Raw genomic sequence first — 65,152 nt, forward strand, 5'->3', positions numbered from 1 at the left:
CCTTTTTGCTTTTCCAGCTTCGAGAGGCGCTTCACTCTCCTTGTCCTATGATCCTATTATTTTATGTTGGGATGAGTCTTTCTCATGCTGCCATCATGTTCTCTCTTCTGATTCCCTTTTCCACTCTTTTTTTTTTTTTTAAGATTTTATTTATTTATTTGACAGAGAGAGACACAGTGAGAGAGGGAACACAAGCAGGGGGAGTGGGAGAGGGAGAAGCAGGCTTCCTGTGGAGCAGGGAGCCCGATGTGGGGCTCCATCCCAGGACCCCGGGATCATGACCTGAGCCAAAGGCAGACGCTTAATGACTGAGCCACCCAGGCGCCCCTCCCTTTTCCACTCTTAAGGACCCTTGTAATTTCATTGGGACCCCCAGATAATCTAGGATAATCTCCCTATTTTAAGGTCAGCTGATTAACCACCTTAATTCTATCCATAATCTTAATTCCCCTTTGCCATGTTAAGTAACATATTCACAGGGTCTGAAGATTAGAATGTAGGCATCTTTTGAGGGCCATTATTCTGCCTACCGTAGAAGGGTAGATTTTTGTTTGGATGGTTGTATAGATGTACGGATGGATGAATGGATGGATGGACGAACAGCCAGCAGACTCAGCCCTCCAAGTGGACGTGAAGAGCTTGAGACAGAGCAAACATGTTAACCTCCCGTCTTCTGCATCCTCTGCTTCTATTAATGTAGTGCAAGAGCCCTGGGCCAAGGGAGGGATCTTTCCCAGGTTCTGCATTCCTCTCTATTGCATTTTATCTTCCCAACTGGCTCTGGCTCTCCCAGAGGTCGGGTATCCTGCCCCACCTACCAGTCTGGTACCCCAAGCCAAATTTGACCCTTGCCTGCCAATGAGTGAGAGAATGACTTTGTGGGATCTTTCACTGGGACGGGAGGTTGGAGGGGCGATAGGGGTGCAGGGGATGGGACTCCCACTGGATGAATGTGATGGAGTATCAGGGTGAGGAAGCAGAGAGAGCCTCCCGAGCTCACCCACTTTGGGATTCTTTTTTTTTTTTTTTGAGGGAGAAATCAATTCAATTTGTGTTTATTCCTTATCTATCTGTTTAAATACAATATTTGTTTAATGTAAAAGAATATCTGGAAGTGACAATGTATAATAATATAATGGCCACCGGTGACCGACCCCACAATACAGGCATAGGAATGAGATCTGCCTTGCGAGACCTAATCTCACTGAGGCCTGGGATTCCTGTCGGTCTCGCTCTGGCTGCATCCCCTCCAGTATCAATAGTGCCTGGTGCCCTGTGGGCTCTTGAGAGCTGTTCGTGGGTGGAATTTTCCCGTGTGTGCCACCCCTACCCGACTCCTCCCTACCTGAGTGTATTAAGAATCTTGCCTCCTGGACCCTCACACAGCCCCCACCTGCTCTGAGGAGAGTCCGTCTCAGTCCTGCACCGAGGGGGTGACAGGGAGCCCAGTCTCACCAGACTGATGGAGGAGGTGGGATCGGGAGAGGCCTCAGCAGGCCCAGGAGTCAAGTGCTTCATCTTGCATTTGCACCCAGTTTTCAAATGAGGCTCATGGCAGGGAAGGGAGAAATAGGGAACAGGAGCCCCGATCTAAGCCCCTGTCCAGGCCGGAATGAGTGGAGGGGGCTCCTGCCCTGAAAGTATGTGGAGGGGATCTCCTCCAACACAGACTCTGTGCTGGAAGGAGCCCACTGCCACCACCTCAGCCGGGCTGGTCCCCCTCCATGATGCGAGTCCAGGGGTTAGGCCAGCCTCGGCCCCTAGCTCTGCTCCGTAAGCACCGTGCTCCGGGAGCAGGCCTCCCGGGGAAGGAGGTGAGAAAGGGCCACGCTGCCTGCAATATCCTGCACCCCTGCCCACCTACCAGCACGGCTTTTCTCCATCTCCTCTCAGGGAACCCCCTCTCCAGGCTGCTGCCACATTCCCACCCCCGCAGCCCCCAGGTCCCTCCTCCCGCTAGGGTGGGAGCACAGCAATTCAAGTTATATTTAGCCAAGCCTCATCCTCCAGGAGCCGCAAGTCAAGGGGAAGCCGCCCCCGCACCTCCAGGAGCTGCTTGTGGAAAACGATTAAAACCAGAGCTGCCAGGCCCGTGCCAGGCAGGCAGCTGTGCAGAGACAGGCCCATTCAGGCCCACCGGGCTCTCGCTGCTGGCTCCCAGAGCTGCGGCCTCGTTGCCAGGAGTGGCGGGGGTCTCCACACGCCCCTCACGGCCACCACTGCTCAGCAGCTGCTCCTCAGCCTGCCTACAGTGAGCAGGGCACCCCAGGGCAGCCCCGCTCTCCCATCTCTCTCCCCCTGGGCAGGGCACCTTGGGGGAGGGCAGCCTCCCTGTTTCCAGGGAAGATTTGGGGTTTGGGGAAGGACCTCTATGCTGCCTGCCTGGCCTTCTGGTTGCTTTAAGCCTGGTCCCAGGAGGGCTACTGAGTCAGACAGAGACCATGGGAGAGGCCCTGGTAAGTGCTTGGCTGGAACGGGTCCCTGAAGCCTCCCCACAACCTGGCAGGGAGGTAGTGTCCTCATCCTATAGTCTTACAGGAGGGGACAATGAGCCACAGGCGTTCAGTATTTGCTCCAACTCACCCAGCTGCTAAGTGTCAGGCAGGATCTGGGTCGTACTCTCCAACCTTCCCCAGTGGATGGGCCGGGCCGGAATGTGATGGCCAGCTAATGAACAAGCGTGGGGCCGGCTCAGAGAGGAAGGACTCACCAGTGTTGTCCTGCGGGGAAGAGGTAGGCCCCCCACTCTCGGCCACTTGCTGTGGGGTCCAGAGCACACTCTACCCCAGGGTCATTCCCTCAGGAGAGGCATCGCCCTCCTTTCCCGAAGCTGTCACCCGTGTGAGAGTCTTAGGCGGGGTCCAAGCCCAGAAGAGCTTCCAGAAGTGGCTTTGACGGAGGAGAAGCTGGTGACCCTGGGCAAGTCACTTCATCTTTCTCAGCCTCGGCTTCCCCACCTGCAGCATGGGAGTAGCGAGAGAAGCCGCTCTGAGGGTACGGCGAGGACCAGCGAGGACCAGGGATGAGCAAGGCAAAGCTCCTGGCTCCACGCCCCGGCAGGGGGCCCCTTTCGCTGCTGGAGCCCTGGACTTGGGCTGTGTGCTGGGAAGGTGGGGACACCCACCGTGGGCCAGGCCCCAGGGCTTTGAGGGTGCAGCTCAGGGAGGCCCTGATCAGCTGGGGTCTGGTGCCAGAGAGTCCCCCGCCCCCGCCCCACCTCTGCCTGTTCTCCCCGCCTTTGAGCCCAACAGTGTGCCTCCTCTGCCAGGAAGACTTCCAGGTTCCTCCTCCAACCTCCAGAGACTCCTGGCCTGGATGGACCCCTCTCTGTTCCACGTCTTGGTGTGCTAGGCCTACAGCTGCCTCTCCTCCCAGCCCTCCAGGCTCTGTGCACAGGAGATGCTCCTGGTGATGGTGGCCACAGCTCAGGTCCAGCAAACATAAGGGGTTTCAAGCTTGGGGTCCATCCACAGATCTCTTGGGTGGATCCCGAGGTCATCCTTTCTCTTTGCTGCATGGCAAGCATCTGCCCCAGCCTGAGTGGCTGAACCCATTCCATGGAGGAGGGGCGGAAAGGGAGTGAGCGGCAGCCCCTGGGAAGTTGAAGGATTTACCCAGTGACACAGCTGGGATAGGGCCGTGTGCCTGGGCCAAAGCTCAATGCCTATGGCCACAAGCCCTTCTTGCCCTTTAGGGTCCCCAGCCTTCCTGAATGTGCCCCTCCTCAGATCCCCAGCTCCCCTCTGCTCTTTCCGGTGTCCCTTGTGCCTCCCTAAACAGGGCTGGGCCTCCTTCTCCCTCATTCCATCCATGATGTACTGGGACCTTGGAGGGGGTTTTACTGAAGCACTAAATGGGGAGGAGACAATGGCAAGCCCAGAGCCTTCCCAAGACCTCCCCCACCCCACCCCATGGGGGCATGATCCTCCTGCGGCCCTGTCCAGCCCCCTCACATGCACCTACTCCACCACCACCCCCCACCCCGCAAGTCAGTTCTCTGAGCCCCTGAGCCTCTCCTCCATTCACATCCTGCCAGTCCCTGCCCGCCCGAGGCCAACTGACCCCTGCCTCCTCCCAGGGTCACTGCCACCACCACCACACCCGGTCCTTTCTAGGCCTGTCCTGGGTGAGTGGGTCTGAGCCGAGGCAGGGGGTAGCCCAGAGGATGCCCCCACTTGGGACATCTGTTGACCATAGAGGCCCCAGGCTTCTCCCAGGTCACCTGGGGGTAGGGGAGTCAGTGTCACAGGGCTCCCTCTATGGCCTCACCGGGCATACACCATCCCATGCTTCTCCGGGTCCTCGTGGGCATCTGGACCACAGCAGTTCTCCATGTGGCTGTGGGACCTCTAGCAAGTCATGCCCAAGGACTCTTGTCTCTCCATCTGTGAACTACAGTAACGAGAACGCCATCACCACCGCCCCCCCCCCCCAAGGCTGTTGTGAGGTCCGCGAACGCACAGCCAGGCTCTGGGATACTTCCTGCCTGCTCAGCACTGGGTGCGGTTCTCCCTCTCTGTTACAGATGGGGAGACTGAGGCTCAGAGATGTGAAGTCACTCTGCGGGTGGGTGGCAGTCAGCTTTGAACCCAAGCCCCCCTGATGCCAAAACCATGTCCTCCAGTCACTCTGAGGTGGGCCAGCAGGGGCGGTACCCACAGGCTTCGCTTTCTCTGCCCTGAGCTCTCTTTGGGGAAAACACCCCCCCCCACCCCCATCACCACCAAGAGCTTGGTTGGAGCCAGGGGACCCAACTTACCCCGGATCACCTGCCAAGAATGGGCAGACCGAGGCTTGATCCATAGGTGGGAGGGGGGGGGGTGGAGAAGCAGGTGTGTGTGTGTGTGTGTGTGTGTGTGTGTGTGTGAAAAGGGAGAGAGAGAGAGAGATTGGGGAGGCTCAGAGGGTTCCCAGGAGAGGGGAACTCCAGCCTGCCAGCAGCTGCATCATTCCATCCACGGGCCTGTGCTGCCGCCATGTGGACAACAGGCTCACATTCCCGGCTGCCCACACTGCAGCCCTCCTGGGCCAGAGGGGCCCCCCCCCCCCCCCCCCGAGGGAAAGTCAGTGGCCTGGGGCTGTTGAAGGCATACCCAGTGACCTGAGGGATGGGCTGCGCCTCTAAGCCTCTACCTGAACTGTGCTCTCTTCCTGCCAGGTCCTGAGCCCCAGCCTGGCGTCAAATCCTGCCCACCACCTTTCCTTCTCCAGGGGCTTTGCATCCCAGACTCCCAGAGTTAAGGGAACTTAAGAGTTGTATCCCCCATCCTTCTAAACCATACTTCATCCTCCATCCTCAGCAATTAAACCACTGCTGACACACCTATTGTGTCAGGGAACTCACTGCTTCTGGAAACTCACTGCTTCGTGGTTTGGGGGAAATTTTGATTGCATAGATGATCCTCATCCATGGAGCTGGTATTTGCCTCCCTCAGTCACAACTCGGCCTTCTGGAACCACCCAGTGCCAGGTGGCCTCTCACTTGGGCATTTCTTTCTTTTTTTTTTTTTTAAAGATTTTATTTATTTATTTGAGAGAGCGAGAATGAGAGAGAGAGAGCACATGAGAGGGGGGAGGGTCAGAGGGAGAGGCAGACTCCCCGCCGAGCAGGGAGCCCGATGCTGGACGCTATCCCGGGGCTCCAGGATCATGACCTGAGCCGAAGGCAGTCGCTCAACCAACTGAGCCACCCAGGTGCCCCTCACTTGGGCATTTCTAATCCAATGGTTAGGGGCTCTTCTTCTCTGTCCCCCAGTCTTCTACAAAGAAAGCATCCCGGTTCTGATAATCCACTCACAGTCCCTCTTATTTGGGCACACTGGGGGTCCCTGTCTCTCTGGAACTGCAGGACTGGGGGGACCCAGGACCCCTGAGGACTGTCACTTCCCCCCATCCTGGCCCTCCCTTGGATCCTGTCCTCATTTCTAGCACTCACCTGCCACTGACAATTTCCCTAAGCCTTGTCCCCCTCTCCAGAGGCCTTGTAGGGAAAAAGCATGGTTGGGACTGACAATGATTGAGCACCTAATGTGTACTCAGCCCAGTGTCCAGTGCTTTGCTCAAAGTATCCAGTTTTACCCCGTGAGGCAATTATTGTGTTTGTCCCCAGGTTACGCTCAGACTGAGGCTTAGAGAGCAGAGACCTGACTTGGTAGAAGAGCAGACTCTTATCTCTGTGAAATCCCTCCAGGCTGACTGGCTTCCTGCCTCCTGATTCTGCCATCTGCCTGGATTTGTGAAATGTGTACATTTAATTCCTCAAATATTTATCAGGTCCCTGCATGTACCTGGGGCTGTGCTAGGCACAGCAGAAACAACCCCGGATGTCTTCGACCCTGTTACTTTGCTGAGTGGGCCCCACTGATCCTACTTCGGCTGTGGTTGGGCTGTTGCTCTGGACAAGGCCTGGGCAAGACGCTGCCACTGCAGGTCACATGGCACAGTGGGTCACATCCCGCCCAGCGGAAGGCTCATCTGGCCCCCGAGGCTCACCTCTCCATCTTGCGCCCAAGACACTGGCAAGGGGCCTGGAGGATAGACACTCTGCATAGTCTAGCGAGTAGCTCTGCCCATGGCGAGGCCACAGAGGATGGCAAGTGGACCCAGGCCTCCACATGGACCTGAGATGGGGCAAGAGCTGCTCGCTCACAGAGGGTAGAAGTGTGTGAACCCTGGAGGAAGGGTTAAGTTTTTCACCTTTTTTGTGTCAGAGACTACTTTGACATCTGGTGATGTTTCTACTGACCTCTTTCAGAAAAATGTATGTGGGGGGGGGAGTTTGTTTGTTTGTTTATTTAAAGTAATCTCTACACCCAACGTGGGGCTCGAACTCACGACCCCAAGATCAAGAGTCTCATGCTCTTCCAACTGAGCCAGCTAGGCACTCCCAGAATAATGTTTTTAAATGTGTAAAATAAAATAGGATTACCAAGATTTTCATGAACAAGGAAGGATGTCCACGAATTATGACTGAATGAATAAAATCAGGTTACAACAGAGCTTCTTTTTTTAAGATTTTATTTATTTATTTATTTGAGAGAGAGAGCTCAAGGGAAAAAGAGCAAAAATGGGGCAGGGGTGGAGGTGGTGGGCAGAGGGAGCAGCAGACCCCCGCTGAGCAGGGAGCCCAATGCAGGGCTCGATCCCAGGATCCCAAGATCATGACCTGAGCTGAAGGCAGACACTTAACTGACTGAGCCACCCAGGCGCCCCAAAAGAGCTTTTATGGAAGGAAGGAAAGAAAGAAAGAGAGAGAGAGGAAACTATCCCTATACATATGGCAAGCCCTACCATCTTTCCTCCCTTGAAAAGCATGGCAGGCCAGTTGCTCCAAGGTCATGTTCCCCTTTGGCCCCGGAACAAGTCCCCTCAGATCACCGTCAAAGGCCCTGGCTCTTGTCACTGCTCCGCCTTTGCCTGGCAGCCAGGATTTCACCCTGGGCCAATCCCTCTAGCAGCTCCAACGTCAGTGAGTGACCATCACCTCTCTGAATCTGCCTCCGCCATCAGACTACAGCTCTCTGCTCGCTGCTTGCTCTGCCACTGTCATAAGAGCCTGGCAAAACTGAGTTCCGAGCAGGTGTCACTGCTCACTTTTTAGGAGCTCACTGTGGGAGCTTCTGCTCACCCGGAAGGCCACGCGGTGGAGCCACCTGCTTCCTTTAAAGTCATTCCAGCCCCCTCTGCCGGCCCCTACCCTGCCTGCTCCTCTTTCTCAAGGGTGCAGCAGTCAAACTTTCTTCTCCCTGTCCCACCCTCCAGGCCCACCTCTCCCACTCCCTGAGCCGAGGTCCTGACTCCCCGGCAGAGACTGTGCCATCCCTACTTCCCACAGCCCCCACCTCTGCCCACTGGCTCCCCGTCCTGTTCTCAGCAGCCCTCAGGACTGCTCCTCTGGACCCCTTCCCTCTGGCCTCAACCGTTTCTTGGCCCTAGGTCCCCCTGCCAGCGTCTAAACGTGTTCTTCCTTCTCCGGACTCACACTTGCCAGATTTCTCTCCCCCTTCTCAGGAATGCTTTGGTAAGGTGTCACTGCCATGTCTGGTCTCCGTATCCTTCTTTCCCCCCTGCACTCCCCAACTCTCTGCAATATGCTCCTGTCACTCCATGAATCCACTTTGCCAAAGAACTGTCCATGCAGCTGGGGTCTACTAGGTTCCTGTTCTGCATCAAGTGCTATGTCAAGCAATGGGAAAGGAAAAGTGACCAAACCGTCCTGAACTCATGGCTCTTGTGCCAATGGACACATATACAAGTAAGTAAAGAACAGAATTAGAGTCTGGACAGTTCTGTGAAGGAAGCAAAGAGAATGATAGGACAGAAAACAACTGGGGAGATGGAGTGGAGTGTATCTATTTTAGATAGGGCATCCTAGGGAGGCCTCTCCAAGAAAGCACGCCATCCAAAGAGCAGGGAGAAGGTAGTCCAGAGGGAGGGGATAGCAAGTGCAAAGGCCCTGAAGTCGGAACAAGCATTCATGGGCGCCTGGGTGGCTCAGTCTGTTAAGCGTCTGCCTCCGACTCAGGTCATGATCCCAGGGTCCTGGAATGGAGCCCCACATCACATCACATCAGGCTCCCTTGGACTGAGCCCTGCGTTGGGCTCCCTGCTCAGCAGAAAGCCTGCTTTTCCCTCTCCCACTCCCCCTGCTTGTGCTCCTTCTCTCGCTGTGTCTCTCTGTGTCAAATAAATAAACAAAAATCTTTAAGAAAGAAAGAGAGAAAGAAAGAAAGAGAGAAAGAGAGAAAGAAAGAAAGAGAAAGAAAGAAAAAGAAAGAAAGAAAGAAAGAAAGAAAGAAAGAAAGAAAGAAAGAAAGAAAGAAAGAAAGAAAGAAAGAAAGAAAGAAAGAAAGAAAGAAAAGGAAAGAAAAAAGAAAAGTACCCCTGGCTACTGTGCAGAGAATGGACTGTAGGGGGCAGAGGTAGACGGGGAAGCTGTGAGCAGGCTGGGGGAACCTGGAACCGAGCCGGGGCAGTGGGTGTGGAGAAGAGTGTATAAGTTACACTGGACTTGGGATGCAGCTGATCAGGGAGAGGATGGAGGCCAGAGTAGCCCCTGAGTTTTGGGCTTGAACATCTGGGTGAATGCTGGTACTGTTCACAGAAATGGGGAAGGTTGGGAGGGACAGGGCTTTTATTGCTTTGTTTTGAGGAGGCCAGTGATCCAGATGTTTCTGTTTAGATGCATTAAATGTGATACGCCTATTGGACATCCAAAGTGAGTTAGACCTTGCCTCCCGACAACTCTCCCCCCGCCACACACACAGTTCAGTCTCCACACAGCAGTGGGGGCTGAGGGCGTTGTCAAAGACACAAGGCAGATCTTGTCATTGAAAGTCTTCAAAGGCCTTCCCTTGCTTTGGAAATAAACTCTGCCTCCCCTAACCCTGGCAACTCCCTCCCTATCATTCACTTCTCTCCAAACCCATGGGCTTTTTTTCTTTCCTGCCAAGCATGAATGCTTGTTTTGTTTTTAAGATTTTATTTATTTGAGAGAGAGAGATCACGAACAGGGGGGAGGGGTAGACGGAGAAGCAGGCTCCCTGCTGAGCAGGAGCAGGGAGCCCGATGCGGGGCTCAATCCCAGGACCTCGGGATCATGCCCTGAGCCCAAGGCAGACGCTTAACGACTGAGCCCCCCAGGTGCCCCCAAGGGTACTTTTCAAGAGCACGAGTCTGTCATTCCTTGCCTAGCATGCATCCCTCAAAGACTCCCTTCGTCTTCGGGACCTTTCACGAAAACTGGGTCCCAGGAGCTTGGTCCAGGAGGAATAAGCGTACGTAAAACCTGCAGAAAGCAGGGCCAGGCCCATAACACCGCCTTCGCTTCCGACTTATACCCTCCCGGGCTTCGGAACCTTTCTTCCCGGCGCTGGGGGAAACTTTTCCAGAAGTACCTTCCGGCCTCGACGACCCTATTTCCCGTGCTGCACCGCGGCTTTCCTCTTTCTCTTTCTCTTCCGGTCCGAGGTGCTTCGGGAGCCGCGGTCTTCGGTGAGAATTGGCCGCGCGGTATCTGGAACCATCCGCGCCTCCTAGCCGGCGGCCGGACGCAAAACCGGGAAGGACAGAGAGGCCGGCTGCATGGCTCTGGGGAGCGGAGGGCGCGGGTGGTGCTTGTGGGTTCTCAAGGAGTGGATGGGAGAGGGAGAACTCGGATTTGGGGTAGAGCGCAGTCTGGTGAGGGCGGGTTGGTTCCAGGGCCCTCTTACCCGAGTTCGGGAGGCCGGGACCGGCGTGGGGTCGTGCTGAGTAAGTGGAGGCCGATGGAGGCCGCAGATACGGGGCCCCTGTGCTGCAGCTTCATTCTGGCTTCTGGCCCCACGTCCTTCCAGATCAGGGCGGCAGTGAGAGGCCCAGCCAGCCTGGCGAGCCCCCAGCCCTGATCTCCACTCTCCTCCCCCAGGTGCAGACATGGCCAAGTCCAAGAACCACACCACGCACAACCAGTGTAAGTTCCCCCGGCCCCGCCTCCGTCTCACTTTAGACCCTGACAAGGATTGGGGACACTCTGGGCCTGGGGCTGGCTTTGTTTTCGGCCAGGATGACCTCCGGGTTATAGTTTTAAGAAGCCAGGGGTCCTCTTGAGATGCCCACAGTGCTTTGCATTCAGGGATAAGGGCTATTCCCTCTCTCGAGAAGACCTGCTCTGGGAAATAATGGTTTTCCCAGGCTGGCCAGCCGTGATGTGTGGTCTTACTAGAGCAAGTCTCGTTTGGTCTAACACCTTTGCTTCCCCGCAGCACGAAAATGGCACAGAAATGGCATCAAGAAACCCCGGTCACAAAGATACGAATCTCTTAAGGGGGTGAGTGAGGAGGGTGTCCGTTTGGCCCCCGTTGCACAGCTAGAGCATCTCCTGTATCTCTCTCCGGCTTCAGCATCTGCCTGAGCAGCGACTCCCGCGTCTTGGCCCGGACCACCAAAGCCCACAGTTTTTCTCTCCAGCCAGCTTTTGCCTGGACTTCACGTTCTGCCAAAGCCATAATAAACCTTTGCTTGGCTTTTCCCAGCCCAGATTGTAACTCCGTAGTCAGGTGTAACCTGCCTCGGGAGGGTAGTTTGACTGTCCCCCTTGCTTATCCAGAACACTTAAGGAGAGAAGTGGCCTTACCTTTGTGTACCAGGTACCCTGTGAGAGCCTTGTATTCCACCAGCCTGTGGCCTTGATCTGACCTCATGCAGGGCTTGGGGGCAGCTTTCCTTGCTGTGCCAAGGAGTTCTCAGCTGAGAAGGCTGAGGCTGGAGGGTCTAAGCAAGAGAACGGGGTCCTGTCTGTCCCCTGTGCCCTTGGTCTCTGGTCTGTGGAATGAACCATTAAATCTCTGAACCGCGGTTTCCCCATCTTCGTCTCTTTTTCAACCTCATTTGCTGTGTATCTGTTGGACCAGGCTTGGTGCTTAACTGACACCTTCCTTTAAAGAGGTGGGGATGGCCCTGAGGGGTTTCAGGAAAACCTCAGCCCTGCAAGCCTGGCTGTTGGGACAGCCTTCATTTGTTCTTTCCTTCTGCGCTTGGCCTTTGAGCTCAGTTGGGCTCTGGGCATAAAGCCCTGAAAATATGGTCTGTATGTAGCATTAGCAGGGTGGAGTGGTGGCTTTGGGGGTTGTAGCACATGTTTCTTTGCAGGTAGTTTGTAAGGGGTGTGTATTTGAGCATTTAAGTTTGACTTGATGCTGTCTATGCCCCCAATAGTCTCCTGGTGCAGCTATGGAGAGGGCCACCAGCGGTGGCTTGGGGCCCCACATGCTGCACTTACAGCCTGTACCTTTCCTTGCCTTCCAGGTAGACCCCAAGTTCTTGAGGAACATGCGCTTTGCCAAGAAGCACAACAAGAAGGGCCTGAAGAAGATGCAGGCCAACAACGCCAAGGCCATGAGTGCACGTGCAGAGGCTATCAAGGCCCTCGTCAAGCCCAAGGAGGTCAAGCCCAAGATCCCAAAGGGCGGCAGCCGCAAGCTCAATCGACTTGCCTACATCGCTCACCCCAAGCTCGGGAAACGTGCTCGTGCCCGCATTGCCAAGGGTCTCAGGCTCTGCCGGCCAAAGGCCAAGGCCAAGGCTCAAACCAAGGCCCAGGCTGTGGCTCCGGCTCCAGCTCCGGCTCCAGCTCCTGCTGCAGCTCCGGCTCCCAAAGGTGCCCAGGCCCCCACAAAGGCTCCAGTGTAGAGGCTTGTGTCTGTCAGTGTGAGGACAGGACTGGTGTGACCCCAGGGCTTCTATCTGCACGGGGCTGGTGTCCTCCTTTGCTCTTTGTACAAATAAACCTGTGGCAGGCTCTGTCAGTTGGCCTGTGTCTGTGGTCCACAGACTGGGGTATGGGTGGGAGTCGGGGGAAATGGGGCCCTGGAGTACAAGAAAGGGACCTAGTGAAAGACATGGTGGAGAGCCTTAGGGGGGCTGGGGCACATAGCCTGCTGGATTGGTTAGTCTGGCGAGGAAGGAGAATTCCCAAATATCCTGATAAGTCTTGAAGTTTATCCCGGGGATAAAGAGAAGGACCCTGCTGAGTTCTGCACTCCGGCCTGAGGCGGTCCAGTGTACACAGCCAGCATCCATCACTCTGGGTTGTGCTGGGGGCCCCGGGATGCAGGGCAGTGGTGGCACTGCCTTATTGATAAAGCTGGGCCGGACCTTACTGTGCCTCCTGGATCAGCTGCTTCCTCCTCTGCAAAGTTAGAGCAGCTAGTGAGGCAAGTGGTATAGTAGTCATAGGCATTGTGGAGGCTTTCTGTAGAAGCTGCCAAGCATGTCACCGTTCCTGGTCATGCAGTCTTTGAAACTAGTCTTGAGTATGGTTGTCGTGTAACTTGTGGACCAACCTTGGCACTTGGGAGGTTCCAAAAGGGTTGCACTTCCTAGAGCACCTGGGTGGCTTAGTCGATTAAGCATCCAGACTCTTGGTTTTTACTCTTGATTTCAGGCTCAGGTCATGATCTCAGGGTTGTGGGATCAAGCCCTGAGTTGGTCTCCGTGCTCCGGAGGGAGTTTGCTTCTCTCTCTCCCTCTGCCCCTCGCCACCCCCTCCACATGGCATGCGCACACACGCTTGCTCTCAAATCTTAAAGAGGCAACAGGTACATCCCATGATAAATGGTCCCTCTTCCTCTGAAGTAGGTATTCTCTTTGTTTCACAGGGAAGGAAATTTGTTTGAGATCATGGAGCTCTGGGATGTAAGTAGCATTGGGACCCAGGCAGCCCATGCAGGACCCCAGAAAGTTTGCCCAACCAGGGCTGGGCTGCTAGCTCATGACTCTGATCTTGGCATGCTCTGGGGGGCCAACTGTCCATTACCAGCGGGTGTCAGATAGATGGGGTCTTGAAAGGGACCAGGAACAGGTTTTATGTCCTGAAGGTACTTTGGCCCAGCCTGAGGTCATCAGGTCAGGTGGCTTCCAGTGAGGCTTGTGTTCTAGGCCAGGACAGGGCGTGAAGACTCCTTTCCCATCATCCTGCTGTAGTCTGAAGGGGGAGGCCAGACCCCAGGTCAGGGGCTTCAAATAGGCTTACTTAAGGTCACAACCAGGTTGCTGTCAGCCTCCAGCTCCCACGCAGAGCCTCCCTTGTGTCCCTAGTTTTTGAGTCTCAAATCTTGACTCCCATTACCTACAAGCTATGTGGTTTTGGGCAAGCTATTCTAGCAGAGCTGCTAAAGGGGCTCAGTGAAACCTGCATCCAGGGGCTGCTGGGAGGGCTCAAAGCAGACAGAGCTGGCCAAAGTCCTGGCTCCTTGGCAGAATTGCACGAGCAGGGGTTAGTACTATCGGGACTAAGCCTGCAGGCCACAGAACCAGGCTGTGGACTTCCCTCTGGCCACAAGAACTTCAAAACCCAGCCCTCCCTGTCTCTCACCCCATGCCTGTGGAGGTCCAAACAGGACTAGATCAGATGAGCTAGAGGAGCAAGCTCAGCAATCAGGCCATAGTGACTCTCGGTCCTGCCTGGAGCCCCCTACCTAGCAGGGCTGACAGACTGAAGCCTCACTCAGCACACACTGATCCCTGCCCAGGGTGTAGGGACCCTAAGATGAACATGCTAGCAGCCATGGCTTGCAAGCTCTCCTACCTGCCCCACATCTGGCATGTCCCAGCTGGCCTCTAGCTGTAGTCCTGTCTCAGGATCTTGAGTGTGTTCCCAGAAAGCCGGAAGTGTTTCCCTGAGATCTTTGCTTTGGTTTCCTCCTCAGAGTGGTGTCCCCGACCTTATAAGTCAGATAAAGGCTTAGTGGCCACTGAGAAGAGGAACTATGGTCCCTTGGCGCTGGGCACAGACATGGCTGGGTGGTACTGGATGAGTGTGCTGTGTCGAGAGACACAGCAGCATGGGGTAGTGGGAGGCACCCAGAGCCAGGCTCAGTTTTCTCATCTGTGAAACGGGGGTGGGAATTGCATGTCCCCAGAGAAATGACAGAATCCCTGCTCCATGAACGTCCTTGCTCTTAGTACTTCAGAACTGGCCTCTGTCCACACGCAGACTTTATTGTTGGGCGGGGGGGGGGAGGGGTCCTTGACACTGGTCCGGTGGACGCTCCTGGGACTCAGCCGTCACTGGGCAGGGCAGGCACACTGGCCAGGGCAGGCAGCAGCCGCGTGTATATGTCAATCCCACGGAGGAACACGGCCTCATGCAGCCGCTCATCGTGGTCGTGCAGCAGCACAGGTGTGCGGTTCATGGGTGAGAAGCCCAGCGCGGGGACCCCCACCTGCAGGGGACAAGGAGAAGCCATCAGGAGGAAAGCCAGCAACCAGGACCGCCCACCCCCTGCCCACCCACTGCAAGCAGCTCACCACACGGAGGTAGCGGCTATCCGTGGCAGCAGGGAAGATCTCTGGCTCCAGCGTGAGGTTCCTGCGGAGGCAAAAGCCTGGTGAATGAGGAGGCAGGGAGGGGAGAGCGCAAGGGGAGCATGGAAAGGGTGAAGGAAGATGGAAGGGAGGCAGGAGGAGAGAGGAAAGGGGAAGAGAAGGCAGGCCAGGGTGCTCACATGTCCTTGCAGACCCCGCTAAATGCTGCCCACCAGGGGTCTGAGTCATCAATAGATGTCATTCGGGACTCCGTCCACTTCTGGAAGGAGGGGAGGGGTAGCAGGAGCACGACGGCCTGGACAGCTTGCCCTATCCTTCACAGGCCTGTCAGTGCCTGGCACAGGCACACACCCATTCCCCCCACCCGCCACCCCGGCTTCCACCCACCTACCCAGAGAGCCAGCTGGCCAGTCCAGCCACAGGCCCTCTTTCAGTCCCTTACAGGCCACAGGTCTGGGACTTCGCCCTGCCCTTCATCTACTTACTTCCTGTCCAGCTTTCGCATCATAGGCCTCTTCCTCAAAATGGCTCTCCCAGACCTCTCAGACTGGCCAACTACTTGTTACAGGTTCTCAGAGTACAGGGTCCCACCTTTTCCTGAACCAAGTGTGTTCATACTTATATAAAAGTAATATTATATTAATGTTTAATTCAGGTCTATTTGTCTCTTCATGCCGTAAGGACTATGAGGCCATGAACTGTGTCTCACTTTACTCCTACGGTATCCCCAGCACCCAACAGTGGCCTCCACAATGAATGCCTGTTGGTGAACAAAATGTGTCCCTCGTAGCTAAAGAAATGTCCAGACGTATGCAGGTACACTGAGCACCCACTGCCACGGTGGCACACACCCAGCAAGCCCAGTCTCCCCTGCTCCCACAGCTCCCGACCGTAGGTCCCGGCTGATACCTGAGCAAACTCAAAGGTGACCCCCTCACCAGCTGCCCGGCACCAGCCCTGCAGCTGCTCCTCGAAAGCCTGTGAGAAGGGAGATGAGCTGACCTCTCAGGCTCTCCCTGAGCCTCCAGCCTAGGACTGAGAAGCCGGCTCCCTGCCCCAAACCCAGGTGGAGCTGGCACCTTCAGGTCCACATCCGGTGCCACACGGAAGTCAAAGCTGGCGCTCATAGTAGCAGGTACCACGTTATAAGCCACGCCGCCCTCTAACTTGGTCAGGTTCACGGAGGTCACAGCCCCTGCCTTCAGGTGGGGGTTTGACTGCAGTCTGCGGTGGGGGGACGGGGCAGGGGCAGCAGGGGGAGCAACAGATAAAGAGCCTCCCTTCTCTCTTGCAGGGCTGGCCGCCCAGACCCCCATCCTCTTTCCCAGGCTGCCTCACCTCTGCCGCTCCTTCTCCCGGAAAGCCAGGATTGAGCTCACGACCTTGTGCTAGGAGAGTGCGAGGTCGGATGTGAGAGTGGCCCCAGGCTAGAGCCTCAGGAATTCCCAAACTCCCTCCCCGTGTGCCACGCACCAGCTTCTCCGCTGCTGTGTCCTCGATGAAGCATGAGCTGTGGCCTGGCTTCCCGGTGCTCGAGACCCGCACCCCTGGGAGAAGAGGGAGAAGGGGGCATCTTCAGCATGGGAGGGGCTGGAAAAGTGATCAGCCTGGGGGTGGGCCCTGGTCTTTGCCTCATCCCAAGCTCCTCCAGCAGGGTGGTCTCCCTTAGAACGCACGGTGGAGAGCTGGTTTCTGCCCATGGGGGGCTACCCTCAGAAGCTCAGGAAGGAGAAGCCCAGGTAGGAAGGGGCTGGGAGGCAGAGGCTCTGGGTTCAAGGCCTACTCGGGCCCCGACCTGCTGCATGACTCTTCGTAGGCTGCCCCTTCTGGCTTAGCACCCCACCACACAGTGACACCCTCCCTCCAAGCCCATACTCACACCAGGGGCTCCGCTCACTGTAAAAGACAGTGAAGGCATCAGTGGGGTTGGCCAGGCCTGGGGAGGGAAAAGGGATTCAGAGGGTAGAGTGGCCCAGCCACTAGCAGCCTCCATATCCCCTACTGGCCGCTCAGGGGCCTGCCACCCTGCTCACCTTCATCCAGGGCGAAGCCAGCCCTCAGGGCCTGGAACTCGGGCCGCTGCACAAACAGCTCCATGCCTTGGTGACCTCCAACCTCCTCATCTGTAAAAGCAGCAGGGACATGAGATGAAGGAGCTGCCCCTGCCACCATATCCTCCTGCTCCCTGAAAGTGTCCCTCCCCAAGCCACTCCTACCTGGCACAAAGGTCATGTGGATGGTTCTGGGGAAATGGTGGCCCTCAGCCTTCAGCCTCCTCACAGCCTCCAGGTACCTGAGGGGCAATGACAGGGTGTAAGCCAGGGCTCGGGGAGCCACCAGATGCTTGGGCGGGCAGGCTGGAGCCCTGGGCCCCTGCGGCCTGTTCTGCCACAGCCTGGCAGGGGACTCTGGGAAGCCTCTGTCCTTCACTCTACCATGTAATGGTGCTAATTGCTGTCCGAGATAAGGGGGTCAGGATGTTCCTTGGCCTTGAGGTTCTCCAATCACACCCACCCCAGGCCCTGGGTTAATTCAATGGGCCAGTAGGGACATTGTGGGGGACAGGAAATGGAGGACACTCACTGGATGCTGACACACTTCATGTCCTGGGCACCCCTGGCATAGATGTAGCCCTCAGCATCCTTGAAGGCCTCAAAGGGGTCATGACTCCAGTGTTCCTGGGGCAGAGATGAGAAGAGGGACCCAAGCCCCAAATTTAGTCATTAATCTACTCTGCCCTGCTCTAGAAGCCTACCCTAGGGTGGGGGTGACAAGTGGGGTGGTGAAGAGGGCTGAAGAGGGCAGCTGACTGCAATCCCTCATCTCTGCTCCCACCTCCACCCCCACCCTGGGCACAGAATGGACCACCGGGCAAAGGCTGCTTAAACGGAGTAGTGTCCTAAGAGATTGGGAGTCAGTTTCAGGACAAGCCCCCGAGGCTCCCTGGGGTCCCATGGGGGGGTCTGCATCATCTTTGTGTACCCCAAGGCCTGCACCGATCCCTGCGCCCCACACACCTTGAAGACAGGCACCACATCAGTGTGGGAGTTGAGTAAGATGGAGGAGAGTCTGGGGTTGGTGCCTGGCCACGTCAGAATGGTCACCACATGGCCAGGTGCCACCTGGAGAGGACCAGGAGGTGAGGAGGTGCCCCGGGGCCACCTCCCCTCCCCATGCCAGGCCCCAGGCTCACCTCCACTTTCTGACAGCCTAGGCCCAGCTGGCGGGCTCTCTCTTCAAGGAAGGCCACGGCAGCGCCTGGGGACACGGAGAGTCTTGGGGCTGCTTCTGCCTACCCACCTGTCCCACTGGCCCAGGCAGAGCTGGGGGTACATCCAGAGAGGGAAGCCAACCCTGAAAGGGGCTGCTGCCTCCTCGGTGCAATTCCACATTGCTCGAGGACCCCTGCATTTCTGTCTCCAAGGAAGAATGTATCTTTGGCCAGTCAGTGACCCTTTGTGGAAGGTCAGTGGGAAGTCCATAGTTAGAAACAGGAGTGATGGCTCTCTTCCTTAGGGATGGGAAAACTGGTGCAGCAGCATGAGATTCACCTGATGTCTCCCCCCTGGTAAATCAGGGCAGGGGTTTGCACCCATGTCCACCATTCCCAGCCACCAAGGCTGAGTCCCTAAGGGCTGTGGTCTCTGTCCTGCCCCAGTAGGCTTCTGGAGCTTCTTCCTTGAGGCTGTCTGGTCTCCCCTCCCCCTCCTCAAACCCCGGGCAGTGAGGTGAAGTTGTTCCTTAACCAGCCACCAGAAGTAACTCTGGGTGCAACACAGCCTGGAGGGGCTGCTGAGCAGTCGGCTGGCCTGGGGAATGGCTAGAGGCGTGGAGGTGCCAGTTGGGGCAGCAGAGTGGGGCTCAGCTAGGTGGCAGTGGTTGGAGTCTGGTGTAGAGCAGTCCCCGCCCCGGGACCCCACCGCAGGCCCTGGAACGGCCGCGTTCTCACCGTAGTCGGGCTTGGGCTGGACGGTGCGGATGCGCAGGTACTGGCGGAAGAGTGTCACGGACGGGTGCTCGCCCTCGCGACCCTCGCTGGCCATGGCGCTGCGCGTGGTGATCTAGGGGCAAAGCGAGTGGCTACCTACCCCTCCCAGCCGCTGAGGCCCAGTGGTCTCCACCTACCCACGGCCCTTCCCCAGGGCGGTTCCCCGTACGTCCCACAGGGAGAAGACACCCCGTTTCGGAGCCCCCATTCTGTTTTAGGAGCTGTGCTGGCCGCTTTCAACACATTTCCGTATTGAATCGGCCAAAAAGCCCCAGGAAGTTCGTGCCTCTGTATGCCTACTTTCCAGAGGAGAAAGCTGAGGCTGAGAGGTTCAGCGACAGCTAGAGAGTAGGGGAGCCCGGTCTGAACCCTGACACTGACTCTCCCTACCCTCCTCAAAAAAATTCTCCCAACTGCCCGGATTTTATGCCATGTAACCCCAGATCCCTTTACCCTCTCCGGGGTCCCACCTCGCTCTCCGCTGGTCTTGGGCCCGCGCTTGCCTCTCAGCGCCCGCCCCGGACTATGGCCAGGGCTCAGGGGTCCTGCGAGGTCGAGGGCTCAGAACCGCCCCCGGTCCGCCCACCACGTGGCCGGACCGGATCGCGGGGCGGGGCCGAAGACTGCGAGTTAGGGCCACCCATCGTCTCTGGGGCGGCGACGGCGAGGTCGTCTCCGCCCGCCCCAGGTTCCAGCCTCCTCTCGGGTTATGGGATCCCTCTCCCGCGCAGCCACCGCCGCCGCCTGCTCCGCCCCGGCGGCGGGCCCCGCCCCCGCAGCCCGGGTCCCGCTCCGTAGGCCCCGCCCCGCAGGCCTGGGCTGCGAGCTCCGGGTGGTCCCGCCCCCCGGACGGCTCTACCTCCTGCAACCTCCAGATTGGGCGGGAAGAGAGGAGAGCAGACCCTTGACACGAGAGGCTGCGTCTGCCCCCTCGGGCGCCCTTCACTCTTGGGGTACAGCGCTGCAAAGTCCTGCCAGAGCTGGCCCCTGCCTGCTCCCCCACCCCCTCCCGCGCGTCTCTGACTTCTCCCCTTTCCGTGTCTCAGCTCCTCAGGGAGGTCCTCCCTGACCGCCTCAGACCCCCGTGTGGAGAGGTTATTGGTCAATATCTGTCCCCTCAGACTGCAAGTTCTAGGAGGCTGGCTGGTCCCTGTACCCACAGGATACTGTCGCTGGCGGGGCACAGAGCGGTGTCAGAGCGGACGCCTGGACATATGCCAGGAGCAGAGGATAAACGGGCAGAGGGGCACATGGCGACTTCGTGTGAGATCGTGCAAATGTGCCGCTGTGGGAGCTAATCCAACAGTGTGTCTCAGCGTGTATGACCGCGCGTGTGACAAGTGTGAGATGGTGGCCAGGTGTGGCAGCGTCTGCATGACAGAGGATGTCACGGTGAAGGTCACCATGAGGCTGTATGACCGTGTCGGGGGGGGGGATGGCACAAAAGCACACATGTGGCATACTCTTGGCTGACCCTGTGCCAGGCTCCCTGGCTCTCCCGCGGCCACCGGAGGAGGGGGGATAAAGAGGCACAGGTGTCCCACTGGCCACCCCCAGGCTGCACACGGTTGTAGCTGCCCACTTGTGTGCCTGGTTGCCCTTTGTACTCTCAGCCAGTTCTGCCCCCTGCTACAGGGGCTGAGTCGGCGTGGGGAGAAGCAGAGCTGAAAACTTCAACCTCTGTGCCCAGAGGAGGCAGGCTGGGAGGGGAGGGTAAGGCGGGGGGGTTCGTCCCACCCTCCTGGGGTTTAAGTCTGGTCTGCTTGCTGACCCATACATACCAGGGGCAAGCAGGCTTGGCAGTTCACCACCAATGCTATGTTAATTGCTAAATCACATTCCCCACTTCCGTCCCTACACATCCTGCTCCCTTCGGCCATAGGTCCTGCATTCCTGACTCACTGGCTCAACTGCCAGACCCTGGACTTCCCACCAACTCCAGTGGTCACACAGCAGTAGTAACACCCGCTCGCCCTGACCCCCCTCAAGTCCTGTGAGGCCAAGTGCTCCATTTACCCAGACTGAGTCAATTCTAAAACCACATTTTGAGCCAGGTATTACCATCATGCACATTTTACAGGTGAGGAAACTGAGTCACAGAGTGGTGAGGGCAGCCAGCTAGGAAGTAGACCATCCCAGGCTGCTGAAGCCTCCCTCCAGCTCCCAGCCCCAAAGCAGCCCCGGACTTGCCTCTCACTCCTACCCCACCTGCTGCAACGCCAGGAAACAGGACCTGCCACTCCCCGGGCATGACAAAAAAATGTGTTTTTTTATTGTGCCTGTGAGATGAAATGAGAGGTCCCGACTGGGCCTGGCCCTCTGGCCTCCACCCTCCAATCCCAGGGGCTGCCTCCCTGGTAGGGCACTGGTCCAGACTCTCCAAGCTCAGGCCAGGCCTGGGGCCTGGTCAGTGGGTGAACTCAAGGCAGGTGGTCAAGGAAGGCAAGGAGGACAAGGTGGAAGTCTTGCGGCTTGTGGAGGTAGCAGGCGTGGCCTGCATCACGCAGCTTCACCACAGAGTGGTTGGGCAGGTGGCGGAGCTGCCGCAGCGACTCCCGAGCCAGGATACGGTCCAGCTCCCCATACAGGATGAGAGTCGGGGTCTGCAGAGCAAGGCAAGGGGCTGTGACTCTGGGGTCTGACGGGGACTGACCCTCTAGCTACCTCCTTAGGACATCTTTCCCAAACACCCCATCTCTTTCTATCCAGATGAGGCCATGCGTCCTCCAAGTGAGACCTGAGTCCTTTCCCCCCATGACTCAAGCCAGGGATAGGAAGCTGGACCTTTGGAAACCATCCTTCCAGTACCTTCACGGCCCAGAATTGTTCCTGGGTGTAGTTCTGGGTGGAGGCGGGTGCAATGGGCACAAATCCACGCAGGTGGTGGTGGCCTCGGATCAAGAAGGGCAGGGCGTAGCGGCCACTCAGAGAGGGGCTCACCAATACGGCATTGTGCACCTCCAGGTCTCGCAGCACTCGCTCCAGCAGTTCCGCCCGCCCTGCCTCTGTGCTTGCCTCCTTGGAAGGTGCCGAGTTCCCAAAACCTGGGAACAGCAGGAGGCACCAGCTGAGGGAGGCTGGAAAGGAACCCAGGACATCCTGCCCACCACAGTGGGGGAAATAGCAGAGGCACATGGCAGCGCTACCCCCAAACTTCCCAGAAGCTCTTTTTTGTAATGGGATAGGTCTGCTAGAAAAGCATCTTTCATTCATTAGAGTGGCAAAACTAAAAAGATTGACAATATGCAGTGTTGGGGAAGATGTGGGGAAATGGGCACTTTCATCCATGACTGATGGGAGTATAAATCCATGTAGGATTTTTGGAGGGTAAGGCAATATTTGTCAACACTTAAAAAATGTGCATCCTTTGACCCATCAATTATCCTTGGTAGCTACCCTACAGAAATTATTGCCTCCATGCTCAAAGAAACATGTCCAAAGTTGCTTCAGCTTCATACCTCAAGCATTTCCACAGATGCTGAAAACTCAACTTACATATCCATCAGTGGAGGAACGGGCAGATCAAACCTGTCCATCCTTCTGATGGCACACAGTGCAGAGAGAGGGAGATTCATATTGACTGGCCCGCTCTATGAGAGGTGGTGTAGGGGGAGAAAAACCAAGCTGCAGAGAGATCTGCTAAGCAGACGGGACACCAGTCATGTTTCTAACCTCACCGCACAATCCTGCGTATTGTCTGTCTTTCTATATATGGAAATGCCCCGAGGGGGTTGGGCACCCCCAAACTGCTGGGAGAGAAATGCGGCACGGGTCTCTGAGGGCGTCATTCTTGCTTGAGTTTTAAAGACAAGAATGATAGCATAAATCATTCGCATAGCTACAAAACCGAAAAGCTACCTAGTTTGTCATAAAATGACCAGTGAGATCTCTCTGTGCAAGCACTTGTGGAGTGAGTCACGTTTCTATTTGCTATGTGACATGCAACAGTCCACATTCCAGTTTTCAAGGCAGAAAATAAAGACACAGACCTTTTAGTATTGCCATCTTGTGTTGCGACCTACCATGGCTTGTCCAGACATTGAGGTCCAAATCCGCCCCCCCAACCCAGCCATACCTTAAAGCTTTTCTCCCCTCCACGTCCTCCCCTGGGAAGCTGCCCCTTGTACCTGCTGAATGTTGCCTCCCTAGACCCTGGAGTGGGGGCTCTCACCTGGGAGGTCAAGGGCTACGGCCCGGTAGCCCCTCTGCGCCAGCAGCTGCAGTGTGCCCAGCTGCTCCCACGTGTGGGAGTTAAAGGCCTTTCCGTGGAGTAGCACCACCTCCACCCTGTGGGCACACAGGGGAGTGTGTGTCCTTGGGGTCTGGAAGTGGCCCGCCATTCTTTCTTTCCAGGCTTCTCCCACTGCCCTCCCAGGCCCTGAGCACCCTGAGTTGAGCTGGGGTCCCACACAGGGACTCTCCTTGGACCTAGGCCTTCCACTGCACCCTGAGGTCAGCACCCACCTGTGTGCCCGGTGGAGTGGCAGCACCTCGCGGTAAAAGATGGGGGAGTTGCCAGGGGTGAGACCAGCCAGGACTGTGACATTGGGGCCTCCCCAGAGCCAGGAGGTCTGCTCAGGGGGGCCTGGCAGCCCCACGTACAGTAGCAGCATGAGCAGCAGGCCCAGGCCCAGCAGGGCTACCTGGGACCGGCTCATGGAGGTCTGCACCACAGTCTGGAGGAGAGGAGAGGAAGAAGAGCCTGGGGCTGTGTCCCCACCAGGTCCCCTGGACCCCATCCCCAACCCCCCCCCCAGAAGCCCCCAGCAGAGGAACAACTCAGCCCTTGCTCTTTCTCCTGCTCTGAGCAGGGTTCACATCCAACTGCTCCACACATGCTGGGGCAGGGGCTCAGATACCCTGCAGCCTGAGAAGGAGCATCTGAGATGTCCCTGGAAACACAGCATGCTCAATGACCACCATCATCATTGTGCCAGCTAAAACCGCTTCCGTTCATCAGGTGCTTATGAGAGCCAGATCCTGTGTCTGGCCCTTCACATACGAGGGCTCACGAATCCACACAGGAACAATTGGGAGCAGATATGATTAGAGTTCTCTTACAGATGAGGAAACAGGCTCAGAGAGGTAAATTCTTTTGCCCAAAATGCAGAATAGCAAGTAAAGGAACTGGGATTTGAACCCAGAGCTGGGCTGCTAACCACCAGGCTACGCTGAGCTTGCCAAGGAAGAAACCATGGGGCTGGGAGGTGAGGGACGAACTGGAGCCTTGCTGGTGGACAGAGTAGTGAGAATCATCAAAAGTGAAAGATTATGTGTAAAGCCTCATCCCACTGACAGCATGTTTGGAAATGGTTCTTCTTTTTTAATCACATTGCATGTAAGAGTGCTCAAATCAGAATGTGTTTTCCAATTGATGGAAATATTCAATGCTCTATCTCAGCTGATATTAAGTGGGAGGAGGGTTCGTGGAGAGTATCTGGGATGGAGAAAGGCTGAGGGGAATGAATGGGGCCAGGGAGGGGCATGGTACACCTAGAAATGGAGGTTGGAGAGATGAATGCTCGCCCCACCCCCTCAGCTTCATGACCTGCTTCATGGACTCCTGTAGTCTGGGTCCTTTGCCTGTCCAGACAACAGACATCAGGACCCAGGACCCAGTTAGCCCTGGCTTTGAGACTCTGCTTTGCCACTTCCTGGCTGTGTGTCTTCAGCTTGTCAGTAAAATGGGGAAAAGGATCACTTTGCATCAGCCCTCTCAAGTTTCCTGTGGTATTTCAGGAATACAGTGGACTTGACCCAGGGCTCTCCTGTGATTTCTTGGGCCTAGAATGAGTACACCTGCCTTATTCCCAGATTCCAGTAAACACATCTTTATGGAGTGCCAACTGGGGTGCTGGCCCAGCTGGAAACCCATACTGGGCACCACCCTCCTTTCCTGGGAGCTTTGGGAATGTTTCCCGAGCCCCCACCCCCAGGTTCCCAGTCCTGGGGTGGGTGGGCAGTGGCAGCCCCTCTGGTGCTGATGGAGAGCCAGGAGCTGAATGGAGGAAGAGGCCGCTCTTCTCTTCCTTCTGACCACGAACAGCAACCTCCCACTGGGCATGAGCCTAGGCTCCCAACAGTGGGAGAATCCCTGCGGACTTCTCCTTATGGGGAGCCTGCTGCAAGGGAGAGGTGGGACTTTGGCCGTTGCCTTGGCAACCTGGGCAGCTGGCGCACTAGACCACGGTGGTGGGCAGCTAGCCAGCAACCCAGCATTCGCTACAGATACCAGAGAAGGCGTGCGGTCAGGGAAGCTGTACCCAACTTAGGTCCTTGGCATACGTGTGGACAATGACACACAGGTGTACACACGTGCACACAAACATCGAGTCTTGTCCCCACATACTTTTCTTCTGCACAAGCTATTCCTGGCACGGCGGGTACAGGCAGCCCTGCTTGAACTGTGAGCAACGGATCCCTTGAAATACATACCCTCAAAATCAGGCAGTCAGCCATCAGGAAGGCAGACGGACAGACACATACACGCTTTCAAAATCATGCTGACCCTCAAATTTCCAGCACACAGTCATATACCCAATCCTAAAACACACATGTACAGGCAAAAAGACACACATAATAGCCTCAGAAATACACACGCACAGGTAGATACACACCCTCAAAATCACATGTACACAGAAATACACATAGCATACAGACAAGCGTACAGACAGACCGACACCCCCCCCCAACGTAGGCGCGTAGAAACAGACAGCACATCGACACACATCCAGACCCCGCAGAACGCACGCAAACGCCTGAGCGCACACACAACACACCAACACAAGCACACTGGCGCCTAGCCATTCCCACGGGACTCTGCCCAGGGCTCCGCGGGCAAGGGGCGGAGCCAGGATGGCCCGCCCCCGCGCACCCTGCAGTCTTCACTCCCCGGGGACACTCACCGGGCCGACCGGCATGACCGGGCCGGACACCCCAGGGCGGGCCCCGCCCACACGGAACCAGCAGCCAAACAGCGCCGCGACCATTGCGCTGCCTCCGCCGCTCTGCAGGCTGCTGCGGGGACTAGGCGGCGGGGCGCGCAGCCAAGGAGGCGCGCTTGCGCAGTCCGCAGTCGCAGGCCCCGCGCCTCCTAAACCCACGCAGGGGGTGCTCCAGGCGGCGCCCGGAAAGCACGTAGGCCCGGCCCACTAACCAGATTTTCCGGATTGTTCTCAGCCCGAAGGCCAGGGGAGAGCCACCGGCTTCTCCCCACCAGACCATCTCTACGGTGGGTCAGTCCCTCGTCTGTACAGAGGGTTAAGGATAAGGAGTGTCTTGAGGACCACAAAAGATGGGTCAAGGCTTAGCACAGTGTCTGGAGAGGAGGCGTCGCTGTTTAATGTCAGATATTATTGTCACTTGGCAACTCCAGGTCTCAGTCCAACCGCTTCCCCAACCCCTACAAATACACAGGCGCACACACTCAGTCACAGCCCAGGGTGGCCTGTGCCTCCTTCACTGCTCTTTTTGGCACCTATCCTGGTCGGCGATGTGTGGGCAAGGCCAGGAGTGGCAGCTAGGCTGGGTACAGGAAGGCAGCGCAGGGCACGCAGGACTCCCTCTGTTACAGACACCCTGCCAAATAGGCAACATCACACCCATTCTACAGGCCAGGAAATAGGCTCGGAGACGCTGTGAAAACGGTCGAGGTCACCTGGCTGGACTTTGGCAGAACCTCGCACTCAAAGCTGTCTGGCTTCACTGCGTGCCTGTGCACAACCCTGGGCCTGGGCAGGGTGGGGAGGAGGAGGGAGCAGCAGGAATGAGACCCCACGAACCCTTCTCCGCAATGAGACCCCACGAACCCTTCTCCGCAAGCCGCATCATGTGCATCTGGGGCGGCCTGCTGCGGCCGCACGCAGTCGGGTGCTTGGAGCACATGGGGCCGAGGGGCTTGGGGAAACCGAGGCCGCTGTGACAAGAAAGATCTAGCGGCAGCGACTGGCCCTGCGACGGCTTGCGGCCACAAGAGGGCGTTCCGTAGCACGGCCTGGTCTCCGCCCTCGGCCGGGCCACTTCCCCGCTTCCCTGCCCCGGACCCCAGACGCCGCCAGCACTCGCCTGCCTCTTATCTGCGCGAGCCTACGCAGCTCCCCAGGTACCGGCCCTGCACCCCCCGACCCTCTCGTCTTCTGTCCAGTGAGATCCCACCCCCACCCAGCCCAAGTTCCTCCCCTCCCCATCTCGGCTCCCCAGGTCCCCTTCTCGGGTCTGCCCCCCCCCCCGCCACTTTCCGCGTGCGCCTTACCGGGCCCAGCGAGCCAGAACCGAGGTCGGCGGAGGGGACCGAGCGAGCCTCCGCGGCGCCGATGACCGTGCGTCAGAGCGTTGGGCCCCAGCGGGCAGCGCGCTGGGTACTCCGCATTCCTTGAGGGCCGGAACTCCAAAGCCTTTCCCAGCTCTGCGTTCCGGCTTCCGCCTCCGGGAAATGGGTTTTTTAACTACAATCCCGACCCCCTCCGGCCTGCGGGGCCAACCTACAAACTGTAACAGTGCCTTGAAGAGAAAGGTCGATAAGCAAAAGAGCTACGTACTGTCGACGGAGCACTTACTGTGCTCACTATGTGCTAGGAGCGGTGTCCAGCGTGGTACATGCGTGAGCTCACTTAATCCCATCCACCACCTAGGAGCTGAGTACTATTGTATTATCCCCGTTTGTAGAAAAGAAGAATTAACAGTGAGGACGATAATCATAATGGGAGCTGCATGTATTGAGTTCTAAGGGCAGGCACCCTCACTTGTCAATTCTTTTTTTTTTAACTCATTAATTCTTGAGGTAGGTTTTATTGCCCCTTATTTCAGAAGAGGAAACTGAGGCCCAGTGCCATACAGTTGAGTGGCAGAGGCATAAGTAACACCTCTGCCTTCCTCATCTGAAAGCACGTGGAGAGTTCCGGTAGCCTCCTGGAGGCCTCCTTGCTGCTCCCGGAGGGACCCCTGCCCTCTCTGTGGCAGCCTCTCTGTCCCATCTGGGCAGGGGGTTCTGTGGCTCCTTATCAGTCTGGCCTTGAACCACAGGTGCTGCACCAGTACAGCAGCAGGGATGGCAGAAGTGGAGCTTCATGAGGGCACCATCCAGGTGCAGCGCCAGAGCCTCTTCTTCCGAGAGGCTCGGCCAGGCGGTGGGCAGGCTGCCTGCTTCTCAGTTCTGCTGTTGCATGGCATCCGCTTCTCCTCCGAGACCTGGCAGAACCTGGGCACGCTGCACAGGCTGGCTCAGGCTGGCTACCGGGCTGTGGCCATGGACCTGCCAGGTACTTCCGGGGCAGGCTTCTGGACTGGGGTTGTGGGGGCCTCACTGGGGGACAGGGCGCTGGGGCACTGGGAGGACCTAGCCAGGCTAGGCGCCTCCAAGCTTGACAGGGTGCAGTACCCTCGGCAAGGGCCTTCCAGTTTCTCTGGTCTCGATCTGGATGTGGTCTGGACACTGTCCAGCTGCTTCTAACCAGGTTGCCCAGGGCGGTGTCTCAGTGCCTCTGAGCCTCTGTTTCCTCATCTGTGAAGGGAGATGCAGATTTGGGGGGTTAGCTCCAGTGAGAATGGACTGAGATAATGTGCATATGTGGCCAGTACCCAACACCTAAGAATTGGTGCTCAGACAAGTGGAATTAAAATCTTTTGACAGAGCCATGACCATAGGCTGTGTTGGAAGCCCTAAGGAGTGAGACAGTCTCCTGACACATGTGGGGGCGGGGCAGGGCCTGGTGGGTGGCTGAGCCTGCAGTCATGATCCCAGGTACAAAGCCTACAAAGCCCTGAACTGGGTTCTGAAGTAGGGGAGGGGCAGCCCCAGCCCAGACTGGTAGTCCCCAACCCATGGAGCCAAGTATGACCCTATAACTGACCTGCTACCCCTCACAGGCCATGGCTGACATGGTTTCAGTGCCCAAGTGTGGGCCTCCGGGCCCAGATGGGATTGGTTCGGACAGTGGGTTGGACTGATCTTCCAGGTGAAGGTCTTGATCTTTTTGGGGAAGGTGGGGCCTGACTAATTGGAGGGGAGGTACATGTGCAGAGCCAGCTCCTCAGCCACTGTCCACCTTGCCAGCCCTGGAACAGGTGCCTCTTAAGCAGTTAATTCACCACAATCTGAAATGGCAGATACTTTTTTGTCTCCTTTAACAGATGGGGAAAATGAGCAGCCAAGAGAGGGGTGAGGAGACTTTCCTAAGGCCACATAGATAGTTAAGTGGAAAATTGAGACTTGGCCCCAGCTGTGTTGGACTTCGGAGCCTGATCCTTTCCAGGACACTCTAGGGCTGGGAGAGATGGGCACAGACATAGAGGGAAATGCCTCATGCTTGCCAAAGATATGACAAATCTAGGCTGCTGTAGGAATAAACTTGGGCACGCTGTGTGCTGCTGGAACCTGGCACAGAGAGATTGACCTAGGAGGGCTTCCTGGAGGAAGGGACTGTCTCTTCCATTTTCCCACTCAATGCCCTTGTCTTTCTCACACCTGAATCCCTGCAGGCCTGGGGCGCTCCAAGGAAGCAGTAGCCCCTGCCCCTATCGGGGAGCTGGTCCCCAGCAGCTTCCTGGCAGCTGTGGTGGATGCGTTGGACCTGGGCTCTCCAGCTGTGATCAGCCCATCGTTGAGTGGCATGTACTCCCTGCCCTTCCTCACGGCCCCTGGCTCCCAGCTCCGGGGCTATGTGCCAGTGGCCCCCATCTGCACTGACAAGATCAGTGCTGCGGACTATGCCAGTGTGAAGGTATCCCTGTGTGGGAGGCTGAGATGCCCCTGCCATGAGCAAGAAAGTGTCCATCCTGGGGCCTTTCCTCAACTCAGGGCAGAGTAACCAAGGGGTGGCTTCTGGGGGGAGCTAAACTACCAAACGCTGCCCTGTTGGTTTACTTAGCAGCAGATTACCGTGCCTTGGCCTGCGCTAAACCATGTGCTGGGGCAGACAAAAATCCATGCCTCTGTCCCTCAGGACTGGGGCCTCTTGGATCACCCACTGGGCCAGCTTGTCTCTCCCCCTCATTTGGGGTGGCCCCAGGGAGAGACTGAAGTGGTGGTAGCACTAGACCTGACCTCTAGGAGGTTGGGGCTGGTGTGGCAGATCCCTGTTTACTGTTTCCCTTTCGTTTCTCTAGACCTCAACTCTTATAGTATATGGAGACCAGGACCCCATGGGTCTGACCAGCTTTGAGCACCTGAAGCAGCTGCCCAACCACCGGGTGTTGGTCATGGAGGGGGCAGGGCACCCCTGCTACCTCGACAAACCTGAGGAGTGGCACACAGGGCTGCTGGATTTCCTGCAGGGGCTAGCATGAGACCCAGCCCTGCTGATGGGGCTGGCTGCTGGCCTGCCTTGGGCTCTCTCTGTCTCCTTTCTTCCTCCATGGGTTCCTGCTCATCATGTACATGCAACAGGTGTGTTTCTGTCTATCTGGGTTCTTGTCTCTAGGGTCTGTCTTTTCCTCTTCCTCTTTCTCTTGCAGTGACAGACTAAGGAGGTGAAACCAAGAGGAAAAACCTCAGGAAGCAAGAGACGTAATCTGGTGGAGGGTAATCCATTAGATGAGCTTCTCCTATAGGCTTTCCTGTTCGCTCACACCCCTTACTCTGCCCTGTGCAGCCTCCCCAGCCTGCCTCCCTCCTTTTCCTTCAGCTGCCCTCCAGGGCACTCAAACCTCCTACTCCTGCTTCTTAGACCACAGATACATCCATGCCCACATACATGCTTACACATTTAGAGCCATCCATGTTCCCAGATGTGACCCTTCACTTGGGAGCAACCACACAGGTACAGGCAACTCTGGACTGACATGCACACTGTTACCTACAGCTTTGCATTGCATGCATTCACACACATGCATTCTTGTGCTCTCACACAAGCATTCACATGGGCACATGCACCCTCCCAACCATGCAGAACCCCACTGTCCAGGAAGGTGGGGACCCTAGGGGCCAGCCCTTGCAGGAGGCCCTCTGCCAGGTTTAGGAGTGGCCAGCCCTGAACTCCATTCACCACAAGTTGCAGCTGGCCCCAGACCAGAGCTGCTGCCCAAAAGGTGAGGGCCACACTTTGGAACCTCTGATCTCCCTGCTTTTCCCCCTCTTTCTGCGTGCTCCACACCTCCCCAGGTTATTAGGCCGGGATCTGCTCAGCCAAGCTTGTTTCCTGCTCTGAGGTTTGGGGGTTGGGGAGACAGAGACTGGAGAGTGGAGGTCGGTGAAATAAAGTGATGCAATTAGACCCCGCAGGCTCTCACTGTCTCTGGAGCGCCGCTCCTCCCCCCGCCCCTGGGGACCGGCACTGTGGGCCCTTCCCCCACCCTGGCGGGACCAGATGGTCCCCCTGCCCTTTGTCCACCCGGCCAGATGGAGGGGAAGGGAGATTGGATTCCCCTCCCCACCCACCCACCCACCCACACACACACACACACACACACACACACACACAGGTGCCAAGAGACTCAGCTGTGGGGGGAGGTGGAGGTCAGTGGGACCAGGCTGAGCCGATTACCGGGGGGGGGGGGGGGGGTGGAGGGGGGGAGGTAGATCGGCTCCCTGGGGGGTACGGTGGGGGAAGGAGAGGGCTTGGGGACCGTCCAACTCCTCCCATTCTCTAGCAGAGTACACAACTGCGCCGCGGCCCTTGCGACCCTAGCCCCAAAAAGGCATTCTGGGGGTAGCTTTGGGGGGAATGGCGGGGCGGGGTGCACGGGAATCACACCGCTCTCAGGCCCCTCCTCCAGCCGGTCCGGTAACCTGTCCCGGGCGGACAAGGGCCGGGCCTCGCGGAAGCTGTGGGTGGCTGAGGGGCTCGGGTCTTGGTGGACGAAAGCCCAGCGCGGGGATGGATGGCGCAAGAAGCGAGGAGAGCCGGGAACCGGGCCGGGCGGAGGGTCGAAGCCCGGGTTCCGAGAGATCCGAGCCGGAGCCGGGCAGCGCGGGGACTGGGGTGGAGCGGGGCTCGGCGGAGGCGCCGGGCGAGCGGCCCTGGCGGGCAGAGAGCGCAGGGGCTAGGGGCCCCGCGAGGCGCGGGGGGAGAGCGGCTGGGCGGGCGCTCGCGGCGCGACCCCCCCCTCCCTCCGGCCCCCCGCTCCCGGCGCCGGGACGAGCTGCCGAGGGAGGGTCGCCCCAGCCCTCCCGGAAACGGCCGCCGCTCGGGACGCACCGCGGCGCGCGGGGCGGGGCGGGCGGCTGCGGCACTGGGGCGGCTGGGGCGGGCCCGCCGCGCTGTAATCGGATCCGGGGAGGGGGCGGGGAGGGGCCGGGCCGGGCGGGCCGGGGGGTGGGGGGGGGGCGCGGAGCCGGGCTCCGGGCCGGCCGGGCTCCGCGCCTGTCAAACCCCTCATTGTTCGCAGCTGATGTCACTCGCAGTTGTGAGCGGCCGCCTCTCCCGGGGACAATGTGGGACTGAGCGGCCCAGCCGCCGCGCCGCCGCCGCCGCCGCCGCCGCAGGACAGCCCCAGCGAGGTAGGGCGCGGGCCGGGCGGGGCACCGCCGGCCGCGAAGTTTGGGGGTTCGGCCGGGGGGCGGGGAGCCCGCGCCGGAGTCTACAGGCCAGGGTCCCGGTTTGGGAGACTGGGAGACTGAGAGGAACACGCTTCCCTGTCTCACACGGGCCCAGGCCTGCACAGGTGGGGGGCGCTGCTCGGCCAGAGGAGCCCCCAGCACCAGGGAGGGCCTTCCTGGACCCGAGACCCCAGATTTGAGGCCCACATCCCACCTGCTCTTCCTGTTCTTTGGACCCGCTCTTCTCTCGACCTCTGCCTTGGGTTCTGGTTCTGCTCCATCTCTATCCCCATCTGCCATTCCCCTGCAGTTCCAGGCTCAGCACACACCCCTTCCCATTCTCTGCGGTCCTTGCTTAGGGGTGGGGGGGAGGCAGACGGACCTCCAGACCAGGGGTGTGTGGAGATGACAGTTGGGGGCTCAGAGTGGTCCCTCATGCTCTGTGGCTCTTAAGCCCCTCAGCTCTGACCTAGCTTCTAGCTGAAGTCCTGGGGGGCAAGGGGTGTCTCTGGATGTTCACTTTAGCCTGGCCCTCATGCCTGCCTGGCCAGGAGAGGGAGGTGCCCACCTCCTCACTCCCCTATCCCAGGCCCGCCATCTTGAGACCTGTGGCACCCAGTGCCCCGGCCGGCTCCAGCACCCTGGGGAGTGGTCTTCAAGGGGATGCACCCAGGGCCAGCTGCATTTCCTCCTCCCAGAATGTGGGCTCTTGGTCCCCACCAAACCCACAATGTTTACCTTCATGCTGGACCAACAGGGCATGTGTCCCTAGGGGCCCTCCTTCTCCTACAAAGAGCTCTTAGACCCTAGGGACTCTCCAGGAGCTTAAATCTTAGCTCTAGCCTTCACTCTTTCCTGAGGTTACCCTCATTGCTTCAGGGCCAGCACCTGGGACCCTATCCTTTTCCCATCTGAAGGTCCCCTACTCTCTCTGGGCCCTGGAACCCCGTCAACCTCCAAAGCACCCCCATCCCAGCCCCCACCCCCCAGCCTTCATCAGCATGCAGGCTCAGGCTGCCCAAACACAAGGGGATTGTTCTTCTTGCATGCTCAGGGTGGGGGGCTGGGAGCAGGCGGCCCACACACCCTGGCAGGCCCAGGCCACAGGGAGGCTGGCTTTGCCCCGCCCTGTGTCCCCAGACAGGCTCTGTCCACCCTCCCTACTCCCATCCCTGCCCCCCTGCAGCCTCCATCACCATTGCCCCGTGGCATTGACCTCTTGAGGAAAGAGCTCTGAGCGGCACAGGTGGACCCCTGGTTCTCCCAGCTCTGCCAGTTGCCTTTCATGTAGCGTTATAAACAAGCGCCTCCCTCTCTGGGCCTTGGGTTCCGACTTTGTGAAACCTATGCCACTCCCCAGCTCTTCTTCCAGCCTCGCTTCCACATGGGGAAACCCATTCCGGGCCCCTAGGAGTCTCAAAGCACAGCGCTAATCCCCTACCCCAGTGACATGCCCAGGGAGCCCATAGACCCAAAGAAACAGCAGGAGGAGAGGCTGAGGGTCCTGAGGAATGGAAACGGAATTCTGTCCAGGCAGATCCTGGCCCTCCCATGTGGCTGGTCCCCCGTGCCCTGGATCTTCTCACCCCCTCCTCACTGCTTCTCTGGGACCCCATCCTCAGCCCCATCTCTGGTCCCTAATGCCTCTAGTCCCTTCTCCCTGCACACACAGTCTGGTCCTGGCTCCTGCCCTCCTGAAGGAACTCCTACCGTCCTGGGTAGTAGAAAGATAGCCTTGAAAATGCCCATTAGGGCTCCTTTGAACTGAGTTGGGGCACAGAGGCCTGAGTGATTATATATGACTTGGAAGGTTGGGGGGCACTTCACAGGGGAGGTGGCATTTGAGAAGGATTTTGACAGAGTGAGGATGGGCATTTCAAGCTGGGATCAGCCCCGGCAAAGGCCCAGAGGCCTGGAGGTACTAGGCATGTTTTGCAGCCTGGTGTGTAGGGGGGAAGGAGTGGAGATGAGACAGGAGAAGCTGACAGGGGCCAGATCATACAGGGTCTTGAGTGCCTGTCTGTGGTGATCAAGCTTTATTCCTTGGGTACTAGGGAGCCAAAGATGGCTGTTGAGCAGCAGCATGATCCAGTCTCCAGCATGGAAAATGGAAGCTAGAGACCTTTCTCAATTTGGGTAGGGCAGTGAGGGGATGGGTACCAGTCAGTGGGTGGGGCTGTACCAAGAAGTTGTGTCCTTTCTCTTGGAGCCCAGTCTGGCCTGGGCCTGCCTCAGTTTCCTTTGGCTGTGAGGACTCTTGAGGGGGTTGCCGAATGATGCTCTAAGGAGGCGGTGGCATTTCTGGCACCCGCCAACTTGTGAGAGCTTCCCTTTGCTGCTTAGCTCTGAGTCTACAGGACAGCCTTGGGCCAGCAAACCAGAGGGTGGAATTCATGGACCCCACGCTGCTCCCCTGAAGGCCTCTCCTCCCCTGACTCTCCCAAGAGGTGGTATGAATGGCCATCCTGGGAGGCTGTAAGGCTGAGAGGCTGGATGCACATGTCAGAGGATACTAGGGCATTTCTTGTGGAGGCCTGGGTAATCAGGAAGGGGGAGCATACCCAGAGAAGGGAACAGGCAAGGGAGTCAGGATCCCTCACTGCTGATCTCCCCATGTCCAGTGTCCACCTCCTGCCACACCCTGCTTCGTTTGATGTCCTGAGCCATTCCCCAGCATCACTGGGTGTGGCCAGCATGGCTGCTTTTGGATTAGGAGTAGGAGGCTGCTAGGTTGGAGCCTGATGGTGCTGAGGGGGATGTCAGGGGATATGAGGTGGGGGATGAACTTGGAGACTGCTCCCCCCCCCCCACCTTCTCCCTAGCCCAGGTGGGTCTATAAGCCCTGGTTGGTCCAGACACTGGCTAACAGAGCCAAGGGAATCCCCCAAGGGGCGGGCCAGTCCACTTGAGTTGCCTGGCCCCAGGAGCCCTCCCCTCCCCCGGATTGTTCTTGCTCCAGAACAAAGCCAGGGTGGACACTTGATCCCTGCATGTGGGGGGGAGCTGGCTAAGCCCCCGGCCCTTTGATTGGGCAGCTGTCATGAGAGAGAGACAGCTGGGGGGGAGGGGCAGGAAGGGGCAGCCGCCATCGCTTACACAGCTGTCACCCCCCCCCCGCCCCCTCCAGCCTGAGTGGCAGGAAGCCAGGGACAGAAGGAGCGGGCACTGGGTCTGGGAAGGGGGCTTGGGGAGCAGGAGGGAACACCCGAGGTCAGAGGCAGAGGCCTGGTCTGAGCTTGGTATGTTCTGCCAGGGAGCCCTGCTGACCAGAGGGGGCTGGGCACCCCCAGAGGTGAGCTGGAGGTCAGTGTGGCATGACGTGTGGCTGCCGTGTGGGTGGCCCAGCAGGGACCCAGGGTCCACCAGCAAATGATTCCGAGAACTCTGGTGAGGGTAGAAGGGGAGCCAGCATGCCAAACAGGGCTGCTTGTTCTTAGGGCCCCTAGGAGAATATTTTGGGAGCCCTGTGTCAGGAACTGCTGTTCTCTCCTACAAACAGGAGAGATCTCGAGGGTCCCTCACGCAGAGAGACCAGCACTAGCACCGCCCCCTCCAGTCCCGCACATACACATATAGCACAGGTGGGTAAACTGAGGTCTGGATCAGGTGAAGGCCTGGCCAAGGTCAACCCATGAAATTTGGGGCAGTGGGCTCTGCTGCAGACCCAGGTATCTTTTTCAGGGCAGGAACTCTAGTTCTGGCCACATTCTAGCCCCTTTGCCCTTTTTTCCTCGAGCCTTATGACCCCCAAGGTGATGTGGCATTGGCCTGGGGACAGTGTCAGATCCTCCACTGGTTACCACTCCGGAGGAATCCCTGAGCCTCAGAATATTGTGGAGTTTAAGACCGTGGCTTTGGACAAGGTATCAGTCCTTTCCAAACATGACCCACATGTACTAGCCAGGCAGGGGTCTCCGGAGCTACTGAAGCCTGCTCCCCACCTTTGAAGAACCTCCCTCCAGGAAGAGGACGGACAGACCCAGCCAGGACAGCCAGAAAGCAGAGGCCGATGGGGCCTGCGATAGAGAGCCCCGTGCCAGCAGGTAGGACCATGCGGTCCACCATTTCCCACCTCTCTATGACCTTGGGCAGGTTATAGACCGTCTGTTGGCATCAGGTTCCCTTCTGTCTGGTGAATTCATCTGTTCAGCTAACCAGTATGTTCTGAACACCTTCTCCAGTCCGGCTCTGGCCTGAGCTCTGGGGACGCAAGGAGAAGGTGGCAGCCTTGGCTCCTGCTCTAAGGGGCTCCCAGGCTTGGCTGTCCAGGGAGACAGAACTAAGCACGTCATCACAAGTGCTTTGCTGGAGGAAGTGCACACAGCTGGGGAATGTTAGCAAGGGCAGCCAGCATGAGGCTGGCCAGGATGCTCAGAGGGCACAGTCCCTGTGTCCACTGTTGACCTCTGACCTCTGGAGAGCCCATGGGCAGAATTCAAGCAGAGGGAGGACCAGGTGCTGGGGGTACAAGGTACCGAGGGCTTGAGGGGACAGCGTTGTCACCCAATGGTACAGATGAAGGAACAAGCTTCATGCCATACAGTGGCTTCCTTGGGCTTCCTGAGCCTGAGAGCATCCCCTTCCTACTCCATGCCCAAGCTCTGGCTAGCAAGGGGGTTCCAAAGAGGGGACTGGACAGTGCTCCACGCCCTTGACCTTCATTTCAGGATAGGGCAGGGGGCTGAGGAAGAAGGTGCCCAGAGGTCTCCAGAGTGCTCTAGGCAGGCACACACATCCTTGGCTCCCACACCCTCCTGGGCAGAAGGAATTTGCGGGATTAGGGCTTGGCCTTGGCTTAGTTTTGGCACCAGTTGGTCCCACTCCATTCTCCTTCTTGGGTTCTGGTCCCCCAGTTAGCCCCCCATCAAAGCTGAGCCTTGGTGGGAGACAGCCCCTGGAGGAGAGGGATTTCCAAGCAGGATTAAGGTTCAGGATTAAGTTGGGGCATGAAAAGGGGTCGGGTAGGGAGGGCTGGCTGGCTGCCGGGCTAATCCCAGAAACTAATCTCTGGCTCCTCCTTCCTCTGTCAGTTAACGGCCTTGACATTTCCCAGCCCCCAAATCCCTTTCTTACCCATCACCCAGTCCCTAGGGGAAGCATTCTCTCCATTTTATAGGTGAGGAAATTGAGACCTGGGGCCCAGTGACTTTTGTTTCTGGTACAGGAGAAAGCGTTCCAGGCTGGGAATGCGGCCACTTCTTAGCGCCGCAGCACACGGGAGAGCAGGCTGCTGGTCTCCCCCGACACCAACCCCCTTGCCCCGTGTGCTGAATGAACCCTGCTCAGAGCTGTCTGCAGGGAGCCTCTGCTTTAGTGACCTCTGTACCTGGGGCTCCCAGCCCATGTGCCCCCCCATCCCCACAAGCCTTTGCCAGGCAGGGGGCTACCCTCCTTTCGAGGCCTCCCCATGGCTCCCCATGGCTGCTCCAGCCTCCGCTCCAGCTGCAACCCCACGCTCTTGTCAGCAGGGTAGGGTGGGGGCTGCGGGGCATGGGGAGGCTCTGGTCCCGGAATGCAAGTGCTTCTTATGTGAAGTAACTTTTCCACCTTAACCACGTTTTCAAGGTCCAATCCCCAGGGGTCCCCTCTTCTAAGAGGTCAGAGAGGAGGCTCCCCCTCTCTGGACTCCCATAGGTCTCCTGGTTAATTCTTCTAATGCACGCAGGAAAGGGAAGGATGTCCATGGAGACTGGCTGCCTACCACATGTGTGCTTAGCTCATTCTAATTCTCATAACTCTTTGGGGGTAGAACCTGGTAGTCTCTTCTTACCGATGGGGAAGCGGAGGCTCCGATGGGTAAGATGAGCTGTCCAGGGTTACCCAGCAAGTGAGGGGCACGCAAGGATACCCATCAGTGTGACACTTGAAACTGGGGGTCTACGCTGTCTCTCTTCTGTGGGAATTTGGTCAGTCTGACTCTGAGGTCCCCATGTAAGGGCAGGGGACCCAAAAGAGATGGGAGCTCCCCTCTAATCCCCCTTTTGCTGCCCCCGCCAGAGCCGCCAGGCACCGTGGACACACTCCTAGGCCGCTGTGGCCCCAGCCCCGCTTGACAGGATGAGCGGCTCAGACGCGGGGCTGGAGGAGGAGCCGGAGCTCAGCATCACCCTCACACTGCGGATGCTGATGCATGGGAAGGTGAGTGGGTGGGGGGCACGGTCCGGTGTGTGGCCGGCCAGGAGTTTGAGCTCCTGTGTCCTGTCTCTGTTAGATCCCCTGTCCTGGTGGACGGGCTGGGCCTGGGGCATTGGTCCCCCCTGACTCAACTCTTGTCTTGTTTGCAGGAGGTTGGCAGCATAATTGGGAAGGTAGGTGCCCAGTTCTGTTCTGTGTGGACCTCAGCCTGAGGCCTCAGGCCAGGTCAGGAGGTAGTGACGGCTCAGGCTAAGAGCCATTCCATGTTTTTTTGTCCCACAGAAAGGAGAGACTGTAAAGCGAATCCGGGAGCAGGTGAGGATGGAGTTTGGGAGAGCTGCCCAGGGCATCTGGTTTGGAGGGGAGGGGAGATCCCTGCCCCACCTTTTCCCTGAACCCCACCATTTGGTATGACCAATGAGTGCCCTTGGAAGGTAGCGGTTTCTGGCAGTGGGCTGGGGCCTGGTGGGTGGGTAGGCAGACAGGCTCCTGGCAAGGAAGTGGAGAAGGAGCCCCACTGCCCGGCCTTGTGTGTCCCCGCAGAGCAGTGCCCGGATCACCATCTCTGAGGGCTCCTGCCCTGAGCGCATCACCACCATTACCGGGTCTACAGCTGCTGTCTTCCATGCGGTCTCCATGATTGCCTTCAAGCTGGATGAGGTCCGTGGCTGGCTGGGCTGGGCTGGGAGGCCGGGGCTGGTTCCCTGGGCCGGTTCCCTGGGCCGGGGAAACAGGGCTCTGACTCCACACAGCGGCTGCAGGTGGCAGGGAAGGCCAAGGCTGGGGGGGGGCAGGGTTCTTTCATTAGGGTGGGACCTGGGGAGGGCTTCTGTCCTTCAAACCCCAGCAGGAAGGTGCTCCCAGGGGTGGGGGAGCAGCAGGGGCATGCACAGCCAAATCATGGTCTTCCTGCCCAGGACCTTTGCGCCGCTCCTGCAAATGGTGGAAATGTCTCCAGGCCCCCGGTGACCCTGCGCCTCGTCATCCCCGCAAGCCAGTGTGGCTCACTGATTGGGAAGGCCGGCACCAAGATCAAGGAGATTCGAGAGGTGAGGAGAAGGGGGATACCACCCTCAGGGGGTCCTACCCTTCACTTTAGAGAGGGGACCTGGGCTTATGGCTTCCTGTCCCCCTGGGGAGCTTGGAGTCTGGGCAGCTTAGTCTGGGTTATGAGGGCAGCCAGAAGTGGCCCCTGTTCTCTGCTTGCAGACCACGGGTGCCCAGGTGCAGGTGGCAGGAGATCTGCTCCCCAACTCTACAGAGCGTGCTGTCACCGTGTCCGGGGTGCCTGATGCCATCATCCTGTGTGTGCGCCAGATCTGCGCTGTTATCCTGGAGGTGCTGCCTCGGTGCAGGGAGAAAGGATGGGGATGGGCCCCGGGTCTCCTTTTCAGGTCCCCTAACCCTATGCATGTGGCACCAGGTGGAGGCAGGGCAGGGCCGCAGGGATGGACTGGGAGCTCTGGATCCTGGGATGCGTTTACCTGGGGGTCATCGCCAAGGGCCTTGGGAACACAGGGCCCTTGGGGAGGTCAGAGGGGCCTAGAGGGGTCTGATAGAGCCTCCCCCATTTGTGCCTTCCAGTCCCCACCTAAAGGAGCTACTATCCCATATCATCCGAGCCTCTCCTTAGGTACCGTCCTTCTCTCTGCCAACCAGGTGAGGTGCAACAGTAGGAGGGGTAGGAAGCATTCCTGGAGAAGGGGGATTGAGATGGGGGAGGGATGGAAGAAGGAGTCGGGGGCTGGCAGTGGGGAGGAGTGACGGGCCAAATTGCTCTGACTTGTCACAGTAGCCCCCTTTCCCCCCACTTTGTCCCCACAGGGTTTTTCTGTCCAGGGTCAGTATGGGGCTGTGACCCCCGCCGAGGTGAGTGACCATAGCCCCAGGGACCCCTTCCGAAAACCAGGCCTCCTCTGACTTCTGACCCCTCTTCTTTGGCACAGGTCACCAAGCTCCAGCAGCTTTCAGGCCACGCGGTCCCCTTCGCCTCCCCCAGCATGGTGCCAGGTGAGCGACCCTGCAGAAGGAGGCAGGGGCGACACCCCTGGGGGGCCAGGCAGCACCCCCCTGGAATGTACATGGGGCGGCAGGAAAGGCCCAGAACCATGTCCAATCCCTCTTCTCCTCCTTCCCAGGACTGGATCCTGGCGCGCAGACCAGCTCACAGGAGTTCTTGGTTCCCAATGACGTGAGCGGAGGATGGGGTGGTTTGAGGGTGGGGGGGGGTGCTTCCTGGGGTCTGGGCTTGGCCCAGGGTTGAATTCCACTCTCCCTGCAGCTGATTGGCTGCGTGATTGGGCGCCAGGGCAGCAAGATCAGTGAGATCCGGCAGATGTCAGGGGCACATATCAAGATCGGGAACCAAGCAGAAGGTGCTGGCGAGAGGCACGTGACCATCACTGGCTCCCCTGTCTCCATCGCCCTGGCCCAGTACCTCATCACTGCCTGGTGAGTGTGGGGTGGGGGTGGCCCAGGTCACGGGGCTTACGTGCCCGTGAAAGGCACACTGGGGGCGGGGAGAGCTGATCTCCCTTCTCTGTCTCTGTCTGGGGTGTGTCCTCTGCCTCCCCGAACCCTGCCTTACTCCATGGGGCCCCATCTTCCCCTCCACGTCCATCCCTCATGTCTTCTTTTCCCTTACCCCTTCCCTGTCTCTTTCCCCTGGCTTTCGGCCTCCCCGTACCCCCCCTCACCGAGTCCCATGCCTGCTTGTCTTTCCTTCCCCTGTTTACCCCCACTCTTCCACCATTCCCATCCTCCCCCCAATATCCACCTCATGTCATTATTCTCGATCCCTCTCTTTCATCCAATCCCCCCTCCCCATATTTGCCCTCACTGCCCCCTCTCTTACCCGCCCCGTTCCCTTCATCTCCCCCCTTATCCCTCTCTCCAGTCTAGAAACGGCCAAGTCTACCTCTGGGGGGACGCCCGGCTCGGCCCCCACAGACCTGCCTGCCCCCTTCTCGCCGCCCCTGACGGCCCTGCCCACAGCTCCCCCAGGCCTGCTGGGTACACCCTATGCCATCTCCCTCTCCAACTTCATCGGCCTCAAGCCTGTGCCCTTCTTGGCCCTACCACCTGCCTCCCCAGGGCCGCCGCCGGCTTTGGCGGCCTACACCGCCAAGATGGCAGCAGCCAATGGGAGCAAGAAAGCTGAGCGGCAGAAATTCTCCCCCTACTGAGGCTGGCTGAGGCACAGGCGCAGGGGCAGGCAGGACCGCCGGTAGGGGGCTGCCTCTGCACCCTACCTGCCCAAGGAGGCTCCACCCTGGGCTCCCAAACGCCACTAATGCCCAGACGCATGGATGCACCACCCCCCCCCCCCCACACCACCACCCAACCCGGGTCTGTGGGAGAGTTCCTCCTCTCGCAGTGGGAGCAGTTTCTGGCCCAGGGACTGGGAGCCGCAGCTGCCCCAGGGTAGGGGGCTCCACCCCCTCTAGCTCTATGCTTGGATGCAGGGAGCATCCTTAGTGCCCCCACGTCAGAGGGTCACTCATGTACTCCTCATCCCTTAGGGCTTTGCAGCCTACTGCCCCCCCCACCCCATGGGGATCAGGGAGAAGGGCTGGGGGGTGGCTGGGGGCCATGCTTCTCTCCCCACCTCCCTGCAGATTCCTGCTGCTTCCACTGATACCCTTTTGACTGGAATGGACTAGCTGGGCTTGGCAGAGGGCAACCCAAAGAGGGGACCCTGCTGGGCAGCTGGGGGAGTGGCATGGAGGCAGGGGCCGAATTCTCAGCAGCAGACACTCTGTACAGTTTTTTCAATCCCTGTTTTTGAATAAATATTCTCAGAGACCAGGAAGCTGTGAAACATTGTGGGTGTTGGCAAAACCTCCAGAGAACGGGTGTGGCCAAGTCCCTGCAGGACCCCATCTGTGAATCTACCAGTCCCCATTGGGTCTTGGGCCCTTCCACCCACCAGTTCTGGGGCTCCAGGGCCCTTTGGGGGTCATGTTGTCGAGCCTCTTGCCTCCGGCACCACACTGATCCAGTTGCTTTCTGGGCATTTTAGAAGCTGGCAGAGGAGTTCCAGTAGCTTTGTCCCACCTCTTCTTGGTGCAGATATCAGGGAAGTCCTTCTGAGTGTCTCTCCACTGGTTCCTCCTGCTGTGGCTGTTCCCTAGGCCTTGCCCTGCTTGGTCCATTCCTTTGGCTGTAAGCCCTTAGGGCCCTCTTCTTGGTGATCCGGCCCACCTCCTCACCTTCTTTAGCCTGGGGACTATCCATGAGTGTCCGAGGAACCCTTAGAGATGGTCCAGGATACAGATGGGAAAACGGGCCTAGGGAGGGGTGGGTCTGTATACAAGACTATGCAGGGTAGGACCCAGAACCCAGGATTCTTAGCTCCCAGAATCCTCTTGCTCTCACTAGCTTGCAGGCCCCCCTTCTCCTGTTCCAGAGCCAGAAATCCAGGCAGGGTACCTGCCCGGAACTGTGTAGGAGGTTGGATGGGCTGCTGATACCACCATCCCTTCTCCAGTCTCAGCTCAGCATGGGACACAGATCTCCTCTCAGGTGGCCCCTGGCATACTCAGGCTCTGCCTTCTTGGCAAATCTGGGGCTTGTTCTGGTGCCTCAGAAGGGCCTAGGGCAGGGCTCTCTGAACGACCCTGGAGGTGCTGCAGAAGTGCTGGCAGGTGCCAGGCCCTCGGGGGCCGGGGCAGCGCCTGGCGGGCGAGGCGACCCAGTGCCCTGCGCACGGGGCGCTGCAGCAGGCCATACAGGAAGGGGTGAGCCGCGAAGGCCGAGTAGGCCACCCAGGTGACCGGCGCCTCGGCCACTGCAGCCTGCGCAGCGGGCGCCAGGCACGCACAACCGTAAGGCAGCCAGCAGGCAGCAAACTGGCCGACGGCCAGCGCTGGGGCCAGGGCTGCTTTGCCCCCAGGCAGGCGAGGCCGGAGGGGCGGCAAGATGGAGAGGCGGCTGTCCAGAGAGTCGGAGCGCGGCCGGGAGCCGCGCGCGGGCCGTGGGGGCCGCAGGGCCGCGCGGCGCGCCACGAGGAAGATGCCACTGTAGGCGCCGAGCAGCAGGAGGGCGGGCAGCGCGAAGGCCAGCAGCGCCCAGAGCGGCCGGAAGGGCCCGAGGCCGCCGGCCAGGACGGAGCAGCGCGCCGGCGCAGGGGGCGGCGCGGGCGGCGGCCCGAGCAGGGAGAGCGCGCCCAGCAGCCCCGCGGCGGCCCACACGGCCGTGAGCACCAGGCCCGGCGGAGGCCGCGCGCCGGGCCGCAGCGGGTGCACTATGAGGCGGTAGCGCGCCAGGCCGAGCGCGGCCACCCCGAGCGTGCAGGCGGGCAGCAGCGCCGCCGAGAGGAAGCGCGCCGCGTGGCACGGGGCGGGGCCCAGGCGCACGCGGCCCAGGCCCGGCGGCGGCGCGGCCAGCAGGCCCAGCGGCATGATGGAGGCGGCCGCCAGCAGGTCCACGACGCACAGGTGCACCAGGTAGAGCGCGTCGCGCAGTCCCGGCGTGCGCAGCACCACGACCAGCAGCGCGCCGTTGCCCAGCAGTGCTGCTGCCTCCACGATGGCCGCCAGGATCAACCCCACCGAGCCCGCGACTTCTGAGGTGTTCAGCCCTGTGGTGTTGGCCATTCCAGCGCTTCAGGCCTCACCCTGTGCTGGGCTGCAGAGAGCGAACCCCCACCCCCCCTTCCCATCACCTGTCCCTTGCTCCTCTGGCCCTTCGCCTCAGAGGCTGCCCCGGCGCCGGCTCCGTTGCCCAGGCTGCCATCCTGTCATAGGGGCTTGGCCGGCCGCATGGAGAGGTGCAAGGCTGGGACTTCAGCTCTCTCCTCTGCCCCGGCAACTCAGCCTCTGCTGGAGATGGTACTGGCTGACACTCTGATGTTGCCCTTCAGAGACACACAGAGCTGGCAAGGGAGGAGCAGGGCCTGGCACCAGCCCCCTGGGTCCTAGCAGCTGCCGGCTGCTGGCTGGAGGCAGTGCTGTGGACGTGCTGGGGGTGCCTCTGGAGGGAGGCCCAGAGCAGGCACAGGCTGGAGACTAGACTGAGGACATCAGAGTGTGGGCTTTGGAGTCAGCCCGACCCTGCTCTGCCTTTCCCTGGGGCAAGAAGCAGCCCCCCACATGCCCTCCCCTCTCATCTCCATTAGTGGGCATAATCAGATCATTCAGCCTTTGTCCTGAGGGGAAACTGAGGTACCAGTGATACAAGAGCTGGAGCAGTGAGGGCTCCAGGAGGGCTAGTTCTCTCAGATGAGGCTAGGTAAGGTGAGGGGAAAATCATAGGACTTGGCGCCTAGTAGGCTCTCAACCAGGATTAGCTTGGCACAGAATAGGTGCTTCATGATAGTGTGTAGAATTAATGAGAGGAGGCCTTGGGGAAACTGCTGTTTTTGTTTGGTTTTGTTAAAGATTTTATTGATTTATTTGAGAGAGAGCTTTAACATGAGGTGGGGGGGCGGTGAGGGGCAGAGGGAGAAGCAGACTCCCCACTGAGCAGGGAGCCCGACGTGGGGCTCCATCCCAGGATGGAGTTGATGGCAGATGCTTGATGGGATCATGGCCTGAGTTGAAGGTAGATGCTTAACTGACTTAACATGCCACCCAGACATGCCACTGTTTTGGTTTTAATTGAAGTATAGTTGACATACAATATTACAGAACTTCAGGTGTACAACATAGTGATTCGACAATTCTGTACATTACAAAATGCTCCCCACCTTATGTGTAGTTGCCATCTCAACTGCTTTTTTTTAATGTCTTGCTGAGTACTTTTTATCTGTCATCTATCTATCTATTATCTATCATCTATCTATCTATCTATCTATCTATCTATCTATCTATCTATCTATCTATCTATCATCTAAAGTGGGCTCTATACCCAACATGGGGCTTGAACTCATAACCCCGAGGACAGGAGTCACATGCTCTACCTACTGAACCAGCCAGGTTCCCCTCAAGGTTGTTATTTGTTTGGTTTTCTTTCTCTCTTTCTTTCCTTCTTTCTTTTTAAGATTTTATTTCTTTATTTGACAAGAGAGAGACACAGCGAGAGAGGGAACACAAGCAGGGGGAGTGGGGGAGGGAGAAGCAGGCTTCCTGTGGAGCAGGGAGCCTGATGCGGGGCTCCATCCCAGGACCCTGGGATCATGACCTGAGCTGAAGGCAGACGCTTAACCGACTGAGCCACCCAGGTGCCCCCTTGTTTGGTTTTCTTTTTGCTGTTAGCAAACAAGTCCCCTTCTCCTAGGAGCACACTGAGTTTTCTTTAGGAAACCACCCCTCCCCAACTCTCAGGGCTTATGGTTTGGATGAGCAAGATCCCTACCCTCCGTTTTCCTGATAAGGCACAAAACCCAGTCCTGGCCAGTCGGTGTATGGCATCGTCCACACCCAACGTGGTTGGCTCAGGGAAAGCCATGTGACTCCAATGCGGCATATGCTCCCAGGTGAAGTCACCCAGTCCCCAGTCAAAACCCCACCTATACCCTGATGGCTTGACTTGTATCTGAAACTCCTTCCTCTCCCCAGCCTCTCTGACATCTCCCCGAGTACTTTGACTATTGGACACCTTAAATGTCCTATGTCCAAAACAGAACCGTGACTCTGTAGCCCTGCCCAACGTGCTCCTGGCTGAGTCTTCCCCAGCTCAGTAAACTCCATCTCAGGAGTTTTTACTGATGCCTCCCTTCCCCCAGGCCCCACCTCCAACCCATCAATTTCTGTGAATCCATCCATTTCTCACCACCACCACTCCCATGGTCCCAGCCGCCACCACCTCACACCTGACACCTCAGCATCCTCCCAATTGGTCTCCCAGCCTCTGCTCCTGCACCTTGTGCCGGTCCTTTGCCTGTTTGTCCCCAGATCCATTCCCCAGTCTTTCCCAGTGCTCCGCCTTCCAGGGAATTGTACTTCCCAGACTCCTTTGCCAGTTGGTTTTGGGGTATATTCAGCTAAAAGAAGTTAGCAGCGGAAGACTGGAGGGTGGAGGGAGGGAGGAAGCCGAAGAAGGTGTTTTCCCTCTCATGCTCAGCCTGGGGCTCTGGGTCTACCTCTGTGGGGGACAGCTCCCTCTGTGGTTGGGTGCTTGCAGGGAGATCGTGGCCTCAACGCAGTGGAATACCATTTCCTTCCATTATCCCTCTGGCCCAATGGTGGTAGCAACTTCCTACTGTTGCTAATCTTTGGATTGCCTCACTATCCCCTTTGATAGTTGTTTCTCTCCTCTATAAAATTCTCCTTGTCTGGAATCCCGAGGGTGATTTCAGCTTTGCTGACTGGATTTTTTTTTAAATGTACTTTATTTAAATTCAATTAATTAACATCTAGTGTATTATTAATTTCAGAGGTAGAATTCAGTGATTCATCATTTGCGTGTAACACCCAGTGCTATTACATCACATGCCCTCCTTCATGCCCATCATCCAGTTACCCCATCACCCCACCCACCTCCCCACTGACTGGATCTTGATTGACACACCCTCCAGTCCACTCTCTACATAGCAGCTGAAGTGGATCCTTCTAAAAACAAATCCCATCATGTCATGACCCTGCTGTCACCCCTCTAAAAGCTTCCCATCATCAGATTAGACTCTCAGCTCCTTGGTGCCCAGGTGGCCTTCTCTCCACCTCTCTGACCTCACACTCCTTGCTGACCACACTTCCAACCATAGCTGTCATCTTGCTGGTCCTCCAACATGTCAAACTGTTTTCCACTTCAAGATCTTCCCGTGTGCTGTTTCCTCTGTCAGAACACACTTCCCTCGGATCTGTCCAGGACTTGGTCCCTCACCTGAGTCTGGGCACTGCTTGAGAGAGGGCTTTGGTGACCATTTTTCCTAAAATCCCGCCCCCCCCCCCATCACTAATTCTTTACCCTGCCTTCTTTTTCTTCCCGGCACTTTTCCTACTCGATAAATTTCAGATCTCTGCACATGCTTGTTTAGAGCCTGTTGTCCTAGCCTGTAAGCTCCACGAGAGCTGGGATTTTGTCTTCATCGGGGCCCCTAGAACCCACCCCAGGCACATGATCAGCATTGTACGGAACTAGGTGGTAGCCACAATAGCATGAGCTTCCAGATTTGACTCATTTCCCGCTGGAATTTGAAGAGCCTGGTCCAATTCTCCATTATTCACGTGAGAAAACTCGTGCTCAGAGAAGTAAGGAATGTGTCCCAGATCACACAGCTGAATTGTGCCTGAAACCCAGGTCTACACAGGCACCAGTTCTTGTGCTTGGCCACAGCTTAAACGTGGGCCTTTGCCTCTAGGAGGTGAAGCTGGATTTTTGAGGTCTTAGTTCAGAATAAGAGGAAGTCCGATGCCTTCCTTTCTCCTCTTTCTGCCCAGCTGGCCGTGCACGCCAGGGTCAGTGCCTGAGCCACCTGGGCCTGAGGAAGGCTCAGCAGGGCCAAGTGGGAATAGCAAATGAGAAAAGTGGACTGGGGTAAGGCGATAGGTAGGGATGGAGATGATAACATCACCGAGAGTGCATGCTCCCTCCAAAATAGTCCAACTAAATTAAAAATGGAGGGATAATGGAACACTTTGTAGCTTATCTTTTTTGGGTTTTTGTTTTTGTTTGGTTTGGTGTCTTGTTTTGTCTTAATTTGCACAAAGAAATACAGGAAGAATAAACCAGAAACTACAGCAAGTGGGTGGGAATGGAGTGACAGGCTCTTCTGAGCACACATTTCTGTCCAAAAGACTGGACTCTTTGGAACTATGTCAGTGTTCTACATATTGAAAAAGATCAACCAACGAAGATGAAGAAAACCCCCTAAAAGTTAATTATAAACAGAAACAAATGAACTTCCCTATACTTCAAATGTATAACAACCATGCTGAAGAGAAATAAATAGCTCAACCAAGTGATATTTGAACCTTTGCCCAAACTGCTCCTTTGACCATTGGCCCTCAGCCTAAAAGATAAGTCCTGAAAAAGATTCAGTACATCTTGAGCTCAACTTACAAAGTTTGGTTTTCACAATGGTATGGGTGTAGCAACTCTGAAACTCCTTTGTGTGTGGGATTAAGCAGTAAGTAAATATATTAAGGTTGATGGAAACCAAGGTTCTTCCTGTTAGAGAAAGGAGGCATTTAAACTATACATTTGGGAGAGAATGGAAGAACCCTGTGGTGTTGGATTGGAATTGGAGAAATAGACATGGATAGATGTGTTCATTTATTTACATATATGTATTTCCTGGCTCTCTTTGCCACAAGGACTTAAAAACAATGATACCCCAGTACCAAGGAGCATACCTACTGCCCAAATCTTGGATGTTAAATACCATTTCCTGCTCTAGGGAACCAGGTCTCCTTGGAGAAATGGCTGATTCCAGGTTTGCATGAGATGAGCTTGGAACATTTTGTGATGCCAGAAAGGAAAGAAGTGCTCAAAAAATGATGTAGATCTGAGAGTTGGCTTGAAAGACCTTTTGCTGGCAAAATCTGGGACATTTTGAAGATCAAAATAATTACAGTAATGGATTATAACCCATCACATAAGATAAGAATCTACAAGTCCATACGGATAATAAAGAAAGGGGACTAGTGATTAATAAATATAAAAGAAATGAGGGAATTAGGTAACTATCGTTTGCAATCATCTTAGCAAAAATTGATTTAAGTCGTTGATTTCAGGTAAAAATCATCAATGGATATTAAAGCTAGTGGGTAAAAGTCCAGGAAGGATGGGACACTTACACCTCAAGATATTTTCCCACAGTTCACTGATTAATTACAAACAGGAAAAATGGTGACTTTCAGGTGGAGACCCCTGGTGGACACAAGAGATTGAAATTAACATCACCGAGAATGAGACATATCCCTGTGGATATAATGCACGGAGGACACATCACGTAGGTGATATTCCTGCCCAAACTGCAATGCCTGAAGCTGATCATGACACAACATCAGACAAACCCAAATCGAGATATTCTGTACAACTGGCCTGTCCCCTCCCGTATCAAGAATGTCAAAGTTATGAAGGGGAAAGAAGGGCCGAGGAATAGTTGCAGACTGAAGGAGACATATGAGGCATGACAACTAAATGCAATGTGTGACCCCGGACCGGACCCAAACCTGCTCTTTAGCACCCGCACCCCCATTTGGGGACAGGGTTACTTGGGGGGGTGGCTGGCATGCCTGTCATGATTATAGAACAGTACCGCTTAGCTATATTCTGAACTTATTAATAATAGTCGCATATAAGATACATATGGATGTTTGGTGCCGAGACATGAGAAATGCTTGATTTGCCGGGCTGTGTCTGGGCTAAAAGGCAGAATCACTACATGGGTCCCCAAATGGCGAGAGTCCCCTTTGAAGGCTCAATGATCAGGAGGCAGGTGTTGCAGACATAGATGTAGATCGATGGTGTGTGTGTGTGTGTGTGTGTGTGTGTGTGTGTGTGTGTGTGTGTGTGTGTGTGTGTGTGTGTGTGTCCCACATCACCCTTGTGAGTGCTCACTCCCTAGAGCAGGGCTGGGGCTGCTGTGTGGTTGGTGAGTCCCTGACGAGAGGGAAGGAGCTGCAGCACAGGCAAGCAGAGGCCAGGGAGTGAGTGGATACAATATTTAATAAACTTGCTATATATGCTTGAAGTTCAGCCTGACCTGGTACTCACACCTCTCAGACAGATGGTCTGGGTCAGGGTGGACAGCCCGGGGGGATGTGGGACCCCACCCACTCTCAGCCTGTGCTCCTCTAACTTGAACAGGCAGCTTTATCTGTCTGTGCCCCAGTAATAATGGCAGTCCCTCATGCCCATCACCTTAGGAGGTGAGACTCTGGGGCCATGGCCATGCCAGGGCTAGCAAAGATTGGAGGGGGGGATCATTGCCTGGGACACAAGAGGGAGATTTGGGGGCACCACGGATAAGCAGGAAGGTTAAGGCTGATGGTCTAGCTGCCAGCAAGCCCCAGGGGTGGGGGTAGGCAGACAGCTCAGAGGTGAACCTCCAGCAGGTAGCGCAGGCGACATTGGCTCTCCTGGTAGATGAGATACTCGCTCTGGGAGAACTGGGAGCTGCAGAACTCTGCACAGAGCACAGGCTGGCCCTGGGGCACCGCCACTCGCTGGCCATCCAGCTCCAGCTCAGTGTCCTGGGTTGGATCTGCGGGGCACAGCAAGGGCCATGGGTGAATCAAGGGTCACTGATCCTTGGCTTTACCAGTAAGTTCTGCCACCTATACTCTCCACTTCTGCCACGGGGAACACCTGCTCATTCCCAGCTCGCAATCTCCAAACCACCGCACAGGCTGGGCCTTCTGCCTGGAATATCCATCCCATTTCTCCGCCTGGGAAATGCCTACTTATCTTTTAATGCTCAGTCATTGACACCTTTTCTTTGAAGCCCTCCTGGATGCCCAGGAGTGATGTTGAACCAGGAAATGTTTGTCAACGACAAAGTAAATGACTAGTAAGGAGGGCTGCTTCTTTCTGTCCCTCTCCACAGCCCCTTCCCTGCCCACCTCCTCCCTGAAAGCATCCTGGTCCCCTAGCTCAGCCCCAGGCCTTTATCCTCAGGCCTATCCAGCTTTTTGGGACTCACCAGGCTCTGTGTGGCCTCGGGCAATGACACTGTCAAAGCCAGGGGGTGGCTGTTTCAAGCTGGGCTCATCGATGGTGATGTGGTGCTCTCTGCCCAGTGCCACCTCCCCCAGGAACATATAGCCAATTTGGTGGGCTCCACAGGACATGCCAGTCACTGGGGGACCCAGGGAAGCTCAGCATGAGCAGCCTGGCCTCCTACCTGACTCCCTGGCCCCTGCTCTGCTGCACTATTATTTCCTCTGGCTTTGTTGACCCAGCCCAGAAAAGTGCCCCCTCTTCCTGCATCCTTAAAAACACCCCCTTGTCCTGGCTGTGCCCCCTCCCACCCCTCCCCTATTCCTTGGACCCCAGAGAGCAGACCTCTGCAGCCCCTGCCCCCACTCCAAGGTCGGCAATGGGCTCCCAATGACCAAATCCAGGGTAGACACCTTTTCTCTCTGGCCTGTTCTGATTTTGCCAACAGCATCCTCCACCCCATACCCCGGGACCCCCTGGAACTCGCTCTCCCGAAGCCCCCCTCTACTCCTTCTTAGGCCCCTCTTCCCTCCTGGTGGACCCCTTGGCCTTGGGCAACCTCAGATATCCTAGAACATCAGTCCCTTCTAGCCTCTCTTGGCTTGGTGGGTGGTGGGGGTCTTCAGTGATGCGCTGGCTGAGGCCCCCGTCTGGGGAGGTCTCCTCAGTGAGGACACCTCTGGACAGAAACTTGGGGGTCATGAGAGATACCTCTGACCCTGTCACACAAGCTGCCCATCCCACCTCTCATACATCCCTCTCATGGATTCTCTCTTCCCCCACCTCCACTGCCTGGGCCGGGTGCCCATCACCTCTGGCCTGGGTGAGAGCACGGCTTCCCTGTGCCTCTGGCCTCAGCTGCCCTCCCCATGGTTGCAGCCACCGAGATGCTGCTGTATACAAGTCTGGTTAGGGTCCCCATCACTCTCTGGATAAACTCCCTTGATGCTCCAGGCCCCAGTCCCCGCCCAGAACAGGCATTTGCTCAGATCTTTATCATCAGGCTGTGTGCAGGGGGCCTGACCTGCTGCAGCCTCCCAGGCTTTGTGCCACCTCCTAGCTTCTTGACCTCCAAGGCTCCTTTTTCACCAGCCCTCCTCCCCCCCACCTCTGGCTGGCACGCTCCTCTTATCTGCTTCACCGTCTCCTGGAAGGGAAGTTGCCTGGGGCTTCTGACCTGTCCCTGACCAGCTGCGCTTCCTCTGAGTCCCCCCGCCCCGCCCCCCGCCCCAGGATGCACCGCTGAGTGCTCTGGTCAGTAGCCACTCAAGGATTCCTCTCCTGGATTCACCGCGAGTTGGGCAAGCGCGAGGCCCAGTCCTCCCTCGTGTCCCGTGCCGGGCCCGGCCTTGGCCCCACGGGCTACCTCACCATAGCCAGCTGACTTGCTGTTCTCTGAGGCGAAGTAGATGCCCTTGCCAACGCGGCCGCCGGAATGTGGCATGATGCGGAGCCCACTGGTGAGGATGGCGGCCACCACTGCCACGTTGGTGCCATGCCACAGTAGCTTCCGATTACCCAGCTTGGAGTGGGCCTGGAACCTGTCTCCCTGCAGGGAAGGAGGTGGCGACAGGGAGGGTCATACTATCCAAGCTAGGTGTTTCTCCCTGCTGTTCAGAGGGTGCGACCAAGGCCAAAGGCCCCTCTGGCCAGTCACACACACTCACGCACACGTGCCCAAGACCTGGGCCTGGGGGAGGCTGAGGAGTTGTTAAACCAACTCGCTGACAGGCACATAAGCCAAGGTCATCTCCGGAAGGGGCAGGTGGTGAGGGGAATGGGTTGGGGAGACTCTCCCTCACCTCCCCTTCTCGGTTCACTTTCCAAACATGTTGAAGAGCCGGGCACCTGTAGCTGTTGCCAGTCTGTTCTAGGTAGGTGTGTATCACCTGCAGGAAAAACAGAAGCTGGGTGCCGAGGGTGAGAGATGTGTGGACAGAACCCCACTGCGGCCTCCAGTCCCAGAGCTCTGCTCAGGCCCTACGGACACAGGGAGAGAAGGCCAAGGGCAGGCGATTCTTCTGCACACCAGGAGGGCAGGTGGGCAGAGGGACAGTGCCTCCTGTCAGCCTGGTTCCTCTGCGGGACCGGCCCACCTTGTACTCGGGCGCCTCTGGGTCCAGCAGCTGGAGCTGACACTTAAGGAGCTGGTAGTCTCGGTCCAGCGGGTGTGGCACCTCCTCCACCTCCTCCTCCTCGGGGGATGCCTGCAGGGTCTGGGCCAGCTCGATGTCGGCCAGCACCTAGAGTGATGGGCACGGGCGGCTTGTGTGGCCCCTTGACTCCCAGCCTCCTCCCTTCCACACGACTGGGACCATGGCCACCGCACCTGTCCATCCGCCTCTGCACTCCCACCCCATCCACTGGTCTGGCCTTTCCCTCCCCTGTCCTTCTGGCTACTCATTCTGTCCACCTCTCTGGGCCTTCCTGGCCATCTGTCCCCCATCTCCCTTGCCCCATCGGTCCATCTGCCCCGCTGCCTGCCCCCCTGCCAAACCTCACCAGCAGCATGTCCTTCTTGGCCTGCAGGAGCTCGGGGGAGTTGATGGGCGGGGGCCGGTTGCGGCCAAAGTTGTGGGGAATGACGGTGTAGAAGCGGGAGGACAGCGCCTCCAGGCTGGGGCCACCATCTGTGGGGGCTCTCAGCGCCACCTCCAGGGCCTCCAAAGCCTCGAAGCCCTGTGCAATCTGCTGCTTGCTCAGCTTCCCTAGGGGCATCTTCTTCACATCTGGGGGGGCGGGGAGAGTGGGGGAGACTCAGCCCTACAGCCCTGCACTCCCCCCCGGGACCCCGCCACCCTGCCTGGCCCCTCTCCCCTCACCCAGGTTCATGAGGGTCATGGCATTCTTGAACATGTCCTTGCTGAAGATGTTGGTGATGAGCTTCTGTGTGGCAGCGTCCAGGGAGCAGGGCTGCACGCGCTGTACCACGGCCCTCACGGGACCTCTGTCCACCTAGGGGTAGAGGGCACATGGGCGGGAGCAGCTGGGCACAGCCAGAGCAGAGCCTGGCCTTAGACAAAGATTGGCCAGATTGAGGCCAGAGAGGGGAGGCCCATGCCTGAGGTCACACAGCTGGGTAGTGGCAGGAGCCAACTGGCTGGGTCTCTCCTTCCAGGCCCCTCCCTTGTCCCAGGCCCTGCCACCCTCCCGACCATATCACCTTCACCACGGCTTCCTGGGCCTCGTTGTCTCCCTGCACTTCGATAAGCGTGTACTTGCCCGGGTGGGCCACAAAGTGGTCACGCTCCACCCAGCTGTTCTTGGTCTTGTCCCGAAATTTCTTCTCGAAGTCCTTCTTTGCATCCTCCAGTAGCTTGAAGTAGCTGAGCTTTGACTGGCCCACCTCTCCCTGCAACCGACAGCCTTCAGGGGTGTGCTGCCTGCCACCGGGCAGCTGTGAGCATTTGCGGGCCTCTACTCTGCCAGGCCCTGTGCCAAGAGACCCTGGGCAGTCAGAGGCAGAGAGGGGGTGCAGTCACCAGCCAAGTAAGCTGTGGGGACCCTGGCGAGCAGGGCGCATGTGTCGAGCAGGGAGAGGTGGGGAGGAGGTGGGTACAGGGTGGGAAGGCGGTGGCACTTACCACACGGCCCCAGCGGTTCCAGCAGGCAAAGCGGTCACCCTCTTCCAGCAGCTGGATGATGTAGAACTTGTTGTTGTTGCTTCCAATGTTGGTCTGGTTCAGGGTGCATGCATAGTCTCCATGCACCTAGGGCCAGAGGGGGCGTGCGGAGGGCAGGCCCGCTTGGGCTGCCCTTGGAGGGGACAGAGTACCCGCCCGCACACGGACAGCGGTCTGATGCGGACAGGAGTCAGGCTGTACTGGGGGCATCAGAGGAGGCTCTGTCAGGGAAGGCTTGAGGAAGTCATGGTTCTGCGCTGCGGGACACAATCTGAGGGGACATGACTAAACTCAGGCAGTTGGGGGAAGTTCTGGAAGGCCATGGCTGTGCCCTGTGTCAGGGAATCAGAGGGAGATATTCATTCTGCCCTGGGGATCTCATAGGGACACAACCCTGCCATGCAAGGGATCTCAGGGGGACATGGCCCTGTGGGGCTGCTGTAGGGGATATAGGTGAGCCCTGGGGAGACTGAGAGGGTCAAAGTCCTGCCCTAAGTGTGGCAGGGGGAGGCCTGAGAACCTCAGGGGCTTGCCCTGGGGTCTGAAGAGCAGACATGACCTGCCTGGATCTGATGGGATATAACCCTACCTGACCTTTGGGGTCTTGGGGGGACATAGCTTCCTTGGGACTCTGAGCTACCTGCCCAGAGCCAAGCCCCAGTGAGGTAGGGAGCAGGTCTGAGTGTATTTGTACCCGGGAAGGAGTAGACTCCAAGTCAGGATTGGGACTACGGCTTACCTGGGTCCCAGGGTTGTGGCTGAGTGGGCATGCTGGGTCCACTCGGACTACGTGCTTCTCTGTGGGCGCAGCTCTGAGGGCCTCGGCGGTGGAGCGGAAGCTGTCCTCCCCCTCTGCCCCCTGCCGCCCCTTCTTTTTTTCAGGGGCCTCACATTGCACCTGCGGCTTGCGCTTTGGAGCCATGGCTCTTCTGGGGCACAGAGGGGGCCCTCAGGCTTCATGGCCTCTGCATCCCACCTGACTGGCACAGCACCAACTTGCCCCACTCTGGGTTTGCCCTTTGGTGACACCCCCCCCACACACACACTGCCTCCCCTTGCCTCCATTTCCCCATTCCCTGACCCAGACCAAAACCAGCCCTCTGCACCAGTCCCCTTTCCCTTTTCCCATTCACAGGGGCCAGGCCAGGACCCTGTCCAGTCTGCCCTCGGGTCAAGGAAGAACGATTCCCTACCCTCTCTAGCAATCCAGGGTCCTGAAGAAGGAGGGAAAGTGAAAAGAGAATTTCTTTCTGCTTCTGAGCTCCTCCTCCCTGTGGGTACTGCCTGCTCCTCCCCGTCTCAGCTGACTCAAAATGGACCCGGCATGGTTGCTGGGCTGAGTCACCCCAACTATGGAGGAGAGTGGGCAGCAGCTCCCAAGAGCCACACTCCTGGGACAGATCTGTCCCTCCAGAACTTGGGACCCATTGGCCCAGAAACCCTTCCTAAGGGGTTCAAAAGTTTTGGGGTGCCAGTCAGGGTCTGAGACCCGTGGCCTTGAACTGCAGAAGGCAAGCTCCAGTCCCACCCCGTCCTGCCCTGCCCTGCAGAGGGCTGTGGGCAGGACCATAGGGCACTCACCTAAGAGACGTAGAGACCTGAGAGAGATGGCAGTCACGGGTCTAGTATCAGGACCCCCCACAGCAGTTCCAGTTCTAGGGCCTTCTCTAGCAACCCTCTGTAACCTTAGACGGGACTTGGGGAGTGATTTCCCTACAAACGCCAGAGATGGGAGCAGGGGCGGCGCGGGGTGGGGGTGTGGTTTTCCAGTTATCTCGCCACCAGTCAAGTGAGTCAGAGGCCGGACAGGCGGAGGCCAACAGCCTGTCCCATGGACCGGTGGACACTTGATCGGGATACAGCCAGTGCAGCCCAGGGAACTGACGTGTCCTTAGCGCCGGTTGTCTGGCCTGAGGCACGCGATACGTGTCAGCCGGTTGCCCAGTGACCTTGGGCCCAGGTGCAGACACTGCCTCCCCTCCTCGGGGCTGCCTAGATTCCTCCGGGTTATCTCGTGCCAGGATGGTTCACCCTGGCTCCAGCCCCCGACGGGGAGGAGTCACGCTCCGAGACACGGAACCCTGCATCTCTGACGCCTCCCGGCGTCCAAGGACCGCAAACACAGAGAAGGCCCTTTTGGTCCGACCCGCCCCCGGACGTCAGCCCGCAGCAGGGCGCATGCGCCCTAGCCTTGGGCCGGAAGCGCCGGGAGAGGCTTGTTTCCTCCTGGAGCCTGGCGCCCGAGCCAGTAGGAACTCTTGGAGGCGTGGCCACGAGCGTTTATCCTATGGGCGCTGGGGGGGCGTGACAGAGCTTACAGAAGGACCCAATGGAGCTGTGGGAGGCGGGACCCGCGGGGGCAGTGGGAGCCTATCCGGGCGCGGAGTCTTGCCAGAGCTCAGGGGTTTAGTAGCCACGTGAGTTCTCCGTGGTGGTAGCTACGCTCCCTGTGGGCAGCATGTCGGCGGCCGCTGCGGCTCGAAAGCGTGGAAGGTCGGCATCGGAGCCCGGGGCCGGTGCAGGCTCCGGCAAGCGGCGGCGAAAGGTGAGCCCGGAGCTTCTGCGGGCCAGAGTCAGTCCCGCTACTGGGACCACCGTCATCCCATACGGGACACCAGGGCCCCGGGCCCCTCCGCGGCTCTTTTTTCGGGACCCCAGCTGGAATCAGCTTCGTCCCTCTCTCTGTGGGCCCACTCCTGAAAGACCTTGCATTTGAGCCGGGGGGCCACCGCCTTTCCTGGTCCCGCGACCCTCGAGAGATCGGAAGGGGTGCTTGGTCAGTGCCGGGATGGTTGGGACCCCTGACCAACGAAAGGATTATTTAATTCTCAGGCCGACTCTGCCGGGGACCGGGGCAAGTCCAAGGGAGGCTGCAAGATGAATGAGGAGATCTCCAGCGACTCTGAGAGTGAGAGGTGAGTTCTCTTCCACCTCGGGGAAGGGAACAGTGAGGCTCAGTGAGTCGGGACAGAGTGGGACTAGAACCCAGGTCTCTGGCCTTTTTGGCTCTTAGATCTTGGCACTTTCCTCCAGTTCTGACCCTGATGAGTAGGACTCGTCTCGAGGAGATTGAGAAGTCTCATCTCCTCTGCAGGGTCTCTGTGTGGGGAGAACCCCCAGTCCCAATGGGAGACCAGTGAGACGTCCCTGGTTCATGGCAGGGACCTGAGCACAGGCTGGACCGGCTGGTAAGGGTAGAGAAATACAAGAAGTGCTTGCTAGTTCTTCATCTGTTTTCCCGCAATTTCACAGTTGTTGCTCTCAATATATGCCAGGCACTGGCTTTACTGTTGAGAATACAGAGATGAGCAGTCGGGTGAAGACAAAATGTGTTGCAATGGGATGTGTATTCTACAGCTCTGTGTTCTGGAGACAGGGGAGGGGACATTTAAATAGGGCTTGGAGAGATGAGGAGGAATCCCTCAGGTAGAGGCAGGGAAGACATTCAGGGAGCAGGAAAAGTCTAGAGCTTTGCATGTGTGGGAGTGGGAAATGGAGAGGATGGAAAGGCAGGTGTCGGCCGCTTTGGCGGAGGGCTTTGAATACCTCCCTCATTCTGTAGGTGCCGGGGGTGGGGCATGTTGCAGGGCTTCAAAGAAGGCTAACAGGGTGTCAGGCCTGAGCCTGTGGAAAGGAGGCTGTCCTACCAGGGATTCCTGGGGCCTTCCCTAAGAGTTGGCTTCAGAAATTCAGCTTCTAACACTGAGCACATGGCTGGTTTTGACTTGCTCACAGAAAGACTTAATATACTTACTTTTAAGGTCACTATGGTGGGTGTGTGCCTGGCCCTGTGCTGAATACTTTTAAATGTTTAAAAAATGTGTTGTGAGTGTGTGAGATACAGAAGGAGTCCACGAAATGTGTTTTGACTCTAGAGAGCAGTGGTGAAATGATGAAGCTCTGTGTGCCTAGCACCTAGGTTAGGAACTAGACCATCTGCAGAAACTTAGAAGCCCCAGCTCTGCATTCTGACTTGAGTTAATCATTTCTCTGGTTTCCTTCCTTCCTTCCCTTCTCCTTCAGCAGCGCCCCCCTCCCCGGTCCTCTTTCTTTTCATTTTCTCATTCAGGTATAATCTGTTTGTGAGTTTTGACAAACACATACAGTTGTGTAACTGCCACCACCATGAAGGTGTAGAAAGGTTTCATCACGCTCCAGAATTCTCCCTGCTCCTTTGTAGTCAGTGCCTCCCCACCTCCAGCCCCTGCTAACTACTGTCCCTAGCGTTTTGCCTTTTCCAGAACATCATCTGAGTGGAATCTTACAGCATATGCTTCCTTTGCTTTTCTTTAGAGTTCCATTCCCTATGTGTGAACCCCTCAACAATTGATTAGTTTAGGTAAACTGAGGAGAAGTTCTAACCTTAGCTGGATAAAGGAAGGGCGGCACCAACCCTGTTGGCTGAAGGGTGGCTGGGCACTGGGTACTAAGTGGTCTCTGGGGCCTGGTTTAGCCTTGGCTTCCTTGAGGATTTCCAAGGTTCCTTCTGGGGACATTGTGGGCAAAGTCATAAATGACTCTTGGGAAACAATTGGGGCATTTGACAGGGACTAGGTATCTTCAGGCACATGATCAGGGGACGGTTCCTGTGACCTACCTCTAGCTCCCAAGAGCAAGTCTGGGTAGGATGTGTCTTGAGTGAAGTAAGTGCTCCCAGCCGGTCCAGGGATGGGGCGTGGAAGGGAAAGCAGCACCTTCACCAGCACAAGGTCAAGCCAAGACCCAGTAAAGTTTCACCTGGAATCCCGTCGTCAAGGTAGAGGCTAGTGCCGTGGCAATGAGGGTGAGGCAGTGATGCCTCTTGGGTCCTTCTCTCGGATCTGGGCTGGTGGCTGCTCCCCTGTTGGGGGCGGGGGGGTGGTTCTGGGATCTGCCTTTTCAGCTTTCCGTGTTGGATCTCCTATTCCCTTTCTCATTCTTAGCTCACCCTCTTGTATGGGGAGCACACCCGCCATCCTTTAGTGAGGTTTAGAAAAGACCAGTCCTGTGGCGCCTTGTACATTTGACAGTATCTTCACCGGTCGTCGATGGTTTAACTGGTGTGGCCTTCCAGGGGTTCACATTGCCCTTGAGGATTTTGTGTGTGCGGCTCTTTTGTCGGCCTGCTTTCAATGTTGCTGTTGATTCCGGACCCTGCGTATGTGACCTTTTCTCAGCAGTCTGTAGAACCTGCTCTTTCCCTCTAGAGTTGAGAGATTTCACAGTGATCATTTTGGGTTTGGGGTCTCTTTTCACCCTCATGTCGGGCACTGGGTGGGTCCTTTCAGTTTGGTAAGTCACGTCTTCCGGTTGTGTGCATGGGTAATCATTGGCACTGAAGGCTGGCAGGGACGCGGGCGGTGAGTGGCAGGGGAAGCAGCGGGGAGGCACGGTCCCAGTGACCAGGGGAGCGGGCTGAGCCCTCTCAGAGCCAGCCCCTTCCCCCCCCACAGCCTGCCTCCCAGGAGGACTGAGGAGGAGGAGGAGGAGGAACAGGAGGAGACAGCCCAGGAGAAGAAGCTGCGCTTGGCCAAGCTCTACCTGGAGCAGCTCAGGCAGCAAGGTCAGCCCGTGCACTGGGCAGGAGAGGGGCAAGACCTGTGCCCACGAGTGCCTGCTGCGGCCGCAGCCGCCTGACGGGTGACTGATGCAGGGGCCTGGTGGGCTGCCAGAGCCGCTGGTGCTGGCTGCCCTGGGGAAGGGTGGCTAGGAGACTAACGGGCCTCCTGGGGGAGGGAGGCAGATGCAGCCTGAGCGTTTGGGGCCCAGGACACAGGTGGTGGTGGTGTGGGGATGGGAAGGGAGAGGTGGAGGCTTGGCCTGGGTTGACCTGCTCTGGTCTGTGCTTGCACAGAGGAGGAGAAGGCTGAGGCTCGGGCGTTTGAGGAGGACCAGGTGGCTGGACGCCTGAAGGAGGACGTGGTGAGTTGTGGAGGGAAGGTGGTGGGAGAGAAGGGTAGGGCTGACCCTGCTCCTGGGAGCTCACCCCTGTCCTCTCTGTGCAGCTGGAGCAGCGGGGCAGGCTGCAGAAGTCGGTGGCAAAGGAGGTAAGCAGGCAGGGCACTTTGGTGTGAGATGGGAGTTTGTCATGGGTCCCACATGGGTTGGTGAGCAGATGGCCTGACTGGGGACTCAGGCTATGGGGTATTTGCTCTGGAACATGGTGGGCACTTGGGCAGACAGGGTCAGGTGAGGGTCTGATCCTTGCAGCCCTAGTCAGGGTGGTGGGAAAGGATGGTGTGTGTGTGTGTCTGTGTGTGTCTGTGTCTGTGTGTGTGTGTGTGTGTCTGTGTCTCTAGGGCCCTTCTTGCCCCCTGTGGGGTGTGTGTGTGTGTGTGTGTGTGTGTGTCTCTGTGTGTGTGTGTGTCTGTGTGTGTCTCTAGGGCCCTTCTTGCCCCCTGTGGCAGTGACCCAGCCCTGCCTGCCCAGATCCAGGCCCCAGCCCCGGCCGACATCCGAGTCTTACGGGGGCACCAGCTCTCCATCACATGCGTGGTCATCACCCCCGATGACGCGGCCATCTTCTCTGCTGCCAAAGACTGCAGCATTATCAAGTGTGAGTGAGCGCCTGGGTGGGGGTCCGCAGCCCTGGGGGTCTTTCGGGAGGGCTGGTCTGTGGAGGAGGGAGTCGTCAGGGCAGACGGAGGCCGGATGAGGGAAGCTTCTGGAGGTAAGTTTGCTCCTAAGGAGGTGTTTTCTGGGTGCCAGTGGAAGCTTCTGGCTAGGAGTGGGGCTGTGAGCTCCCTGAGGCTCTGTGCAGCCCTGGGATTGCGTTCCTGGTCTTCCTGGGTCCTCCCAGGAAGCTGAGTGCTGTCTTCATCCACCCTTAGGAGAAACTGGAAGAACTCGTAGCCTTGGTCCTAAAGCACCTTCCTGTCCTCCTTGGGGCTTCACGGCTGCCCTTCGGGGTTACCATCACCATGTAACAGACGAGGAGCCTGAGGGGGTTGTACAGGGGCTCCCAGTGGCTGCACGCGATCTTTGGCCCTGAGGCCGCCACTCTTTCCACAGCGCCGTGCTGCCCTTGGGGGGTCGCCAGCCGGTCCTGGCCTCCATCCCAGTAGCCTCTGTCTTTCCCGGTGTCAGGGAGTGTGGAGAGTGGACGGAAGCTTCATGTGATCCCACGGGCCAAGAAGGGTGCCGAGGGGCAGCCCCCCGGCCACAGCAGCCACATCCTCTGCATGGCCGTCTCCTCCGACGGCAAGTACCTTGTAAGGCAGGGTTGGCCCCGGGGGCGGGTGAGAGGCCGGGGCACACGCTGGCTGCCTGCAGCCATTGTCTTCTTGCCCACAGGCCTCGGGTGACCGCAGCAAGCTCATTCTCATCTGGGAGGCCCAGGGCTGCCGGCACCTGTACACTTTCACGGGACACCGGGATGCCGTGTCGGTAGGAGCTGTGGACGCTTATCAAGCAACGAAGTGGGCCAGGCTGGGGCGATGGGGTGAATGAGGCAGAGGGTCGCCATCCTCGGGGAACCTGCGCTTTGGTGCAGTGCGTGGCCCTGTAAAGGACATAAGGGGGTGAAGGGATCGGGGAGAGCTGGGAGGGTCTGAGCTCAGAAGTCTGCAGCTGCTGTGTTGGGACCTGATGTCAGGAAGTCCTCCCTGGGCCTGACTTCTGTCTCGCCTGCTGTAGTCCAGGTCCCCTGTTGCCCCCTCTCCGTGTACCCTTAGGGTCTGGCGTTCCGCAGAGGCACCCACCAGCTCTACAGCACGTCCCACGACCGCTCCGTGAAGGTGTGGAACGTGGCGGAGAACTCCTACGTGGAGACGCTGTGAGTGTGCGCGGGGAGAGGGTGTGTGGATGTGCGTGCCAGTGCACATGTGACCCCGTCCTCCCCCGCCCCCCCCCCCCCCCCCAGCTTTGGGCACCAGGATGCCGTGGCTGCGCTGGACGCCCTGAGCCGGGAGTGCTGCGTGACGGCCGGGGGCCGGGACGGCACAGTGCGCGTGTGGAAGATCCCCGAGGAGTCCCAGCTTGTCTTCTACGGCCACCAGTAAGGCTATCTAACGGGCCGGTGTGGGGAGGGGGGCTGGGGGAGGGGCCGTGCCCCTCACTGCTCCTTTCGCCAGGGGCTCCATCGACAGCATCCAGCTTATCAACGAGGAGCACATGGTGTCGGGTGCCGATGATGGGTAAGAGCTGCCTTTTGCATGCTTCGCACCACGGCCGCTGCTCCCGGCCTCACCTCCTGGAACCTCCCCATGTGGCGGTGTGATTCCTTTCCGCCAAGTGGCGTTTCTGCCCTACCCGGCCCCTCGCCGATGATCTTCTCTGTTTACAGCTCCGTGGCCTTGTGGGGCCTTTCCAAGAAGCGTCCACTTGCCCTGCAGCGTGAGGCCCATGGGCTGCGAGGGGAGCTGGGCCTGGAGCAGCCCTTCTGGGTGTCGTCGGTGGCGGCCCTACTCAACACAGACCTTGTGGCCACAGGTGGGCGCCCTTGGAGGCCGAGAGGAGGGGGTGGCGGGAGGGCTGGGGCGGGGGTGCTCACTGTCTCCCTACCTGCCCCAGGCTCCCACAGCTCCTGTGTGCGGCTCTGGCAGTGTGGGGAGGGCTTCCGGCGGCTTGACCCTCTCTGTGACATTCCCCTGGTAAGTGGGGCTTGAACACCCAGCCCGTTTTTGCCACGTTCCCGAGGCCCTAGACCTCGTGGCCCCTGGACTTAGCCCCTTACTGTTTTTTTTCCCGCCAGAAGGGAGGCTCCTCCGGGCAGGGCCATCTGAGGACTTCTCTTTTTTATAGTCCCAGCTCCTAGCACAGGGCCTGACTGGAGCCCTCCTCCTTCCCCTCCCTTCTTCCCCCATCTCCGCTTTCCTCTTCTCTCCTCCCCACCCTGTCCTGGGTGCGGGGGAACAAGGCTGCGACAAGGCAGGGAACAGCATATGCAGAGGCATGGAGGTGATGGGCAGCCTGGTGCTGTGATGGGTTCTGCGTGGCTGGTGCCGGATTGACCCCAGGCTAGGGCACGTGGACATGGGGCACCTTAGGGGAGAGTGGTAGGATGGTCGGTGGCGTCTGGTGACAGTGCAGGGCTTGGTGACAGAAATGGAGTCTCCAGGACCCCACAGCCGGGAGCTCGGCCCTTGGCCACCCCCGATACACGGGACGTACCTGGTGTACACTGTCTCCTTAAGTCCTCACAAGCTCACTGTGAGGCTGGCTCTATTTCCCTCCATCTCACAGGTACGGAGGCTGAAGCCCTGAGGGGTCAGGGGCTGACCCAGGTGGCAGGAGGCAGAGCAGGGATTTAAGCCAGGCCTGCTGAGGCCAAGCCGGTGGCTGTGAAGCTGGGGCTGTGGTGTTGGGGGAGGGGGGATCTGTTCTCGCGTCTTCCCACGTCTCTCCCTCTTCTCAGGTGGGCTTTATCAATAGCCTCAAGTTCTCCAGCTCCGGGGATTTCCTGGTCGCCGGGGTGGGCCAGGAGCACAGGTAGGAGGCACCCTTGGAGGGGTGAGGTGGAAAGTGGCGGGCTGGGCCCCCGGGTGGGGTGGTGGGGGCTGGGCCTGGTCTCAGCTGCTCCTTTTGTTTTGTCCCCTGCAGGCTCGGCCGCTGGTGGCGCATCAAAGAGGCTCGGAACTCCATCTGCATCATCCCGCTCCATAGGACCTCCAGGCCCGCAGCTGCCGGTTCCTGACTCTTCTCCCCTTTATTTAAGTCCTTCCCAGACCAGGCCCTGCCCTCTTTGTATTAAAAGCCTCCTTTTTTGGGCCTTGTCTCTTGCAGTTTCTTGGGTGGGGAAGGAGGGTGATGGCAGAACTCTGGGTTAGAAAAGGCCAGGGAGGGACAGGGCTCCCCAAGTCTCGATCGCTGAGGGCTTTTTTTTTTTTTTTAAGATTTTATTTATTTATCAGAGAGCAAGAACTCAAGCAGGGGGAGTGGCAGGCAGAAGGAAAAGCAGGCTTCCTGCAGAGCAGGGAGCTCGATGCGGGGCTCGATCCCAGGACCCTGGGATCATGACCTCGGCTGAAGGTAGACGCTTAACGACTGAGCCACCCAGGCGTCCTGGCTGAGGGCTTTTTATTCTTATCCATGGAACTTGGGGATGGAGACCTCAGCCAGCTCCTGGGTCCTGAGTATCTTCTGCAACCTTATTAGTCCAGTTCCTTGCCCACAGCTCTGGGCTGCTAGGGGTCGGAAGCTGCTGACCCCTCAGCTACGGAGCCATGGCTGTCCAATTATGTGTCTGGGCTGGCTGTGGAGTCTGAGAACTGAAGTGAAATGAAGACATGCTAGGCCTGCAAGTCAGGCCAACCTGCCCCACCCAGGCCAGGTCAGGAAGCTGGGGGTGGGTGAGGTGGGGACACTGCACTGCCAACCACCTGGGGACAAGTGTCCGACTTGGGAATAGCTCTGTCCTTGGTCTGAATGACAGCCTGGCGGTCACAGGAATGTTCTTTCTGCTGATTTTACCCACTGGATAATTCACTCCTGCCACCGGCGAAGCCAGAGGAGGCAGACTGGAGGTGTTAGAAGTGCAGTAAAATCTCCTCTTAATGGGAAATGAGAAGAGAATGTAATGGATTCTGCTCTAACCTTTTCTTAACCCACAGGGCTCAACCACTGAGTCTGTGGTTCCCAAGGGGCAGCGTGGTCCCCTCAGGG

At 57.9% G+C, this 65,152-nt stretch overlaps 7 protein-coding genes across 13 annotated transcripts; 4 read left to right on the top strand and 3 right to left on the bottom strand.

Moving 5' to 3' along the window:
- The first annotated feature begins 9,916 nt into the window (after positions 1-9,916).
- On the top strand, positions 9,917-12,284 carry RPL29 (ribosomal protein L29). Its single transcript, XM_028124462.2, has 4 exons — positions 9,917-9,993; positions 10,406-10,450; positions 10,743-10,807; positions 11,785-12,284. Exons 2-4 carry the CDS (start codon positions 10,414-10,416, stop codon positions 12,166-12,168), a joined length of 486 nt encoding a protein of 161 aa, XP_027980263.1. The 5' UTR covers positions 9,917-9,993; positions 10,406-10,413; the 3' UTR covers positions 12,169-12,284.
- Positions 12,285-14,463: 2,179 nt separating this feature from the next.
- LOC114225067 (aminoacylase-1) lies at positions 14,464-27,164 on the bottom strand. 7 transcript variants are annotated; one of them, XM_028124476.2, is made up of 18 exons: positions 27,045-27,164; positions 23,258-23,469; positions 22,965-23,080; positions 21,602-21,837; positions 18,755-18,866; positions 17,999-18,063; positions 17,823-17,927; positions 17,389-17,483; positions 17,022-17,098; positions 16,839-16,928; positions 16,685-16,741; positions 16,279-16,352; positions 16,144-16,193; positions 15,885-16,029; positions 15,715-15,783; positions 14,985-15,064; positions 14,788-14,848; positions 14,464-14,702 (listed from the first exon to the last, which is right to left on the bottom strand). In XM_028124476.2, the coding sequence occupies exons 2-18, from the start codon at positions 23,449-23,451 to the stop codon at positions 14,538-14,540; spliced, it is 1,791 nt and encodes a 596-aa protein (XP_027980277.1). In that variant the 5' UTR covers positions 23,452-23,469; positions 27,045-27,164; the 3' UTR covers positions 14,464-14,537. The 7 variants fall into 7 exon arrangements, 6 of the variants coding, with proteins under 6 accessions (XP_027980277.1, XP_027980276.1, XP_027980279.1 ...); XM_028124475.2 differs by lacking the exon at positions 27,045-27,164 and adding an exon at positions 25,699-25,824; XM_028124477.2 differs by lacking the exons at positions 14,985-15,064; positions 27,045-27,164 and adding an exon at positions 25,699-25,824 and having other exon boundaries at positions 14,617-14,702.
- On the top strand, positions 26,807-31,002 carry ABHD14B (abhydrolase domain containing 14B). Its single transcript, XM_028124481.2, has 4 exons — positions 26,807-26,894; positions 27,815-28,050; positions 29,270-29,511; positions 29,897-31,002. The coding sequence occupies exons 2-4, from the start codon at positions 27,840-27,842 to the stop codon at positions 30,074-30,076; spliced, it is 633 nt and encodes a 210-aa protein (XP_027980282.1). The 5' UTR covers positions 26,807-26,894; positions 27,815-27,839; the 3' UTR covers positions 30,077-31,002.
- A 1,059-nt stretch (positions 31,003-32,061) lies between these two features.
- PCBP4 (poly(rC) binding protein 4) lies at positions 32,062-42,213 on the top strand. The gene is made up of 13 exons (XM_028124545.2): positions 32,062-32,228; positions 38,265-38,405; positions 38,552-38,575; positions 38,685-38,717; positions 38,946-39,062; positions 39,320-39,451; positions 39,612-39,740; positions 39,987-40,061; positions 40,227-40,271; positions 40,349-40,412; positions 40,541-40,593; positions 40,684-40,853; positions 41,299-42,213. Exons 2-13 carry the CDS (start codon positions 38,325-38,327, stop codon positions 41,585-41,587), a joined length of 1,212 nt encoding a protein of 403 aa, XP_027980346.1. The 5' UTR covers positions 32,062-32,228; positions 38,265-38,324; the 3' UTR covers positions 41,588-42,213.
- Positions 42,214-42,922: 709 nt separating this feature from the next.
- On the bottom strand, positions 42,923-44,002 carry GPR62 (G protein-coupled receptor 62). The gene has a single exon (XM_028124280.2). It carries the CDS (start codon positions 43,997-43,999, stop codon positions 42,923-42,925), a length of 1,077 nt encoding a protein of 358 aa, XP_027980081.1. The 5' UTR covers positions 44,000-44,002.
- A 6,321-nt stretch (positions 44,003-50,323) lies between these two features.
- On the bottom strand, positions 50,324-55,493 carry PARP3 (poly(ADP-ribose) polymerase family member 3). Its single transcript, XM_028124537.1, has 10 exons — positions 55,311-55,493; positions 54,533-54,658; positions 54,112-54,300; positions 53,771-53,903; positions 53,451-53,677; positions 53,045-53,191; positions 52,751-52,837; positions 52,320-52,497; positions 50,932-51,087; positions 50,324-50,493 (listed from the first exon to the last, which is right to left on the bottom strand). Exons 1-10 carry the CDS (start codon positions 55,491-55,493, stop codon positions 50,324-50,326), a joined length of 1,596 nt encoding a protein of 531 aa, XP_027980338.1.
- A 1,483-nt stretch (positions 55,494-56,976) lies between these two features.
- RRP9 (ribosomal RNA processing 9, U3 small nucleolar RNA binding protein) lies at positions 56,977-64,259 on the top strand. The gene is made up of 15 exons (XM_028124237.2): positions 56,977-57,116; positions 57,404-57,486; positions 60,004-60,113; positions 60,405-60,472; positions 60,556-60,597; positions 60,980-61,106; positions 61,637-61,761; positions 61,844-61,936; positions 62,224-62,324; positions 62,412-62,546; positions 62,623-62,685; positions 62,835-62,980; positions 63,062-63,141; positions 63,906-63,979; positions 64,091-64,259. The coding sequence occupies exons 1-15, from the start codon at positions 57,030-57,032 to the stop codon at positions 64,182-64,184; spliced, it is 1,428 nt and encodes a 475-aa protein (XP_027980038.1). The 5' UTR covers positions 56,977-57,029; the 3' UTR covers positions 64,185-64,259.
- The last annotated feature ends 893 nt before the right edge of the window (positions 64,260-65,152 follow it).

Source organism: Eumetopias jubatus, unplaced genomic scaffold (assembly GCF_037043125.1).
Source record: "Eumetopias jubatus isolate StellerSeaLion01/CBP00866 unplaced genomic scaffold, mEumJub1_p1.0 scaffold_1, whole genome shotgun sequence".
In the NCBI taxonomy this organism is placed as follows: Eukaryota; Metazoa; Chordata; class Mammalia; order Carnivora; family Otariidae; genus Eumetopias; species Eumetopias jubatus.

What these genes read in the sequence shown, in the direction of transcription:
- RRP9 (XM_028124237.2), top strand. Translation starts at nt 57,030, where the DNA reads ATGTCGGCGGCCGCTGCGGCTCGAAAGCGTGGAAGGTCGGCATCGGAG. An exon ending in GACGCCTGAAGGAGGACGTG is followed by an intron (nt 60,473 to 60,555) that starts GTGAGTTGTGGA and finishes CTCTCTGTGCAG; the next exon opens with CTGGAGCAGCGGGGCAGGCT. An exon ending in GGGGTGGGCCAGGAGCACAG is followed by an intron (nt 63,980 to 64,090) that starts GTAGGAGGCACC and finishes TGTCCCCTGCAG; the next exon opens with GCTCGGCCGCTGGTGGCGCA.
- LOC114225067 (XM_028124475.2), bottom strand. Translation starts at nt 25,782, where the DNA reads ATGGTCGCGGCGCTGTTTGGCTGCTGGTTCCGTGTGGGCGGGGCCCGC. An exon ending in CGGTCATGCCGGTCGGCCCG is followed by an intron (nt 23,470 to 25,698) that starts GTGAGTGTCCCC and finishes CCTCTCCTCCAG; the next exon opens with ACTGTGGTGCAGACCTCCAT. An exon ending in ATAGCCGCTACCTCCGTGTG is followed by an intron (nt 14,703 to 14,787) that starts GTGAGCTGCTTG and finishes TGTCCCCTGCAG; the next exon opens with GTGGGGGTCCCCGCGCTGGG.
- GPR62 (XM_028124280.2), bottom strand. Translation starts at nt 43,999, where the DNA reads ATGGCCAACACCACAGGGCTGAACACCTCAGAAGTCGCGGGCTCGGTG.
- PARP3 (XM_028124537.1), bottom strand. Translation starts at nt 55,493, where the DNA reads ATGGCTCCAAAGCGCAAGCCGCAGGTGCAATGTGAGGCCCCTGAAAAA. An exon ending in GGAACCGCTGGGGCCGTGTG is followed by an intron (nt 54,301 to 54,532) that starts GTAAGTGCCACC and finishes TGTCGGTTGCAG; the next exon opens with GGAGAGGTGGGCCAGTCAAA. An exon ending in CCGAGGCCACACAGAGCCTG is followed by an intron (nt 50,494 to 50,931) that starts GTGAGTCCCAAA and finishes TGTGCCCCGCAG; the next exon opens with ATCCAACCCAGGACACTGAG.
- PCBP4 (XM_028124545.2), top strand. Translation starts at nt 38,325, where the DNA reads ATGAGCGGCTCAGACGCGGGGCTGGAGGAGGAGCCGGAGCTCAGCATC. An exon ending in TAAAGCGAATCCGGGAGCAG is followed by an intron (nt 38,718 to 38,945) that starts GTGAGGATGGAG and finishes GTGTCCCCGCAG; the next exon opens with AGCAGTGCCCGGATCACCAT. An exon ending in GGGCTGTGACCCCCGCCGAG is followed by an intron (nt 40,272 to 40,348) that starts GTGAGTGACCAT and finishes TCTTTGGCACAG; the next exon opens with GTCACCAAGCTCCAGCAGCT.
- RPL29 (XM_028124462.2), top strand. Translation starts at nt 10,414, where the DNA reads ATGGCCAAGTCCAAGAACCACACCACGCACAACCAGT. An exon ending in CCACACCACGCACAACCAGT is followed by an intron (nt 10,451 to 10,742) that starts GTAAGTTCCCCC and finishes GCTTCCCCGCAG; the next exon opens with CACGAAAATGGCACAGAAAT. An exon ending in GATACGAATCTCTTAAGGGG is followed by an intron (nt 10,808 to 11,784) that starts GTGAGTGAGGAG and finishes CTTGCCTTCCAG; the next exon opens with GTAGACCCCAAGTTCTTGAG.
- ABHD14B (XM_028124481.2), top strand. Translation starts at nt 27,840, where the DNA reads ATGGCAGAAGTGGAGCTTCATGAGGGCACCATCCAGGTGCAGCGCCAG. An exon ending in TGTGGCCATGGACCTGCCAG is followed by an intron (nt 28,051 to 29,269) that starts GTACTTCCGGGG and finishes GAATCCCTGCAG; the next exon opens with GCCTGGGGCGCTCCAAGGAA. An exon ending in CGGACTATGCCAGTGTGAAG is followed by an intron (nt 29,512 to 29,896) that starts GTATCCCTGTGT and finishes TCGTTTCTCTAG; the next exon opens with ACCTCAACTCTTATAGTATA.